General features: G+C 46.8%; 2 protein-coding genes and 1 pseudogene across 3 annotated transcripts; all 3 read left to right on the forward strand.

Moving 5' to 3' along the window:
* Window positions 1-4901: 4901 nt before the first annotated feature.
* LOC129650569 (tumor necrosis factor receptor superfamily member 10D-like) lies at window positions 4902-33279 on the forward strand. Of its 2 annotated transcripts, none has more exons than XM_055579194.1 (3): window positions 4902-5140; window positions 31950-32049; window positions 32674-33279. In XM_055579194.1, the coding sequence occupies exons 1-3, from the start codon at window positions 4970-4972 to the stop codon at window positions 32820-32822; spliced, it is 420 nt and encodes a 139-aa protein (XP_055435169.1). In that variant the 5' UTR covers window positions 4902-4969; the 3' UTR covers window positions 32823-33279. The 2 variants fall into 2 exon arrangements, with proteins under 2 accessions (XP_055435169.1, XP_055435168.1); XM_055579193.1 differs by lacking the exon at window positions 4902-5140 and adding an exon at window positions 27475-27732.
* On the forward strand, window positions 32949-35971 carry LOC129651029 (tumor necrosis factor receptor superfamily member 10B-like). The gene is made up of 5 exons (XM_055579759.1): window positions 32949-32958; window positions 33798-33909; window positions 34728-34966; window positions 35414-35542; window positions 35916-35971. The coding sequence occupies exons 1-5, from the start codon at window positions 32949-32951 to the stop codon at window positions 35969-35971; spliced, it is 546 nt and encodes a 181-aa protein (XP_055435734.1).
* A 28789-nt stretch (window positions 35972-64760) lies between these two features.
* On the forward strand, window positions 64761-66663 carry LOC129651729 (2-hydroxyacyl-CoA lyase 2-like; annotated as a pseudogene).
* The last annotated feature ends 4504 nt before the right edge of the window (window positions 66664-71167 follow it).

The following is a 71167-nucleotide window of genomic DNA, read 5'->3' on the forward strand; positions in this document are numbered from 1 at the left end:
TGGGAAGATTCCCTGGATACGGGAACGGCTACCCACTCCAGTATTCTTGCCTGGAGAATTCCATGGACAGAGGAGCCTGGTGGGCTACAGTCCATGGGGTCACAGAGAGTCATACACAACTGAGTGACTTCACTCCAGAGTTTTTGTTGGACCAAACGAGAATAAGTAATCTTAGAATGTCATTTGTCTCTAATCTGGATTAAATAGTCAAACTTCATAGCAATATAATTAATATAGTTTTCACTGAAGAATCAGAAAGTGGTTTGTGGATATATTTACTAGTGGATAAGCTCCAGGATGACATTCTGGCTGTCCAGAGTCTAAAGAGTTACTGGTTCATAGTCGGTGTTCAATAAAGAACTGTTGAATATATAGACCTTCTTTCAAAAAACTAAGTACAAGATTTTAATTTGCCTTTTTAAAAAATTTGTCTTATTTTATTCCTTCTCTAAAGCTATTTTCTTTATGCAAATCTTAGTGTTTGACCTCTATCATTTCCTTTCTTTCTGGAAAAAAAAAAACAAAACACCTTCCTAAAAGCGTATCTTGCAAGGCCCAAGTTTCCTCAATTTTTGTTTGTCTGAGAAAGTTGTTACTTCTCTTTTACTTCTGAAGAACAATTTTCTTCCACAAAGAACCCTGGGTTGGTGGGATTTTCTTTCCTTTCACACTTTAAGTATTTTACCTCACTTTCTTCTTGGTTTTTCTTTTTTTTTTTACAATTCTTATTCTTCATCCTCTGCAGGAAAAATGCTTTTTCCTTCAGGATTTTTCTTTTTTAGAATTGAAATTCAGTTTATTCACAATCAATCATGAAACCATATAATTAAAAAAATATTTTAATTGGAGTATAATTGCTTTACGATGTTGTTAGTTTCTGCTGTACAACATCTTGAATCAGCTATCTATATATATGCATATATCCCCTCCCTCTTCAGCCTCAGGCCTCTTTTAAGATTCTCTTTTTTTTCTTCGGTATTTTGTAGCTTGGGTATGAGATGCCTATGCATAAATTTTTTTTTAACATTTTTCCTGCTTGGTGTTCTGCTTGTTTCCTACATATGTGGTTTGATGTCTATCATTTATTTTTGAAAATGTGAAGTCATTATTTCCTCGAATACTTCTTTTTCTTCTCTTTTCCTTTTCTTTCTGGTATTCCCCTTAGGTTTATGTTACTTCCTTTTTAAATTGTCCCACAGTTCTTGAATATTCTGTTCTGCCCTTTTAATTCTTTTGTTTTCCCCTTTGTACTTAGGTTTCTAAGTTTCTGTTGACATTGATTCAAGCTCACTGATGCTTCCCCTTCCGCTGATTCTATTCATGAGCGCATGAAAAGCATCCTTTTTTTCTGTTACATTGTGGGGGTTTTTGTTACTAGAATTTCTTTTGAATTTTTTTCCTGAAGTGTCCATCTCCCTGCTTACATTTCCTATCTGTTCTTGCATGCTGCCCACTTTTCTATTAGAATCATTAGCATATTATGCCTAGTTGTTTTAAATTCCCGATGTGATAATTCCAACATCTCCACCATATCTGTGTCTCATTCTGGTGCTGGCTCTATCTCTTAAACCTCAATGAGTGTTTTTGGCTTTGGTCTTTTAGGATGCCATATAATTTTCTGCTTAAAGTTAGACATAATGTAACTGGTAAGGGAACTGAGCTAAGTAGGTGTTTAGGGTGAGGTTTTATTTATTTTTGTGATAGCGGTTGCTGTCAGAGACTAAAATTCCCTTGTTGTGCTTGTTTATCTATTCTCTGTTGTCTTTGGGTTTCCCTTTAGACTTCTTTGTCAATCAAGTATAATACCTTCTCTGTCGACTTTCCTGGTGGTTCAGACAGTAAAGAATCTGCCTGCAATGCAGGAGACCCAGGTTCAGTCCCTGGGTTGGGAAGATCCCCTACAGAAGGAAATGGCAACCCACTCCAGTATGTTTGTTCGGAGAATCCCATGGACAGAGGGATTTTAACATTTTCTGCTACCGATACTTCCCATTACATATCTCTTCCTTCCGGGTAAAGTTTATATCTTTTTACTGGTTCTCACCTCTAATTCATAATAGAATCTCTTTTGGGGAGCTTTAAAATATATGTTTGGCCTGTAGAAAAGTATTAAAATGAACAAAGTTAGGATATCTCAGCACAGAAGTGATAACTATAAAACAAGAACCAAAAGGAAATTTTAGAACTGAAAATCCCATTATCTGAAATTAAAAATTCACTTGAATGTTATTAACAGAGTTTGAACACTGCAGAAGACATAATGAGTGAACTTGAAGAGAGATTTGATAGATCTAAAGAGCATTCAATCTGAAGAGCAGAGGTTAAAAAAAAACTGAAAGAAAACAAGGAACAGAGTCTTGGTGACCTTCGGGACAACACCATGGAATATGTTTGGGATCGAAGACTGAAAAGAAATAACTGAACAAATGAGGAAAAAAATGGCCGTAATTTTCTCAACTGTAGTACAAAACACCAATTTACAAATTCAAAAAGCTTAGAAAGCCCCAAAGAAAGATAAATATAAAGAAAACACCACCTGGGCACATCATAGTAACAAAGAGAAAATTTTGTGCATAAAAAAATTTTTTTTTGCATTCAAAAGACCAATGAATGACCTGACGTAAACAATGGAGCTAAGAATTAAAGTGGTGAAAGAAACCTGTTGACTCATTACTCATTTATACCCAGTGAAAATATTGTTAAAAAAACAAAGGCAAAATGAAAAAATTGTGGCAAATCATATATTCCGAATAAAGCTACAACAATGAATGTAACTAGAATAAACATGTCATTTATAAGGCTAAGATTCTCCAACTGGAAAAAAGCAAGCTGAAATTATAAGCTGTCTAAAACATGCTCAGTCAGTCACGTCCCACTCTTTGGGACCCATGGACTGAAAAGAAAAACCAATCATCTCAACCATTGCACTGAAAGTAACATCAAAAACATTTGGGAATGCATTTAAAAAAGATGTATACAATCTGTACACAGAAAGCTTACCAAATGTTGTCAAGATTAAGTAAGAAAGGTCTAATATAAAACCATCTCATTGATTGCAAGACTCAATATTGTTAAAATGTTAATTCTTGTCAATCATCACTTTCAATGCAATATGGATTAAAATCCCAGCAGGACTTTTTAAATTATTTTATATAAAACATATCGAAACGCAAACAATTTCAGAGGAAAAAGAGAACAATTGGAGGACTTAAACTACCTGATTTCAACACTCACTATAAAGCTATGGTAATCAAGGCAACAGGCTTCCCAGGAGGCTTACTGGTGAAGAATCCTCCTGCCAGTGCAGGAGCAGCAGGAGACGCGGCTCCATCCCTGTGTCAGAAAATCTTTTAGAGAAGCAAATGGCAACCCACTCCCGTATTCTTGCCTGGGAAATTCCACAGCCAGAGGAGTCTGGCGGACTCCAGTCCATGGGGTCGCTAAGAGTGGACCACGACTGAGCACACACACACACACAATCAAGTAACGTGGTATTGGCACAGGACAGAAAATGAATAGACCCATGGAACACAATATAGAGTCCAGAAATGGAACATATAGATGGTCAATTGAATTTCAACAAAGGCAGAAATATTATTCAATGGGAAAAGAAAGTGTTTTCAATAAATGGTATTGGAACCGCTGGATAAACATATGGAGGAAAAAGGAATTTTAATTCCTACCACACCGGCCTCACAAAACGGATACAAAAGGGTGGAGCTGGAGGCTCCCGGTTCGTGTCTCCCCTGCCCAGTCCCCAGCCCACAGTCGCCCTAGCCTTGTAGGACCTAGGCTTGAGCCGCTTACCCAATACTGGACTCCCCACAACCTAAGTCCAGCAGAGCGCAGATGTTTCGGGACAGCTGGACGCGCCTGACCCACGTGGGGACCTCCTCCTCCTGGCCCGTTTGGTTTCATATGCCAATTAGCGTCCAGCAGTTCTGTTTCCCAAAGGCTTTAAAGAATCTACGGGGAAGAAAAATTTCCAAGAAAGGCTGAATGGAGTGGATTCCTCTAGCTTGCCTGACTGCAAGAGCAGTAGGGTCGAGAGGAGATCCTATGAAGTCCTGCGTGTGAAAGGCAGACGTTGACCCTGGCATTACTGCAACGCACAGGTAGTGATGGAGGACATCCGAAGCCTATTTGTGACCTGAATTCAGGCCCACCGATGGCCGTCTCTGTGACCTTCATTCTGTCCACCCACCTGTTCATTGAGTATCTACTCCAGTCAGGCACCTGGCTACTAAGATGCTAAGAGCAAACCTCTGATTCAACAACTTTCCCCTGGGACAGAGCTGCCATGTGACTCTGGAGACAGTGATACCCCTCCCTTGCACCCACACTGTCAATGAGCCTGGGAGGAGCAGAAGCTGAGAGCGGTAGTCAGAGGACCAGAGGTAGCTCAGGAGGGTCGTTGCCCCTGAGAAGGGATCCGGTTCAAGAAGAACCTTTAATGCCAACTCTGCGTGCTTCGGCCTTCCCAGGTGGCTCCCTGGTAAAGAATCCGTCTGCCAATGCAAGAGATGCAGGACAGGAGAGTTCCATCCCTGGATCGGGAAGATCCCTGGAGGAGGAAATGGCAACCTACTCCAGTATTCTTGTCTAGGAAAGCCCATGGACAGAGAAGGCTGGTGGGCCGCAGTCCATGGGGTCAGCAAAGTGTGGAACACGACTGAGCGACTGAGCACGCACAGGCTGCGTTCAACTCGCCGTCTAGAGAGAGAGACGGAGATTCTTATTTTTCCGGCACATCCTGAGTAAGACAAGGCGGGGCCACCTCTGCCTGCTTTCTCTGAAAGCGTGAGTACAGTGCGCGGGAGCGGCGGTATACAGAGGAGCTCCGCGGCGGCATACAGAGGAGCTCCGCGGCGGCATACAGAGGAGCTCCGCGGCGGCATACAGAGGAGCTCCGACGTCTGGCCATCAGAGGCGGGTTTCCAAGTTCCACGGACGACCGTGAAGATTCCTCATGACTGTGCCTGCCATCAACCTGCGGGGACCTCGACAGCGAACGCTGCCCGACCGCAAGCGGCAGCGGGGACGGAAGGCACCGGCCTCCTCGAGCGCCGGTGCAGGGCGCCCCGGTGGCCCCAAACTTCGGTTCGGGTACCTCGTCTTCGTCATGGGTGTCGTGTTGTGGGTGAGTACCACCGCGGGTACCACTCCGGAACGCGCGCCGGGTGGCCGGTAAATGGCGGCGGGAAAAGACCCGGCGGTGTGCATGCCCGGGTCAGCTGCGGCCGGGGCATGTCCGAGCGAGATCTACCGTGGGCTGCATGCGGGGAAGGAGCAGGTTCAGGGCCTGGCGGGACCGACCCGGGCCCAGAGGGAGAAGAGCCTGTGTTCTCCGTCCCGGTCCTAGGCTTGTCTGGCTGTCCCAGAAGTAAATTCCAAAGGAAAAAGAATGGAAAACTCTTTTGCAAGCTTCTCCGCTCCCCTTCCTTCCCCTCTCCTCCCTCCCGTGTCCCTTCTTCTTTTTCCTCTCCCCTCCCCTTTTTTGTTGAGATTCTAGAATATGCTCATCGCATCTATTCTTCCCCTCGATTTGTACAGAAAAGTAGCTTTCCCACCCTCTCTTGCATTCAGCACCCCTTCTGGGCTGCTGTCAGTCATTTTGCAAATTCCTTCCACTTTCTTCCGCAGCAACCCACAGGGCTTACAGGGTAAATCCCCAGTAATCAGGCGACTAGCCTCAGGGGCTCTGTCTAGTTTAGGAGGAAAGGGTCTGAAGATGTTCTTTTGATTTCTGTTTTGAGTCTGAAGCAGGTGTGGCATGCATCCTGAAAAAACTATTTAATGGCTGCCCTGAACTCCAGGCGGAAGGGTCTACTGTTAACCTAGCTGTCTTTTTACTTGTAAAAACAACCCCACAGCCACACCAATCTTAGAAGAAACAGGTCTCAGAGCACAGGAAGACCTTGAGAACAAGTCTGACACTATGGCTTTGTCACAGCTGATGAGGTTTAGAGTAAAAGAGAAACCCTGTATGATGTTACTTACACGTTACTTACACTTGCACGTGCAATAGAAAAATTACAACAAACTAGTGAGTAACACACAAAAAAGAAGCAGACTCAGGGATACAGAGAAAACCTGGTGGTTACCAGTGAGGAGAGGGAAGCAGGGAGGGGCAAGATAGGGATGAGGGGAAAAGAAGAGTTATTGTGAGATTATATGAAATCCTGTGTGTGAATCGCTTGAAAATTGTAAAGCACTATAGAATTTAAAGAATCTTTTGTTCAAAAAAAACCAAAACAAAACAAACAAAAAAACGAAACGGTGCAGCTTTTAGGGCCCATTTGTCCCCAGGGAGGAAAGAGTAGTGTTGTTTTGGGTGACCTATCAAGGGATAGTGAAAATCAAGCTCGACCCTAAAACAGTTACATCAGCTCCGGGAAGTCACATGGGAACACAGCAAGGTCCAACTAGTCTCTGCAAACCCAGCTAACAGTATTGCATCACTTGCGGGAAGTAAGTGGTAAGAAGCACGAAAGGAAATCCCCACTCGGGACTCAGCTCTAACTTCACCAGCTTGGTAGCTGTGGACAAATTGCTGAGCCGAACTGAAGACACTTCCACGACCCATCCTCCGTTCTCAGTTCCTTTCTTTCAATTGGCCAAGGCTCAAAGGCTGCAGGAATCTTAGTTCCCAACCTAGGATCCAGCCTTGACCCCCGCAGTGAAAGTGCGGCACCCTAACCACTGGACCGCCAGGGAAGTTCTCTCGTTTCCCTCTCTCTTTTGTCCCACGCTGCTGCTCCACCGCAGGCCTCCTGTCTCCCTCCTCTCTCTCTCTCTCTCTCACACCCCCAACCCACTCTCCACACACACACACCACAAGTCTGTGAGTGGCAAAGTCTCACATCTCCACCGCACCTGGTGCACCCCAGTGTTTGTCTCTCAAACAGCCCGAAATGGACATTACACACCAGGAAGCCTGCTCCTCGTCCATCCCAGCCCCACCCCCCCCCCGACTCCCGTTACTTTGACTTCGTTCTTGTCTGTGATCCTGGCACTGTGGGACTTTTCCCTCCATGTCCACACCTGTTCTCTGCCACTGGGAGTCTTGTCACATCTGCCTTGCAGCCCTTCCAGCTCTTTTCACCTTGGTGACTTTACGGGAATCGCTGTCTTTGCCTCAGGTTCCTGTGGCCAGAACTGCCCTGAGGAAAGCAAGGACCTCGCCTTGTCCCCAGTGCCCCACAGCCCCTGCACAGGGCTACTCAGCAGGCTGCAGACAGGACTCCCCCTGAATGCGTGGGTGGTGTGGGTTCTAAGATGCCTGCACTAATGTTAGTGTTGTGTCCTGCTCTGAGGGGCATGGAGGGTATTGATCTGGGTGGTGGGAAATGTGACCGGCAAGCTGGGGACAGAATAGAGATAACTGAATGTCAATGCTGAAGGATTGCCCAGGTCCATAGAAGACTATTTCAAGTTTTCATCTGATGTTACCAAAGATTTTTTAAACGTATATTTGTAGTGTTACAAGTGTCAATTCATCAGGAAGACATCTTAACCATAAATATATTGTGCCTAATAAAAGAGCTTTAAAAATACATAAAGCAAAAATGGATGAAATCAAAGGACTATCATATCACCCTTTAATGAAAATGAAAAAGGGTAGTAACATTATCGGGCTTCCCCAGTGGTTCAGCGGTAAAGAATCTGTCTGCCAATGCAGGAGACACAGGTTAGATCCCTAGGCTGGGGAAGATCCTCTGGAGGAGGAAATGGCAACCCACTCCAGCATGCTTGCTGTAATATCCCATAGAGGAGCCTGGCAGGCTACAGTCCAGGGGGTCTCAGAGTCTCTCACAACTTAGCCACTAAACAACAGCAAAAGTAACGCTGTTAACCATAACGGGAATTCCCCTGACCGTTCAGTGGTTAGGACTCTGCTGTCTTATGGAGGGCACAACAGGTTCATTGGTTGAGGAACTAACATCCTCAAAGCTGCACAGAGAGACCAAATTAAAAAAAAAAGAAAAAGAAAAATCAACCATCTTGATTTAATTGACATTCAGAGAGCACGCTTGCAACATCTAATGAAGACTCATTCTTTTTTGATGAAATGTGGTACTTCCACTAAGATAGACCACATTCTAGACAATTTAAAAAGTCTAAATAAGTTTAAAAGCAATGAAATCATATAAACTCTATTCTCTGACTTTAATGAAATTACATTGCTAGTCAAGAATGATCTCTAGAAAAGGACTCCAAAATTTGAATATTAAGCGACATCCTTCAAATCATTATGGTTCTTAGATGAAATCAAAAGAATATTTTTTTTGAATTTAAAAACAAATAGTAATGAATACATACTAAGTGGAAACTTGTGAAAAGCTGCTAACACAGTGCTTAAACTGCAGTTTTCAATTAAAGTGTGCTACCGCTGCTGCTGCTGCTAAGTCGCTTCAGTCATGTCCGACTCTGTGCGACTCCATAGACGGCAGCCCACCAGGCTCCCCCATCCCTGGGATTCTCCAGGCAAGAACCCTGGAGTGGGTTGCCATTTCCTTCTCCAATGCATGAAAGTGAAAAGTGAAAGTGAAGTCACTCAGTCGTGTCCGACTCTTTAGTGACCCCATGGACTGCAGCCTACCAGGCTCCTCCGTCCATGGGATTTTCCAGGCAAGAGTACTGGAGTGGGGTGCCATCACCTTCTCGGAATTAAAGTGTGAGTGCATGCTAAGTCACTTCAGTTGTGTCCTAGCCTTTGTAACCCTATGGACTGTAGCTCGCCATGCTCCTCTGTCCAAGGGATTCTCCAGGCAAGAATGGAGTGGGTTGTTGTGTCCTCCCCCTGGGAATCTTCCCGACCCAGGGACTGAACCCACATCTCTTTAAGTCTCTTGCATTGGCAGGTGGGTTCTTTACCACTGGTGCCACCTGGGAAGCTCTTCCAATTAAAGATGTTCTATTAAAAAGAATAGGGGGTTGGGAGAAGTGGGGAGTAAAATTTTTTTAAAGTAAAGAAAAAAAAGCGACCTGAAGATTCACATTTTTAAATCACCATAAAATAAGTGTAAATTAAACTCAGAAGAATAGGGAAAAAATAATAATATGAGTAGAAATCAATGAAATAGAATACAAATAATGAAAGGAATTGACAAACCAAGTGTTGATTCTCTGAAATGATTAACAAAATTAACAAACCAAATTTTAAAAGAAAAAAGGCCAAAAAAACAAAAAATACCAGTATCAACAATTAATGATAAGATATTATAACAAACTCTGCAGCCATAGAAAGGACAATAAGGGGAACTTAGGAATAATTTAATGTCAAATAAATTTGACAACTTGAATAAAATGGACAAATTCCTTGAGAATACTACTTAGCAAAACAGATACAAGATGAAAAGAAAATCTGATTAATCCTATATCTTTTTATGAATTAGAATTCATCACTTAAAATCTTACAGCAATGAAAACTGCAGGCCCATGTAGTTTCATTGAGGAATTCTATAAATATTCATAGAAAAAATAATATCAGTCTTATACAAATTCTTTCAGAAAATATGAACAGGCAACAGTTCTTCACTGTTTTATAAAGCCAGCACAACCCTGGTATCTAAAACTTACAATGACATTACCAAAAAAAAAAAATACTGACTAACATCTATTATACACGCAAAAACCCTTCATTAAGGAACTTCCCTGGTGGTCCAGTGGTTAAGACTCTCCCTTTCCAATACAGGGCTTCCCTGGTGACTCAGATGGTAAAGAATCTGCCTGCAGTGGGGGAGACCCAGAGTTGATCCCTGGGTTGGGAAGATCCCTTGGAGAAGGGAATGGGTACCCACTCCATTATTCTTGCCTGGAAAATTCCATGGACAGGGGAGCCTGGCTGGCTACAGTCCATGGGATCGCAAAGCTGGACACAGCTGAGCGACTAACACTTTCACTTGCATAGTTTGAAATCAAGAAGCAAGATGCCACCAGCCTTCCTCATCTTTTCTAAAAAATTACTTTGGCTCTTCAGAGTCTTTTATGGTTCTGTAAAAAGTTTAATTCTTTGCCCTATTTCTGTGAAAAGTGCCATTGAAATTTTGATAAAAATTGCATCGAATCTATAGATTTCTATGGGTATATGGACATTTACAAATATTGATTATTCAAATCCATAAGCATGGACTATTTTTCCATTTATTTGTGCAGTTTTCAATGTACAGGTCTTTGACCTCCTTGGCTAAATTTATTCAACTTCTTCATAGGAATTTTATTTTTTTGATGCCACTGTAAATTAGATTGTTTTCTTATTTCTCTTTCTGCTGGTTTGTTATTCATGTAAAGAAATGCACCATATGTTTTCATATTGATGTTTATATCCTGTAACTATACTGGCTTCATTTATTAGTCTTAAGAGGTTTTTTTTCAATGGAGTGTTTAGCATTTTCTATACATAATATCATGTCACCTGCAAAATGTGACACTTTTAGTTCCTCCTTTCCAAGTTGGATGCTTTTTATTTCTTTTTCTTACCTAATCGCTCTGGCTGGGACTTCTAATACTATGTTAAATAAAGATGACAAAAGTGAGTGTCTTTATCTTGTTCCTGATCTTAGAGGAGATAATTTCAGCTTTTCACTATGGAATATGGTGTTTGCTGTGGCCTTGTCACATAGGGTTTTATTTGTTGAGGTGTATTTACTCTATGTCTGCTTTGTTGAGAGTTTTATCATAAATCAATATTGAATTTGTCAAATGCTTTTTTTGTACCCATTGAGATGATCATATGACTTTTGTTCTTCATTTTACTAATGTGGTATATCACATTGACTGTGATTTTTTTTTTTATTTGTAAATTTTGAACCATAGTTTGCATCCTTAGAATAAATCCCACTGATTATGTTGTATGGTCCTTTTAATGTATTGTTGAATTCAGCTTTCTAATATTTTGTTGATGACTTTTGCATTTGTGTTCATCAAGAATATTGGCCTGTAAATTTCTTTGTGTGTGTATGTGGCTGACTTCCAGTCAACCTGAATCTAGGCACTGAGATCTTCCTCTTTGGGATAGTGTTACTGCAAGTGTGTGTGTAGGTCTGGCTGCTCTCTGCCCAAAAGCCAATAAACAGTCCAGGTTGGTGGTAAGGAAAGTTTGCTTTATTTCAGATGCGGACAACTGGGGGGCGAGAGTGGTGAACATCTCTCTGAAGGCCGACTCCCCGCCCCCACCGGCAACCTGTGGGCAAGAGCTTTTATAGACAGAAGTGAGGAGGGAGCCACATACAGAAACAGCAGAGTCAGCTCTGATAGTCATCTTCAAATTGATCATCGGTGGTCTGACCAACATCATCTTAATTGTTTTAGGTCCAGTTCCAGGGTCCATTTGTTTCCATTTCTCTGAGGCCAGTTCTTGGAATTGTGGCAGCTCATATCCTGGGTACAGTCTGGTCATCATGTAGTTAACTTCCCCACTTGGGGTTTCAGTATCTGTAAGACAGCTCACCATGAAGATGCTCAACATCACTCATTATCAGAGAAATGCAAATCAAAACCACAGTGAGATACCATCTCACACGGATCACAATGGCTGCTATCAAAAAGTCCACAAACAATAAATGCTGGAGAGGGTGTGGAGAAAAGGGAACCCTCTTACACTGTTGGTGGGAATGCAAACTAGTACAGCCACTATGGAGAACAGGGTGGAGATTCCTTTAAAAACTGGAAATCGAACTGCCATATGACCCAGCAACCCACTGCTGGGCATACACACCAAGGAAACCAAAATTGAAAGAGACATGTGTACTCGAATGTTCATCGAAGCACTGTTTACAATAGCTAGGTCACGGAAGCAACCTAGATGTCCATCAGCAGATGAATGGATAAGAAAGCTGTGGTACATATACACAATGGAATCTTACTCAGCTATTAAAAAGAGTGCATTTGAATCAGTTCTAATGAGGTGGATGAAACTGGAGCCTATTATACAGAGTGAAGTAAGTCAGAAAGAAAAACACCAGTACAGTATACTAATACATGTATACGGAATTTAGAAAGATGGTAACGATAACCTGTATGGGAGACAGCAAAAGAGACACAGATATAAAGAACAGACTTTTGGACTCTGTGGGAGAAGATGAGGGTGGGATGATTTGAGAGAATAGCATTGAAACATGTATATTATCATAGTTAACTAGATCTCCAGTCTCGGTTCGATGCATGAGACAGGGTGCTCAGGGCCGGTGCACTGGGATGACCCCGAGAGATGGGATGGGGAAGGAGGTGAGAGGGGGTTCAGGATGAGGAACACATGTACACCCACGGCTGATTCATGTCAATGTATGGCAAAAACCACTACAATATTGTAGTTAGCCTCCAATTAAATTAATTAAAAAAAAAAAAAAGACAGCTCACAGGATATGGCTCAGAATATTATCTGTAGCCCTTGAGAAAGAAAGAAAGATCCTTGACTAAGCTTAATGACTACATTATTATTGTTTGGTCTCCTTTGACTATTTTCTTTAGTTTCTGCATTTCTCACTTCTTTGATGAAACTTATTCTTGGACTGAAGTTTTCCATAGACAAGAGGCAGGCAAAGGACATAGTGGGGGGAGGGGCAAGGACCATAGTGTCCTGCTCCGTTGCAATAGGACAGGTCTTGGCACATGCTCAACTACTGGGAACTCTTAAAAAATATAGTAGGCTGCTTCAACAATCCCAAGAGTTTGAGAGATGACTAAGAGCAGGCTGAATGAAAAATTCATTTCTTACACAAGGCAACTCCTTCAAGACTGGGAGAGAGGGGGTTTCATCTACTGTATAGAAAGAAACACAGAGAGTCAAGCAAAATGAAGAAACAGAGAAACCTGTTCCAAGTCACTAAATGAGATAAAGCCTTAGGAAGAAGCCTTAATGAAATGGAGATAAATAATTTAGTTGATAAAGAGTTCAAAGTAATGGTCATAAAGAAGCTTGCTGAACTGGGGAGAAGAATGGATGAACACAGTGAGAACTTCAACAAAGAGATGGGAAATATAAGAAACTGTCAAATAGAAGCCACAGAGCTGAAACATACAATAACTGAACTGAAAAACAATAGAAGGGTTCAGCAGCAGACTAGGTAAAGTAAAGAAAGGATCAGTCATCTCAAAGACAAAGCAGTGGAAACTTCCCTGGTGGCCCAGTGGTTAAGACTCCAGCTTACAGTGCAGGGGAAAGTGAAAGTGAAATTCACTCAGTCCTGTCTGACTATGTGCGACCCCTTGGACTCTGTGGATCACGATAAACTGTGGAAAATTCTGAAAGAGTTGGGACTACCAGACCACCTGACCTGCCTCTTGAGAAACTGTATGCAGGTCAGGAAGCAACAGTTAGAACTGGACATGGAACAACAGACTGGTTCCAAATAGGAAAAGGAGTACGTCACGGCTGTATATTGTCACCCTGCTTATTTAACTTCTATGCAGAGTACATCATGAGAAACCCTGGGCTGGAAGAAGCACAAGCTGGAATCAAGATTGCCGGGAGAAACATCAATAACCTCAGATATGCAGATGACACCATCCTTATGGCAGAAAGTGAAGAGGAACTAAGAAGCCTCTTGATAAAAGTGAAAGAGGAGAGTGAAAAAGTTGGCTTAAAGCTCAACATTCAGAAAGCGAAGATCATGGCATCTGGTCCCATCACTTCATGGGAAATAGATGGGGAAACAGTGTCAGACTTTATTTTTTGGGGCTCCAAAATCACTGCAGATGGTGATTGCAGCCATGAAATTAAAAGACACTCCTTGGAAGGAAAGTTATGACCAACCTAGGTAGCATATTGAAAAGCGGAGACATTACTTAGCCAACAAAGTCCGTCTAGTCAAGGCTATGGTTTTTCCAGTGGTCATGTACGGATGTGAGAGTTGGACTGTGAAGAAAGTTGAGCGCCAGAGAATTGATGCCTTCGAACTGTGGTGTCGGAGAAGACTCTTAAGAGTCCCATGGACTGCAAGGAGATCCAACCAGTCCATTCTGAAGGAGATCAGTCCTGGGTGTTCTTTGGAAGGACTGATGCTAAAGCTGAATCTCCAGGTCTTTGGCCACCTCATGCGAAGATTTGACTCATTGGAAAAGACTCTGATGCTGGGAGGTATTGGGGGCAGGAGGAGAAGGGGATGAGATGGCTGAATGGCATCACTGACTCCATGGACATGAGTTTGAGTGAACGGGAGTTGGTGATGGACAGGGAGGCCTGGCGTGTTGCAATACATGGGATCGCAAAGAGTTGAACACAACTGAGCGACTGAACTGAACTGGACTATACAGTCCATGAAATTCTCCAGGCCAGAATGCTGGAATGGATAGCCGTTCCCTTCTCCAGGGGTTTCTCTCAACCCAAGGATCAAACCCAGGTCTCCCGCATTGCAGGCGGATCCTTTACCAGATGAGCCATCAGGAAAGCCCAAGATTACTGGAGTGGGTAGCCTATCCCTTCTCTAGCAGATCTTCCCGACCCAGGAATTGAACTGAGGTCCCCTGCACTGCAAGTGGATTCTTTACCAGCTGAGCTACCAGAAAGCAATGCAGAAGATGTAGGTTCAATCCCTGGTCAGGGAACTGAGGTCCCATATGCCACGGTGCAACTAAGCACACGCTGCGACTACTGAGCTCACACACCACAACCTGAGAGTCCATGCACTGCAACAAAAGAGCCACGTGACAAAACTAAGACCTGATGCAACCAAATAGACAAATATATATTTTTCAAAATGTTTTAAAAAAAGACAAAGCAGTGGAACTTGCCCAATCAGAACATCAGAGAAGAAAAAGAATGAAATCAAGTGAAGATAGCTTCAGGAACTTATGGGACAACATTAAAGGACATTATAGGGCAATACTGCATTATAGGGCTCCAAAGGAGAACTAGAAAGGGGCAGAAAACTTATTTGATTAAATAATGGCTGAAAACTTACCTAATGTGGGGAAGGAATCAGACATCTAGATACAGGAAGCTCAGAAAGTTCCAAATAAGGGCCTTAAAGAGATCATTTGTGCTACTGCTGCTGCTGCCTTAAAGAGATCCTTACTAAGACACATTATAATTAAAATGTCAAAAGTTAAAGATAATGGAGAGAATATTAAAAACAGCAAGAGAAAAACAACTTGTTACATACAAGGGAACCCCCATAAGGCTATCAACAGACTTTTCAGCACAAAAATTGCAAGTCAGAAGGAAGTGGCACAATATATTCAAAATGCTAAAAGGAAAAAAACCTCTAACCAGTAATACTCTACATGGCAAAGTGATTATTCATTAATCGAAGAGAGAGAAACAGTTTTCCAGACAGCTGGCCCTAAAGAATGGTCAAGAGTGGTAAAGAACTCGCCTGCCAATTCAGGAGACTCGGGAGATGCAGGTTCCATCCCTGGGTGGGGAAGATCCTCTGGAGGAGGACATGGCAACTCACTCCAGTATTCTCGCCTGGAAAATTCCACGGGCAGAGGAGCCTGGTGGGCTCCAAAAAGTCGGACATGACTGAGCACATTATGGTTATGGTTACCAAACAAAAGCTAAAGGAGTTAATCACTAAACTGGCCTTAAAACAGATGTTAAAAGAATTTTTTTAAGCTGAAAATAAAAGCCATTAAATAATAACAAGAACAGATAAGAAAGAATAAATTTCACTGGAAGGTAAATATTTAGTAACAGTACTGGTTTGATTACTTATAAAGCTAATATGAAGCTTAAAGACAAAAGCAGTAAAAATAACTATGATTACAATAATTAACAAAGGAATATTCAAGATGAAAAGATGTGAAAAGTGACATCAAAAATGTACAATGTTGGGCGTAGGAGACTAAAAATGATGAGCTTTAGAATGGGGTCACACTTGTTATCAACTTAAAATAGACTGTTATAGATATAAGTTGTCATATGTGGGGCTTCCTGGGTAGCTCAGCTGGTAAAGACTCCCCTGCAATGCAGGAGACTCCGATTCAATTCCTGGGTTGGGAGGTTCCCCTGGAGAATGGACAGGCTACCCACTTCAGTATTCTTGGGCTTCACAAAACAAACCCTATAGTTAATACACAAAAGATCAATGTCTTTTAAAACCTGAGGATAGTTCCTTAACATTTGATCCTGTAATCTGATTTTTTGTTTGTTTGCACTATGTATAATGCTTATTTGTAAAAGTGTGTGTGTGAGTGTGTGTATGTGTGTGTGAACTGCTTGAGGAGGGAGAGGGAGTCTCCTCATGGGCCGGGGTACCTGATTCTTGGTCCACACACTTGACATTGCTCCAGGGGGTATAGGCCATGGCCATGAGCTTCCTCAGGGCACCTGGGTACAGACACAGGGATGACGTAGAGGACCCATCAGGGACAGCTGGCTGGATGAGGAGAAGGAAGGGGCAACCTCCTGTCCCAGGTCTTCTGACAAGACAGAGGAGAGGGGACAGGCTCCTGCTGTCTGCAGGTCATGATCCCTTCACTCCCCCTCATTGGGCGGGAAAAGGATCCAGGCTTGTGCCCTGCAGCCCCCGGGCTCCTGCTGAGTGTTCAGAGCTGTCCTTGCAGGGCCTCTGCAAGGCCCACCCTGGCCTCCCTGGGCTGCAGGGGGAGTCCTGTGAGGGGAGGCCTCATCTAGGTCAAGGGTCACAAGGGTGTGGGCACAAGCTGAGCTTCATGCTTCAGTCAAGCTTTAAATACGAGGCCCTCTCGTCCTCCACCTGTTGACTCTTCCTGCCAACCTCAGCCAACACTGGAGTGTCAGAGGACAGCGAATTACTATTGACCTTCAAGTCCCTAAATAGGAAAGATTCAGGTGCTACTGGGGAACAGGGCTGGGTGTGAGGCCAGTCAAGTTGGCTCAGGGTTTTATGGGAACCTTGAAGGAGCACACTCGTGGCCTCATTATGACTTCTGTCTGCTGTCAGCACCTTTGGTCTTTCTAGGCCCCTTCTTGCTTACAAAAACAATTAAAGATTATATTTAGGACTCAATAGGTATAAAGATGAATATACCTGAGACTGAACTCTATGCAAATAGTTTTGTATGATTTCAAGATTTTTTTTAAAAATTGGAGTATAATTGCTTTACAATATTGTATTATTTTCTGCTGTACAATGAAATGAATCAGCTATATGTATACACATAGCCCTCCCTCTTGGACCTCCCCAATCCTCTAGGTCATCACAGAGAATGAAGGTGAATTCCCTGTGCTATGCAGCAGGTTCCCACTAGTTATTTATTTTACACGTGGCGGTGTATATATGTCAATCCCAATCTCCCAGTTCATCCCATCCCTCCCTCCCCCACCTCCACCCCCATCCCATGTCCAGATGTGTGTCCTATACATTTGTGTCTCTCCTCCTGCCCTGCAATAGGTTCATCTGTACCATTTCTCTAGATTCTACAAATATACCGAAAAATTTTTCGTGGGCCACTGATGGGATCATGGGCTCTAACCTGCAGCCTGCTGTGCCCAGTGGAGAAGCTAGCTTGGCCTAAGGGGAAATGTGTTGAAGAGGTGTGGTGATGGACACTGCAAGGGGCAGTGTGGGGCCACACAGTCGGATAAGGAGGGGCCTCTGCAGCCCCAGAAGACCCCACCAGCATGGGAAAGCCTGGGGGCGGTTGGGGCTCTATAGGAAGAGGGGAGAAAATGGGGTACAGGGAAGCTCAGGAGTTTCCCTGGTGGCTCAGATGGTAAAGAATCTGTCTGCCACACGGGAGACCCAGGTTTCACCCCTGGGTCGGGAAAATCCCCTGAGAAGGGAATGATCCCCTGATCCCCTGGAGAAGGCAGTGGCTACCCACTCCAGTATTCTTGCCTGGAGAATCCCATGGATAGAGGATCCTGGCAGGCTACAGTCCATGGGGTCGCAAACAGTTGGACATGACTTAGTGACTAAACAACAACAATCAATATAAAACATTGCTGGACTTTTTTTCTTAAATACTGTCTTTGAAATTCAGAATGTATTTTTCATTTGCAACACATCTTGATTCAGAGAAGTTGTTTGAAGTGCTCCATTCCCATAAGGACCTGGTGATTACTCTATTGAACAGCACCACCTGGGCCTCTAGAACTTAGAGAAGGAAGTCCTAATTCTGGTTCTCAAGGAGCTCCTAGTCATTAAGAGACACAAAGAGGCACAGACAAAATACAGTGATGAGGGAAGAGCCTTCAAACAAAGCTCATGCCATTGGGCTCTGGCGGGAAAACAAGAGGAAAAATGGGTCCGACCTGTAGCGAATCAAACAGTGACCCACAGGAAGGGGCTCTGTGATCTGGAACTGAGCTGAAGACGTGGAAGAGCTGTCACAACCCGGGACCCCATGTCCCTAGGCTTGACCTTCACCTCCCGGGCTCTCCTCCTTCAGATGACCTCAGTCTTCCTTGCAGGATCTGTCTCTCTCATGTAATTCATATTTATTAATAATTAAGATGCTCTTAAAAAAACCCAACCTTTAAAACCTTTCCTTAATAATGTGTTATGGTGATGACACTTCCTATTAATGATAAAAAATTCACTCTTCAATAATGATGATACAGCAACTAGGATGCCTTCTGAAAAAGAATGATGTTTCTTCCTCATGCCCCTCTTATTGGATAATTAAAAGTAGGTGGATCAATGAATGAATTGTAATATATGAAACCAGAAGAGTACTGCAAAAATATGAGAAAAAATGTCTTACCACTTTGGAGAGGGGAAGAACTTCTTCAGTATGAAAACAAATTATAAAACTTGCCCAAAGCTATATAAAAATTAAGAAGAAAGCCAAAGGGAAGAAATCATGACAAAGATAAAAACAAACTAGAAAAAAAGTACTCAGAACACAAATCACACTTAGAAATGTAATTTCCTTAATCTGTAAGGATTCATAATAAACCGAAAGAAGATCAACGGGAAAATAGTCGACTTGAACAACATTATAAAACAATTAGACCAACAGACATCTATTGAATACTCCAGTCAATAACAAAATACATTCTTCTCAAGTGTGCATGGAACATTCTCCAGAATAAACCATATACTAGCTCATAAAACAAATATCAATATATTTAAAAGGAGAGCCATAATAGAACACATACCCTCCCACCACAATGGAATGAAATTAGAAATCACAAACAGGAAGGAATTGGGGAACTTCACAGCTATGATAAAATTTAAACAACACACTTTCAAATAACCAATTAGTCAAAGAAGATATCAAAAAAGAAATTGTAAAATCTTTTAAGATGAATGAAATTGAAGATACCGTATACCAACACTTATGGGATATAGCTAAAGCAGCTGAAAACTTAGAAAGAAATTTATGCCTATAAATGACTGCATTCAGGAAGAAGAAAAATCTCAAATCAATAACCTAATACTATTGAGTGACACACTAGAAAATGAAGAACATACTAAAGGTAAAGTAAACAGAGGAAGGAAATAGTACAGATTAGAACAGAAAGTAATGAAACTAAAGCTAGAAAAGCAACAGAGTCCATGCTGATGAGCGTGTGGTGGACCTTGTGGGGCCCTGGCCCTTCTGCTTGCCCAGGACTGCAGTAGAAACAGGAAAAGGCCGTTCTGGTCCCATCTTGTGCCCCAAGAGGAAGTGGTAAAGGAGGGAGATCAGGTTCATGGAGGGGAAGGGAGCCAGCTGTGGTAGACTGGTTGCTCTAAGAGATGTTATGTTATTTATCACCTGTCTTGTTTTCACTAGCTGTCAATATATTCCTGAAACCTAAAGCAGGCAGCACAGAGCGGGTGCTCCTATGGTTGTTGAATGATTGAATAAAGGCTGCATGTATTCCACTGTGTGGTGGTTATAATATTTAGTAATAATCCTCCTAAAACTAAACATTTCTGATTTTTTTCAAAATTATTACATTGAATATATTTGAAAATAAAACCATATATGTTTTCTGATGACGTTAGTAGGTGACTTTCTAGAAGAGTAGAATCTGGGTCAACCCACGAAGCATATTTTGTATTTGTAAATATACAAGTGTATTTTTACTGTAACCCAGCTACACACACACTTGGGCACAGGTGCATCCAGCTTTGGTTCCTAGAATTCAGTAGCTTTGATCTGATGCTGTGGGTCTTTCTTTGTTTTATTTTCTTAACTGTGAAAAAAAATTTCATATGATCCATTTATTTATTTATATTTTTGGCTGCGGTAGGTCTTCATTGCCGCACGCGGGCTTGTTCTAGTTGCAGTGAGCAGGGGCTGCTCTTCAGTGCAGTGCCCAGGTTTCTCATTGCAGTGGCTTCTCTTATTAGGGAGCATGGGCACCGGGCACGCAGCCTCAGTAGTTCCAGCACTTGGGCTCATTAGTTGCAGTTCGAGGGCTCTAGAGCTCTGGCTCAGTAGTTGTGGTGCATGGGCTTAGTCGTTCCACAGCATATGAGATCTTCCTGCACCAGAGATCGAGCCTGTGTCCCCTGCATTGGCAGGCAGATTCTTATCCATTGTGCTCCCAGGGAAGTCCTAAATTAAGTTTTAAGAAAAGAATGAGGTTGGATCCTAGTTTCATGTAGAAATTCTTATCATTGTGGATGCAGCCTCCTGTTTTGAGATGGTTTCAAAAAATCAAAATTGGTACTTAATTTTATCTTTTCACCTTCCCTGGAGACTATCGCATGCTTTCATTTCCTTATTTAGACTACTGATAACGGTGCAAAGCATCTCCGCACTTGTTGAATAACTATTACTTCCGTTTTCCTAAGTGCCCTCATATATAGTCCTCATTTGAGTCACATATATCCTGGGATGGAGTGCCTGTCCTGATGGGGTGGGTGGGAAAGGACTACTGGGGCAGAAGAGACTGTGTGGGGTGCTGGGAGTGTTCTGTGTCTTGACTGGGTGATGGCTACTCAGCTGCATACAGTTATCAAAGCTGGAGCAGATACTTAAGGAGTGCGGATTACTGCAGGGAATGGTCTGTAAAAATAGAAACTATGAAAAGGAATCAACACAAAATTGTAGGGCTGAAAAGTCAAATAGCTGAAGTGAAAAATCCACACTACACGTGTTTAACTGTGCAATTGACCGGTAGAAGAAAGGAAAAGAACACAGGACAGATAGCCTCTGCATGTGCATTTCCTAAAGAAAGCACCGAGTCCCTGGTTTATCTCTTCTCCTAGAAAGGGAAACAATTGGAGATCCCTTTGAAGAGTTTGTTGATATTATCAAACAATACAAGAAATAGCTAATTATCCACTAGCTAGAAGAGACTCATGTATTCATGAATCCATGACCTAAATACATAACTTTATATAAAAAGAAGCATGTGTGTACTTTCCTCCCCCTCCTTGCAGTCTCCTCTGGAGAAGCTGTGAGTGGCACAGGGGCAGGGGTGTATGTTCTTGCTGGGTGATTCACTCCTTCCTTCCCCTCTTTATGCCTGCATGGGTGTGTCTCCTGCTCTGACTCAAGATTTCCAGGCACCAGGTTTCTTGGAGGCTGGAATTCAGCCTCTCCTCCGTCCATCTCCTCCCTGCCCTTCCCCTGGGAAAGGGGCCCCAGCCGGGCCTGACTCCCCACAGCCTGCCCCAGTGGTGTCTCTGGGTTGCACCTGGGCCTGCTAGGCTCCTGGAGGTGCAGACTGGCTGTGACAGCTGTCAGGAAGGTATCTTGCTTGCTGGGGTCCTTCTGTGGCCCCTCACTTGTGAGCCTCCTGCCACTCCGGGGCCACCTTCTCTTTCTGTCCCCACTGGCCTTTCTGTATCCTTCTCAGTAGGCCTGGTGACTCAGCCCTGCAACCTCACAGAGACCCGTTTTTTTTGTTTTTTTTTTTTCCTCTCGTGGACCTTAGGGCCTAGCTGTTCTCCCTTTTGAGTTGCTGGGAGGCTCCACAGTCAGGTTTCTGTCCCCTTCCCAAAGCCAAGGTGCTGAGTACAGAGCTGTATCCACTCCCAGGGGCTGCCCTTCTGCCCCTGCCCATTGGCCCCTCTGCCTCACCCTGAAGCCATGGGAGCACAACCTGCTGTTTTAATCCCCCACAGTCCTCCAGTGCCATCTCTCCTCTGCTCCACAGTCTGCTCCTGCTCATTTATCCCCGCTTTCCTCCAAACCAGCACCAGATGTCCTGTGACAGCTCACAGTAGGAAACTCCCATCCTCCAGCTCTGTACCTTTTTTCCTGACATTTCACTTTTTCCCTAATCTCCCCACCCCAACATGGACACTACATCTCCTGTGGGGCTGTCTCTGACAGGAAGATAACCGTGAGAAGAGAAGTGCATTCCCAAGATGGCATGTAACTGTTGTTATGTTGGAGCCCTTCAACCACCCTTTCTCCCAAAAACCTCAATCACCAGCATCCTGAGAGCCAAGAACTTGTGAATATATTTGAAAATAGATTATATTAGATTCTTGATCATCTTCTTACTAGAACATGAGGCTTCCTAGAAGAAATAGAATATCTGGGTTAACCTAGAGTGGTATTTTTTTCTACACACACACACACACACACACACACACACACAAATACCCACGCACTGTTTTGGTTCTTACCAACAGTTTGTTCATTTCGGTCTGGAGATTGGGGGAGCTATGATGTCAGGGTTGCTCACAATTGATTCCATGTACTTGTTCTGCCCCATGATGGAGAAAAGTCAGGCCCAGGACTGGAGTTGAGAAGTCAGAGGGTTTTATGTTTGGGCCGGGACAGGGGCAGGTCTGTACAGAGCTCTTCAGAATTCTGCAGGTGAATGAGGGCAGACCCTGGCAGAGTGTTCACACCTTCAGAGGGAGCATGAGATCCTCAGAGGGGGAATGTCATCACCGTAGGGAGGGAAGACCCCGTGGAAGGGAAGTGGTCCAGACAAAGCTCACCCCCATCCTGTATGCCCTGGTCTGTAGCGGAAAGCAGGGACCTGCATTTCCTGGCTTCCCTGGTGGCTTAGATGGTAAAAAATCTGTCTGCAATGCAGGAGACCTGGGTTCAATGCCTGCGTCAGGAAGATCCCCTGGAGGAGGGAAAGGCAACCCACTCCAGTATTCTTGACTGGGAAATCCCATAGACAGAGGAGCCTTGCAGGCTATAGTCCATAGGGTCGCAAAGAGTTGAGCAAGATTGCAACTAACACTAACGGTTATAGAAAATAAACATACCATTATGGCAACACTCAGATAATACATAAAGGTTCCTATGAGCAATCTCTCTCCAGCACTGTCCTGTTTGGCTCTTGACTGCAGCTAAGGACAGGGAAAAATCGCCCATGAAAAGATGCCCCAAAAAGGTGATGGGGTGACACATGACGTCACCCATACCATTCTCAACTTCCCCAGGAGAAAGAGTAATGGCGGTTACAATGACTTCTCCCTCCAAAGCGCATGCATTCTGGTGTCTTCTTGTGTCCTTCCTCAAAAGGGGAGGATCCCACATGTGACTGGGCTTTTGAAAGCATAACTCCTTCACAAGAGAGCTCTGAGAGAAGCCTAGTGGTATTTGAATCTTGTTTGACATTTTTTGATTGTAACAAAAGGGCAATAAGAAGTACCCTTTGCTGATCTAGAGGTGTCTTCCTTATCTGGAAGTGCTCTGAGTGGCATAATTCACAGGAAATCTGAAAACTTTTCCCCTAAGATCAGGAAAAAGACAAGGATGCCCCACTGACAACTTTTATCCACATAGTACTGCAAGTCCTAGCCAGAGGAATTAGGCAAGGAAAAGAGGCATCCAAATAGGAAACCAAGAAGTAAAACTGTCACTATTCTCAGATACATGATATTATATATAGAAAACCCTCAAGACTCCATCAAAAACTCTTAGAATAAATGAATTCAATAAAGCTACAGGATACAAAATCAGCATGAAAAAACCTATTGTATTTCTTTATGTTAATAATAAACCAGCAGAAAGAGAAATTAAGGAAATAATGTCATTTACAGTTGCATCAAAAAGAATAAAATTTCTAGGAATAGATTTAACCAAGGAGGTGAAAGATATGCATATTGAAAAGAGGACATTGAAGAAGACACATCTGTGACAACATGGATGGGCCTTGAGGGCATTATGCTAAGTGAAATAAACAGGACAGAGAAAGCAACTACAATATAATCTCTATTATATGTGAAATCTTAAAGAAAAATCAAGCTCAGAGATACAGGGAACAAATTGATAGCTGCCAGAAGTAGGAGGCAGCAGGGTGGGGTGGGAGAAATGGGTGAAGAGGATCAAAAGGCAAAAAGAAAAGGAAAAAGGACTGGATGTAAACTGAGAGTTAACCGACTCAAGAGAGTGCATGACTGCAGGCTTTAGCACAGGGACAGGGGAGGGTTTTGGGGGGCTGGTTAAAATGTCTCTTGCTTCCTCTTGGTTCTCAGTGTCATGGTAGGTGATGAGGCTGGGGGTTCACAGGACCTCCACCCGCCCGAGTCATCAGTTGCATCCAATCTGCCTTGGGTTCTCTCTGGCAGCTCCCCTCCCCAGGACCAGCTTAGACTCCCCTCTCCCCTAGTTGGACTGTTACCAAAAGACCTGCCTCAGGCCTCAGGGGTCAAGGGACAAAGTGTACATTTTTTTTTTTTTAAATTTTTAAATTAAAAACAAAACACGGGGATTCCCCGGTGTCCAGTGGTTAGGACTCTGTGCTTCCACTGCAGGGGCACAAGTTTGCTCCCTGTTCATGGAGCTAAGTTCCCACATGCCATAAGGCAGCCAAAAAATAAAATGAAACAAACAAAAATCTTTCTCCGACTTCCCTGGTGGTCCAGGGGTTAAGAGTCTGCTTGGCAAAGCAGGGACAGGGATTCGATCCCTGCTCCGAGAAGATTCCATATGCTTTGAGGCAACTAAGCTTCTGCACCACAACTTCTGAAGCCTGCGCTCTAGAGCCTGTACTCCACAACCAGAGAAGCCTCGGCAATAAGAAGCCTGCCCACCAGGACCGGAGAGTAGCCCCTGCTCTCCTCAACTAGAGAACAGCCAGTGCGCAGCAATGAAGACCTGGCACAGCCAGAAATAAATTAATTAATTAAAAAAATTTTTCCAAACAAAACCCCAAACTTTCCTCAAGTCACACAGGGATTTATTGACTCTGGATGATCAGAACTCAGAGCTCTTAGTGGACATGTTGGTATTCTGGTCCACAATTAAAAAAAAGAAAGAAACAATCCAATACAGGGTCTGGCGGGGGGCACTGCTGTGACAAACAACACATACAAAAGCTCTTCCCCACCCTGGGCCCCCACCAGGCTTCTGAGGGGGTCAACTTTGAGAACACCTCCCAGGGCTGCCCAGCAGCCCAAGACAAATACCCTTGTTTCCAGTCTGCGACATTCTGACAGGAAGCAGGCCTGTGGTGCTTCCTGTCCAGAAAGCAAAGGCAGAGAGGGATTTAACTCCTTTTGGAACCAGGCTCACCTGTGAGTAGATTATTCCTTTCAGTGGAAGAGGTTTTCATAATAAGGGTTCCTTTCTCTTTTATGTTGCATGACTAAATCTGAAAGGTGCTGTAACAGACTTTGATGGAACCTTTTTTTAAAAAGCAAACTATTTGTACTTGCCTTGCTGTCGTAAGTACTCACACCCTCGTAGGATAGAGAGCCCAGCACCAGTGAAGTATGGGGGACAGACTTGGGCTCGGGAACAGCAGTATGGAGTCCATGGGAAGAGCTCATACATATCAGAGACCCTCTGGGAGGTGAGAGGAAGAGTAGAAGAAGATACTGGGAACCCTGAGGAGTGAATGCTACCTTTTTAGGTACCATCAAAGGCAGTATGCTACCTTTTTAAAAATAGATTTTATTTAAATGCCAGTATTTATTGATTTGTCTGCCTTGGGTCTTTGTTTCAGCAGGGGGGATCTTCCTTCCATCCTGTGGGTTTCTTTCCTTGTAGTGCATGCACTCTCTAGTTGTGGAGGGCAGGACTCAGTAGTTGGGGGTGTGCCAGCTCAGTAGCCTGAGGCATGTGGGATTTTCGGGGAAGGCGATGGCACCCCGCTCCAGTACTCTTGCCTAGAAAATCCCATGGACGGAGGAGCCTGGTAGGCTGCAGTCCATGGGGTCGCAAAGAGTTGGACACGACTGAGCGACTTCACTTTCAGTTTTCACTTTCATGCATTGGAGAAGGAAATGGCAACCCACTCCAGTGTTCTTGCCTGGAGAATCCAAGGGACGGGGGAGCCTAGTGGGCTGCCATCTATGGGGTCGCACAGAGTTGGACACGACTGAAGCGACTTAGCAGCATCAGGGGTCAAACTGGAGATCCCTGCATTGGAAGGCAGATTATTAACCACTGAAGCACCAGGGAAATCCTGATTTGGTAACTTGTTGATCCTGGCAAACTAGGGAGATGGGACAGTCCAGGGTGACCTGGACCCTTCCCTGAGCCTGATGATAGGAAGTGCTGCATTGCCTCAATGTGAATGGTGAGCCCAGTTTGTGAAATCAGAGACATTCAGAGTTGTTAACATAAAATAGGACTTGGTGGATGTATTCATCTGCAAATAAAGTGTTTCAACTACATAGTCACAGCCAGGCCACCTTCTTTCTCCTGGATGCCACTTATATTGGGGCGGGGAGTTATTCACCAGACTCCAAAATGTTCTGTTGGGTAGAACTTCAGGTTTATAAAATAAAAGTGACAAAAGTAAACTTATAAACCATGTTAATGATACTTCAGATCTTTGAAAAGTAGAGTTCACAACAGGAAAATATGGTGTGTATCCTTTGCCTTTGGGGGCTTCCCTGGTGACTCAGTGGTAAAGAATCCACCTGCCAATGCAGGAGACTTGAGTTCCATCCTTGGGTCGGGAAGATCCCCTGGAGAAGTGAATGGCAACCCACTCCAGTATTCTTACATGGGAAATCCCATGGACAGAGGAGCCTGGCGGGCCACAGTCCATGGGCTCGCAAAAGAGTTGGCCATGACTTAGCAACTAAACAACAATTCTTTGCCTTTAAATAAATACTTACTTATAATTCTGTAGTAAAGTGATTATTAACACTATTTATATGAGATAGGCCCAGGGCAAAAAGGTTCACCAGGTCTGTCTCATTTCCTAAGTACTTAAATCTCAGAAAGTGCAAGTGAGTCTGGCAACCTACTCATTTTTCTAACAATTCAAGATTTCTTAGTTGACCCATCACTCCCCTACAGTACAGTACAGGGCACCTCTTGGATCTCCTTCTTGGCTGTCCATGTTCTCTGGCCTCCTTGGGGCCCTGGTCAATGAAGGGCGGGGCGGGGAGGAGCAGAAGCTGGGAGTGGGCAGAAGGCAGTAGTTAGAAGACAGGTGGTTCATTCCTTTTTTCAACCCGTGGGGCATTGGGACCTGGCTGGAACGCAGATTCTGAGTCTCTCGGGCACGTGGGAGGTGCCCTGACCCCGCCTCCCAAAGGCACGGACCTGCCTGGCGCTGAATGAAAAACCGGGTCACATGCTGTTCGCTGGCGGAAATGCCCCTTTTGGTAAAGCCCGGGCTCCTCTCCTGAGCCACGCGTGATTGGTTGGAAGCAAGCACTGGCTCATTCGCTACGGCGGGTGACGCGATCCCAGGGCGGGGTGGTATAAAAGTAGAGGCACGCTCAGATTAAACAGCAGAGCTCCCCTCCGCGCAGCTCGCAGGGGTAATCTCGCGCCCCACGAAACACACTTTCATTTCTGATGGCTCTGGAGGCTGTCACCCCGCGGCAACCTGGACAGCGAACGCTCCCCGACCGCACCGTGCAGCGGGGACAGAGGGCAGCGGCCGCCTCGAGCTCCCGGGCAGGGTGCACCCAGGGCCCCAGGCCTCGACTCCGGGGCCCCTGGGCTCTCATCTTCACCGTCTTGGGTGTCTTGCTGTTGGTGAGTTCCCGCCGCGAGTCCTGGCTCCAAAAGGCGCTCTTGGTGGCCCGGAAAAGGCCCGGGCGCGCCTGGCTGGGCAAATCCTGGCAGGACCCGCCCGGCCAAGTCCAATACGCGGCGTGTTGGTGGGGGGCGCTAGAGTACGGATCCCTGGCGTCTACTTGCTGCCTGGAAGATCTGGCTCCTTGGAGAACCTGACCTCTGGATTGGCTCCAGGCCCAGCGAGCATCAGATCGTCATTTCTTTCCTTTCCCTTCCCTTTTCCCTCTGCCGACCCTCCTCACTCTTTTCTCTCTCTTTTGCTATTTTGCACTGCATGTATCTTCTAAAACCTGTCCTTTGTAAATCATTAAGTGTAGGCTCCATCTTCCCCCCTCCACTTGCCTTAAGCACCCTTAACATTTCCTTTTCTCTGAAAGGAGAACAACTTCAAAATTGCTTCCAGCTCCTTACACTTTATGAATAGAAACCACCAATCAACTCAGCTTGGGTCAGATTCTCACCACTTTCTTTCAGAGGGGAGTTGGAGGCTCTGGGTGTGGTTCAGCGCTGCTGCTGCTGCTGCTGCTGCTAAGTCGCTTCACTCCTGTCCAACTCTGTGCGACCCCATAGACGGCAGCCCACCAGGCTTTCCCGTCCCTGAGTGTGCATTTTTAAGAAACTCACCATGGGGAAAAATGTGCACACTTGGCACCGCTTTCTTGCATTGTTTGAGGCTCTTTTCAAAGCTGCTTAGAGGGTCAAAGGAAAAAAAAAATTAAGGGTCTAACAAAGTTACAGAAATCGTGAAAATATGCATCTTTCATTGAACAAATTAGTACCAAAAATCTGGAAAGAAATAGCATTTTGTATTCACAAGAAGTCTAGAATTCGTTTTTAAAGTATCGGTTTGTAATAGGTAGGACTCATGTTGAACACTACTTGATGAATGGGTCTGGGTGCCATGTCAAGTATCCAGTGTAGCCATGTGCATTGTCTGTTGGGTAACTCCTTAGAAGTGGAATTGCTGGGTCAGTGGATTAGATGATTTTACACTTTTGCCTAGATAATGACAAACTGTTCTCCCAAAGAAGACTGGACCATTTTAAGTCACACCAGGAATCCACAACGGTGCCCTATTTCCCTGCACCCTTGCACACTGAGCTCAAACAGTAAAGGATCTGCCTGTGATGCAGGAGACCAGGGTTCGATCCCTGGGTTGGGAAGTTCCTATGGAGAAGGGAATGGCAATCCACTCCAGTACTCTTGCCTGGAGAATTCCACAGACAGAGAAGCCTGGCGGGCTACAGTCCATGGGATTGCAAAGAGTCGGAGACACTGAGCGACTAACGCACGCAGGCACTTGCACACTGAACTTTAACACTTTCCCAGTCTAAGAAGTAAAGATGGGGCACCATAGTGTCATAGTTTTGATTCTTCCATTCCAGTAGAGTGTTTCAAGGATCCATGAGATTGCTGAGACTGGGAGTGGATAACCAGGAGACCCCAGGTTAGGACATAGGGGAGGGCACAAAAATTCAGACAATAAAAGAGCTAACAAAAATCTTTACACAAATTCTTTCGGACAACAGGAGTTCTTCACTAGTTCTTCTAAGGCCAACATAACCCTAATACCTAAACCTAACAGAAACATTTGAAAAGAAGAAAAAATACTTTTAAATACCCTTCCTAAAAACAGAGGCAAAATTCCTTTACAAAGCAAATAGTTAACTAAATTCTAGATCTTTAAAAACTATGGCAGAAACCATCACATAAAGTAACTATCCTCTAATTAAAAATTTAAAACACACACACACAAACCAGTGTAAAGGAGAAAAGCTGTATGAACAGCTTAACAGATGCAGAAAAAGAATTTGAACTGACACTTAACCCCCTGTAATGAAAAGGGGAAAGTGTTAGTTGCTCAATCGTGTCCCAACAATTTGCAACCCAATGGACTGTAGCCTGCCAGGCTCCTCTGTCCATGGAATTCTCTAGGCAAGAATACTGGAGTGGATTGCCATTCCCTTCTCCAGGGCATCTTCCTGACGCAGGGATTGAACCTGGGTCTCCTGCATTGCAGGCAGATTCTTTACTGTCAGAAAAAAGTCTCATTTTATCAGGGTAGAAAGGACCTTCCTCCGTATGATGAAGGCCACTCCCTCTTGGAGTCACATTAGAGACTAGGATAACTGAGGAAGGGGCATGAGGGAATGTGTTGAAGCAAGCTAATTTCCATGATCTAGATAGAGGGTTTGGATTTCCCAAGTGTATGCATTAAAAAAAAAAAAAAAAAAAAGAAAAAAAGAAAACTCTTTGAATGGTACCCTTAAGATTGTGCATGTCTTTCTTTGGAAATCTTAACATTGAAGTAAACTGTAAAGAAATATTGAGCTCGAGTTACTGACATAATGTCGATGTATTAAGAGTTGCAGATATGAATTTCATCATAAAAATAAGACACTTAGAATGGCCAGAGGGGGATGGATAGAGAAAGAAATATGTGATACACCTAAGTTACAGAACTTAGGTGCTGAGCATGTAAGAGTTTAGTGAATGAATCTTAGAACTTTGTTGGATGTTTGAAACTGTTCGTAACAAAACAATGAGGGAGAGAGTCTGTGAGAGGAGAACCAGGGAAGAAAGGAAGGCATAGGATTGTGAGGGCCGGGAAAGGAGAGTCCACCAATTTGGGGTGACTCGGAGGAGGCCCAGACTGGGGAAGGGATGATTAGGGGACACATATGAGCTTAGCTGTCCCCTAATACTTAACAGGTGGCATTTTATCTTGTTTAGATCCAGGCAGTTGAACTGGGCTCAACATAAGCTGTTTCCACTTCAACTTTGTTTTTCTTTCTTTTTTTTCCTCTTCATGTCACTTTCTACCTTAAATCACTCCCAGATTAAGTTACAAAACTATACAAAACCCTTTGTTTCCTGTATCATCTGAAACATAGCTGCTGACATGACAGATCCCATGACTGGACACTTGAATATATATTTCCCACAAATGAGGACAGTCTTCCCCCAAATGACAATACAATCCTGAACATCAGAACACTATCATCAACACATTAATCCTGGTGGAAGCCTCAGGCTCCAGTGATTTCAGACTGGCCCCATTGTGTCATTTTTAGCACAGCTGCTAACTGCTGCTGCTAAGTCGCTTCAGTCGTGTCCGACTCTGTGCGACTCCATAGACGGCAGCCCATCAGGCTCCCGGGTCCCTAGGGTTCTCCAGGCAAGAACACTGGAATGGGTTGCCATTTCCTTCTCCAATGCATGAAAGCGAAAAGTGAAAGTGAAGTCGCTCAGTCGTGTCTGACTGTTAGCGACCCCATGGACTGCAGCCCACCAGGCTCCTCCATCCATGGGATTTTCCAGGCAGGAGTACTGGAGTGGGGTGCCATTGCCTTCTCTGTTTTAGCACAGAGACTTGGCTAAAAGCCCTGTATTGCTATTTCTTCTTTCTCCATGTGATTCTGGTATTTTGTGGAACACTGACAGCTTCCTTTTGGGGACCGCTTGTTGGATTAAAGCCACAAATCCATTACTCAGTATGTGATTCTATATCCTGATTATGAAAAATTGTATGCATGACAGAACCCTCATTTGTGAAAATGTGTGTGTGTGTGTGTGTGCACGCACATGTGAGAAAGAAAGAGAGAGCCTGAGAGTATTCACACATATGGTCAAATAGAAGTCAAGACACAAAATAATGGATGTTTTCTCTAATCAAGGGGATCTCTATGGTTTCTGTATTCTTATAAAAAAAATTTTCCTTGCCCATACTTTCTGGGCTTCCCAGGTGGTGCTAGTGGTAAAGAACCAGCCTGCCAACACAGGAGATGCAAGAGACTGAAGTTTGATCCCTGGGTCGGGAAGATCCCCTGGAGGAGGAAATGGCAGCTCACTCCAAAATTCCTGCTGGGAGAATCCCATGGACAGAGGAGCCTGATGGGCTACAGTCCATGGGGTTGCAAAGAGTTGGACGTATCTGAGCACATACTTTCTGGAATAAACATATTTTAAGAGGAAGGAATACAGGGGAAAATTAAATGTACGTTACTTGCTGGCACAAAAGGCCAAAGAACAAATATGAATGAGAGTTCAGAGCTGGGAAGAAAGGTCCCAGTTCTGTTTCATTTGCAGGTAGTGGTCAAGGAAATGGGGGGTGGATCCTAGAAGGGGTGAGAGTGTGGAAGCCACTCATGCCTGTCCCTGCTTTGTCTCCATAGGTCAAACCTGCTTCAGCCATGTCTGTAAGGAAGGATGAAATTCACCAGCAGTCATCAGCCCCACTGGAACGGAGCCCCCAGCAGAACTTATGTCCACCAGGTAGATTCTAAGACTGGTCTCCAACCCTTGTCTTCATGTCTGTGTATTTATTTTTGGCTGTGCTGAGGCTTTGTCGCTGCACGGGCTCTCTCTAGTTGTGGAGAGTGGGGCCTGCTCTCCAGTTGCGGTACTTGAGCTTCTCCCTGGGGGGCTTCTCCTGTTGCAGAGCACAGGCTCTCGGGTGCACGGGCTGCAGTAGTTGCAGCCTGTGTGCTCAGTGGTTGTGGCTCCCGAGCTGTAGAGTGCAGGCTCAGTATTTGTGACACGTGGGCTTAGCTGCTCTGCAGCAGGTGGGATCTTCCCAGACCAGGGATCGAGCCCATGTATTCTGCATAGGCAGGCAGATTCTTTACCACTGAGCCACCAGGGAAGCCCCTGACCTTTCTTTTTACTGTTTAATGTGCCAGCTATGAGTGTGACTTGGATGTGTGGCTTGTAATATATTTCTGTTGGCAGTGCTGGTCTAGGGTATGTGGTAGATGAAGAATCAAAAGATGAGAGCCCGGTTGAGGAGAGTTCCCCTTGTGGATTCCACAGATGGCCAAAAGAGGCCTCCGCAGCCACACGGCCAGCCTCAGGGAATCCTGCGGGGATTTTCTCACCAGCTTTTCCCTTCCTTCCCAGGATTCTATATGGAAGAAGCCATTGGAGGTTGTGCCCCATGCACCGATGGGATAGACTACACCAGTCATTCAAACACCCTCCCTTCTTGCTTACCTTGCACGACTTGCAAATCAGGTACAGAGCCTGTGGTCCCGCATGCCTGCAGTTAGAGTGCTGGGTGATGAGATGGGATTTAAATGGGACGAGGAGTCAGAGACCTGATTTCCAGCCCAGCTAAGTCTTCACCCTGTCTTAGGTCAGTAGAATAATGAAAACAGAAGTTATTTGCATAACGCATGCCAACTGGTAGGGAAGTCTTTCAGAACATCAGCTGGAAAGAGGAGAATAACGTGTCCCCTGGTGGAGGGGGCTGGATGGTAACAGTGCAGAAGGCCTGGGGGAGTGGGGCAGGGCTGGGTTTGAGCTGTGTGATGTGTCTGATCCTGGGCCAGGCTCCTGAGTGCGTCATGCCCTCTGCTCTGGGGTCTCAGCCTCTCTCAGCCTTCATGACCTGAGGTCCCTCTGCCTCTCCAGCAGGCATCACCCGTTGGGACATCACCCAAGGGTTCCTCTCCATCCACAGCGTCTCAGATTACACCTCACCCCAGCCCACTTCTTGCTCCTCATTTGTGATCTAAAACATTTTGCTTCCTAACCCTGATGCAATCTGTAATGATGCACAGTGCCTTTTGTATGCCTCTGTTGGTGACACGTGAAGAGTGGCTGTTCTATGGATGGTGTATGTGTGTTGCCACAGAAAATGACCCCAAAATTATTTAAGAAAAAAAAAGATTAATTCATTTATTTTTGGCTGTTCTGGGTCTTTGTTGCGGAACAAGGGCTTTCTCTAGTTGTGGTGAGGGGGGCTGCTCCTTGTTGCTTCTCATCGTGGTGCACAGGCCCTAGAGCACAGGATCAGTAGTTGTGGCACACGGGCTTAGCTGCCCCGCAACATGTGGGGTCTTCCCAGACCAGGGATGGAACCTGTGTCCCCTGCTTTGACAGGCGGATTCTTAACCACTGGACCACCCAGCAAGCCCTCCGAATTACTTCTTCAACTGAGTGGATGGAGATCTGGGTGGTGAAGAAGGGTTGAGAGACATACGAGGGAAACACACCCTCAAAACCTTATCTTTGGTCTCTAGGAGAAGAAGAAAAAAATGGCCGCACCCCGACCAAGGACACTGAGTGTCAGTGCAAACCTGGCACTTTCCGTGGAGAAGATGCACCTGAATTCTGTCAAAAATGCAGCACCGGGTGAGACACAGGAGCCTAGGGGGGCTTCCAACCCACAGGAGACCCGAGTTTCCTTGTACCCATTTCTCTCTCCTGCTTCCGTGAAGCCCCTCCCACCTCCCAGAGCTCCCTTGTGCCTGTGGGGTCTCCTGAGCCTGCAGCAGTGCTCCCTACCACCACTGTTTGTCCTGCACGGCTTTCCCGGTGGCCCCTTCCCACGTCTCCTCGGGAGGGGCCTAGAAAGACCGAAGTGCTGACAGCAGACAGAAGTCATGAGGAGGCCACGTGTGTGTTCCTTCAAGGTTTCTATAAAACCGGAGCCAACTCGACAGGCCTCACACCCAGCCCCTTGTTCCCCAGTAGCACCTGAATCTTTCCTATTTGGGGACTCGGTGGCCAATAGTAATTCACTATCCTCTGATGCTCCAGTGTTGGCTGAGATTGGTAGGAAGAGTCAACAGGTGGATGAGAGGGCCTTATATTCCAATTTAACTGGAGGATGAGTCAAACTTGTGACCCTTGACCTGGATGAGGCCCCCCCCCTCCCCACCCCCCACAGAGCTTCCCATGGAGCCCAGGGAAGCCAGACGGGCCTTGCAGAGGAAGCCCAGCTCCTGAAGGACAGCTCTGAACACTCAGTAGGAGCCCGGGAGCCGCAGTACACAATCCTGGATCGTTCTCCCGCCCAGGGATGGGGAGTGAGGGGACCCTCCCCTGCAGACAGCAAGAGCCTGTCTCCCCTCCACTGTCTTGTCAGGGGACCCAGGACGGGAGGCTGCCCCCTCTTTCTCCTCATCCAGCCAGCTGTCCCTGATGGGTCCCCCTGTGTCTGTACCCAGGTGCCCTGATGGGAAGGTCATGGTCATGAAATGTACCCCCTGGAGCAACATCAAGTGTGTGGACCAAGAATCAAGTACTCTGCCCCATGGGGAGGCCCCAGTTCCTGGAGAGCTAGCAACCATGAGCCAGAGACTACCCATCACTCCCTCTCCCTCATCAGGCCCTTCAAGGCTGGTGATTAAAATTGTATCTGTAATTGCCGCTGTCCTAATCGGATGTGTATGGTGCTACTTTACAGGTGAGGTTCTAGAAGGGAAGGAGGAGGTGCTGGCTCCCTCCTCCATCTCCCCAATCCTCCTGTTCCTCCTGGCTTGTCTCTGATCTTGTTCCCCAGGAAACCCCTCCTCCTCCCACCTCACCTGGTCCTACAAAACTGATCACATTGGGCCCCCAACTCAGCTGACGGTCCCCTCTTCCCCCTGGCCGAGTCTGGTGGGAGGAGGCAGGAGAAGAGGGTGGTTCAGTAGCACTGCACAGAGATTTTACATGGGTTTCATTTTACTTCATTTTCTCCCTTCTCTTCTCGTCCCTGAGGGTTCTCCAGATTCAGAATATCCCGCTTGCAGTCACAGGCCCGGGGTTGTTTGTTCAGTGTCTGAGCCCCCACCCTGCACCCTGTCCCTAGGAAGGGAGGTGCGGCAAGAGCGCCCTCCCCACCACTCAGTGGATGTCTCTTCTCTTCTAGGTCTCTTTAATGAGTGCTGGCACAAGGTGATCGGTTTCTCCAGCATCTGGTGGCCTCAGACCCTCAGTAACTGCATCACAACAAAGCCCAGGGTGGACACGGTCCCCGGTGTGTCCTATGCTGTTGTCCGTGAGTCTCTCAACTGGCCTGGGGGCTCTAGGCTGAATGTAGAAGGGAGACTGGCCTGCTGAGAGCTGTCCTAAGGCTGGTTGGCAGCGCTGGCCCTGTCCTTACTGTTTGAGACACCCTCACTCTGTAGCCCTGGGGTGTGGGGGGTGTCAGGCAGGGGTGCTCAGTTCCCCTTAGCATCACACCAGAGTCTGGGTGCCATCAGCAGAGCCCAGATGTGCTGAGTCTATGCCCACTTGGGCACAGCACAGGTGTAGGTGGGAAGGCAGAACCTACTGTGTCCCCTCAGAAGCTGTAGGGGGTTGTGGGTTTGTGACTCCTGGGTCAGTGCCTTGCTTTTTCAAGGCCCTTTTCTGGCACTTATGTCCCCCAGGAAGGTCTGGGGCTCTGGACCATGCACACAACAACAGGCTGACCAATGGAGATTGACTTTCCATTCTGGTCCCTTGGCAGAAAAAGAAGCTGCAGAAAACAATGCCCAGTCCCGAGATGCAGCAAGCAGACTGCCTGTTGGTGCGTGTGGGGCTCTGACCCTTCTGCTTGCTTGGGACTGTGGTAGAGACAGGGAGAGGCAGTGGGTCAGGTCTCCTCTTCTCTGGGCAGGTGGTGATGGAGGGAGACCGGGGCATGGAGGGAAGGGAGCCCACCCCCTGCTCTGGAGAGAGACCAGGGCATGGAGGGGAAAGGAGCCCCAACCCGTGTTCTGGTCCACTGGCAGCTCTGATGCTACTTCTCATCTGTCTTGTCACCACATCCCTCGTCTAGAACAGGGCAGGCGAAGGGTAATCACTCCTCCCATGACTGACCCAGTGATGGAGTCAGAGCTACATAATAATTTTCTATGTGACTGTTACATACTTTTAAGCCATTCCTCATCATAGTGGGAATTTCACATTTATTTCAAAAGTATTGTTAAGTTGAATCTACTTGAAGTAAAATTTCTTTGTCAACATACAGAAATATTTTCACTATGTGTATGTGTGTCTACATATATATATATATATATGTATGAGGAGGGCATGGCAACCCACTCCAGTATTCTTGCCTGGAGAATCCCCATGGACAGAGGAGCCCAGCAGGCTACAGCCCATGGGGTCGCAAAGAGTCAGACATGACTGAGTGACTAAACATACGTATATTATATATGTATACATACACACACACACACACACACACACACACACACAGAGACGTTTACAATTTGGGGTCATATCATTTTAATAGTTTTGAGGTTTTTGAGTTTTACCTTAATTTATAAATTAATCTAGGAGGAATTGAGATCTTTTAGCTATTCTATATCTTTCTTATGAAAAGAGTTAGCATTTTAAGTTAAGAGTTTTATAATACCTCAACTCCATGTGTGTTTTCCTTTGGTAAATTGCTCATTTCTTGTTGAGGCTGTATCTTTGTATTACAATGTTCTATAACCTTATGAGTTTATCCAACTCATAATTCATTATAGAATTTATTGTCATAATTTTTAACATTCACCATCCACACACTCACATTTACGTATTATTGTTGAACCATTAGAGTTTTATAAGAATACAATCGTATATAAAATAATGACTCTTCTGTCCGCTCCCTTCAAAGATCCTGCATTGGTTTTGTTTTGCTTACGGCTGCATCTGCCAGAATTTCAGAACAAGGTTTACTAGGCTCAGTTCTGTAACCTAGGACCCCCGGTTAAGACCAAGGCTGCTCTCCATTGTGTTTTACAGAAACCAGCAGCACCTGAAGGATCTCAGAGGAGAAGATGGCTGCTGGTTCCAACAGATGCCACTGAAAGTGAGTGTTTTTTTCCTGGGCAGGGGATCAGGAGTAGAGGGAGGAGGGACAGTGTCCTAATTTCTGTCTCCATAGCGGTTAGGGCAACTCAGAGAGGGGATGGCTTGTCCCTGAACCATCGGGACTCTAATTCCCTCCCTGCCCCCTCCTCTTTTTCCCACCCTGCACCCCTCTGTCCTCTAACAGTGGCCCCTAACACCTCCCTGTCCTTCCCTCCTCCACCATCCTCTCTCCTCCCTGGTTGCTCAGGGCCAGGTTGACCCACTCTGAGACATCCGAGAGGTTGTGCTGTCCAGCAGGGCACCTCCTGGCCCAGGGAGGCTGTGGAGCCCCTGTCCATGCATGCTAAGTCTCTTTAATCATGTCTGGCTCTTTGCAACCCCATGGACTGTAGCCTGTCAGGCTCCTTAGTCCATGGGATTCTCCAGGCAAGAATACTAGAGTGGGTTACCATGCCCTCCTCCAGGGATCATTCCAACCCAGGTATCGAACCCATATCTTACATCTCCTGCATTAGCAAGCAGGTTCTTTACCACTGGTGCCACCTGGGAAGCCCTGAGGAGCGCCTGAACTGTGGCTAAATCTGATGAACTGTAGTATATAACTCGATACTGTAGTTCAAGGAGTTGGTAGAAAAAAGGACTAATTTGTCTCGTTAACAGTTTTTTTTTTGTATATTGATTACATGTTGAGGGGCTTCCCTGGTGGCTCAGATGGTGAAGAATTCGCCTGTAATGCAAGAGAACAGGGTTCAGTCCCTGGGTCAGGAAGATCCCCTGGAGAAGGGAATGGCAACCCACTCCAGTATTCTTGCCTGGAGGATCTCATGGACAGAGGAGCCTGAGAGGCTACAGTCCATGAAGTCACAAAGAGTCAGACACACAACTGAGCAGCTAACACTACATATTGCAGTGAAAAAAATTCTTAACTTACTTTTAATTGGAGGATAATTGCTTCACAATGTTGTGCTTCTTTCTGCTGTACAGCAACATGAACCAGCCATAGGTACACATATATCCCCTCCCTCTTGAGCCTCCTTCCAACGCCCCCATCCCACCTCCCTTAGGTTATCACAGAGCACCGGATTGAGCTCTCTGTGTTATAAAGCCACTTCCCATTAGCTATCTATATTACATATTGAAATGAAATTTTTTAGAATACTTTGAGTTAGTACCATATTTCATGAAAAGCAGTATTGTTATGTTTCATGTTTTCAGTGTAACTGTTAGAGAATATAAACTTGTGTCGGGTGCCCTCCTTATGTACTGTGGATGGTGGTGTGCACAGCATTTCACACACACAGCGTTGAATCTGCAGCACAGTCCATGAGGCAGGTGGTGTTTGCTCCATTTTAGGGTTAAATTCTTGCTCAGAGTCTGTCCCCATCCAGCTGTACCGCAGTGTCAGGCAGTGAGGCCGAGCGGGGTGTGAGGCCGGAGACCTTCCTCCCTCCAGGCCTTTGCTTTGTCCCCAGTGCAGAGGTGGCAGCCAGGGGGCCTCACCCTCCTGAGAAAGGCAGGTGCCCCACCCTCCTGAGAAAGACAGGTGCCCTCCTCTGAGGTCTGTTGCCCCTCACTGTCCCACCCTCTGTCTCCTCTCACAGATGCCTTCTCCCTCTGTGACAGCAGTCTCCTCTTCCAGATGCGCCCTCATCCCCTGCTTGGGGCAGGACTCTCTGCTGACCTGGACTGTCCCCAACTGCTCTGGGTGCTGGCGAAGTCCAACGCCCAGTGCCTGTGTGGCTTGTTTGCTGCTGGGAAGCAGGTCAGGGGCGCAGAGCAGCAGGCTTACCAGCAGGGGGAGCTCCTCAGGTTCCCATCCTGAAGTCTAGGCCCGAATTGAGGGTCCTTGGCCTTTGTGGAAGCCTGTTCCAACTCTGTCTCTGTGACTTTCCCCCAACCTAGGCCTGAAGCTATTCTTCAGTGACTTTGCAGCTATCTTTTCCTTGTGATTTCTGTGATTCGCTCTTGATGCAGTTGGGCCTCACATGAAATGAGATCCTTGTGACCAGAGAATAGGCCTGGGTCTCTCCGGATGCCTTGTGTGAAATGCTGCCAGTCACCAAGAAGGGACAGGGGACCTCAGTCAACACCCTGATGGATGCCTTGGAAATGCTGGGGCAAAGGTTGACAAAAGAGACAATTCAAGAGCGCCTGCTGAACTCAGGAAAGTATTAACATGTTTATGAAGAAAGGGAGACAGGCTCTGCTGTGCCCTGACTGTTTGAGGATGTCAATCTTTCATTTCAGGACACACTCCTAATAGACTTCTAATTTTTATTTGTATTTGTTTGAAATTTGTCATTCATGTTAGTATGTATGCATTTAATGATGTAACTTATAATGAAGGTGTTAGTCACTGAGTCATGTCCAACTCTTTGTGACCCTATGGACTGTCGCCCACCAGGCTCTTCTGTCCATGGGGTTTCTCCAGGCAAGAGTACTGCAGTGGGTTGCCGTTTCCTTCTCCAGGGGATCTTCCCTACCCAGGGATGGAACCTAGGTCTCCTGCACTGCAGGCAGACTCCTTACCGACTGAGCCACCAGGGAGGCCCTGTAACTTGTAATATACATGATTAAAGTGCAAACATCTTGTATGTCTTGGTACTTTTATGTTTGTGCATATATTTATATGTGTAGAAAAACATTTTGCAAATATAATTTCTAGGTTTATGTGGGCTACCTGGTTGAGTACTGGCAATCCAAAGCAATTAGAAATACAAAAGGAGGGCATTCCCTAGCTGTTCAGTGGTTAGGACTCTGTGCTGAGAGCCCTGAGTTCAATCCCTGGTCAGAAAGTAAGATCCCACAAGCCATGAGGCAAAAAAAAAAAGTAAGATCCCATGAGCCATGAGGCAAAAACAAACAAACAAAAACCTACAAAACAACAACAACAATAAAGGAGAGCAAGCCCACTGCTGGGGGAATTTGACCACTTTGGGATTGCCTGGCGACTTCTTTAGGGTCCAGGCTTTAAACTTGTCAACTTTATAGTTGGGTGAATATTTGTATTTTTCATAGGGAGATGTTAACAAGTGAGCAGAGAGGGAGGGGAAGTGGCACCCCCGTGCTGTGTCTGGTGACCGTGAACTGGGCTGTCATTCCCCGGGCTTCCTCCTGCTCATCTGGGAGGTTAGGGTGGGACGTGGGTTAGATATGAGTGTCAGATAGTTTCTGTGTCATGTCTGCTCTTATCAGTGACCTTCATTGCATCTGGGCTCAAGGAAGAGAGGACAGGGATCTGCCATAGTTTTTGGGAGGAAGAATGGACGGGCTCCTGGGTTATGTTCAGTGTTGGCTTGCTCCGCACTAGATGGGCCCCCCTTGATACTGGTGCTCTGAGCCCAGAATTGCCTTTTTGTGTTTGAATTGGCTGATTAAGGATCTCAGCCCCTCTGTAAGCTTTCATGTTCTGCAGAAAAGACACAGAAATGCTGATTCTTAAATACTGTGAGAACTGACCTAAAATGCCTGCTATATTAGGTTTTTTTTTTTTTTTAATTAAAAAAATTTTTTTTTTTTACCTTCTGCTAAACCCTTCTCTGTAGTATTCCAATCACTGCAGGATAATTTAATGGCAGAAGCAATTCTCAGGGAGGTTTTTGGTCTAGTCCATCTCAAGGCTTGTATGTTGTCTTCCCTAAGGTTGATGTGACTGGTGTGGTCAAAACTGGAATTGCCTAAAATGTAGGTACAAATGGATACAGTGTGTGGAGTTCACTTGTGTTTTGAGAAGGGCTGACCCCGGTGGTCTTGGTGCTACATCCCTCTGGCCCTGATGTCCCTCCCTTTCCTGGAAGTCAGGTGTTTCCTGTCTTTGCTGTCCCTTCTGTGCAGGACACTCTGCCTTCATCCCCAGAAGGAGATAGAAATGAATTCTTGGGACTTCCCTGGTGGTTCAGTGGTTAAGACTCTGCACTCCCAATGCAAGGAGCCCGGGTTCAGTCTCTGGTTGGGGAACTGAGATCCCACATACCACAACTAAGCATGTGCTCCGCAACTGAGCCCATGTGCTGTAGAGCCTGCACATCACAGCTAGAGGAGCCTGTGTGCTGCAGTGAAGAGTCTGCACAGCTAAAATAAATAAGATACAATAAAATTTGAAACTGTCACCTATATGTTACAAAAAGCATGTGCATTTGTAAAACAGTTTAAGAAAATACATAGTCAAGTGTCAGGTCACTTGTCCCTTTCTCAGAAGACTTCCTTGAGTGCCCATCTAGAGTATCAGCCTTGTCAGTATTTGTCATGTGTATTCATTTGTACCCGTTTATTGTGTGTTTTACTAATGAGAACCTTCAAGAAACGTGAAACTTGACTCCTTTGTTGCTTCCCGGTGGGTGCTTAGTCGCTCAGTCGTGTCTGACTCTTTGCGACCCCGTGAACTAAGCCTGCCAGACCCCTCTGTCCATGCGATTCTCCAGGCAAGAATACTGGAGTGAGTTGCCATTTCCTACTCCAGGGGATCTTCCCGATCCAGGGATCGAACCCGCGTGTCCTGTGTCTCCGGCACTGCAGGCGAGTTCTTTGTCTGCTGAGCCATCCGGGAAGCATTATTGCTTTATGCCAGTGCAAATGTGACAATTTAAAGTTTTACTTGAAGACTGGATGCCTGTTCAGGTTTCTCCTCAGTAATGAATTTGTGACCAATTTTAATATGTTATGTCCACGTGTACACCCGTGGTGGATTCATGTTGATGTATGGCAAAACCAATACAATATTGTAAAGTAATTAGCCTCTAATTAAAATAAATAAATTTAAATTAAAAAATAAAAAAACAACCATAATACTATATCTCATCTAAAAATTGGATAATTAAAATTCATTAAATATAAAAAAATCAATAAACATGCAATGTCATATACAAATAATTTTATGTAAATGTGCAATTTTATGATTTTGAACCAAATTGAATATTCAGTGTTATATACAAATTTTGCAATTTTCTATAAACATGCAATTTAAAGAATTTGTGGCCAAATTAAATATGCAATGTTATATACAAATTTTATAATTTTATATAAATAAGCAATTGGATGAATTTGTGACCAAATTACATGGCAGTTACATAAACATTTTGCAATTTTATATAAATATGCAATTTTATGACTGTGACTAAATTAAATATGTGATGTTATATACAAATATTATAATTTTATATATAGTTTTATACATTTTGACAAATGTGGAATGTTATAAAAAGTATAAAAACTATCAAACTGTTATGAAATATACAATTTTATGAATTTGTGACCAAATTAAATATGTAATTTTATATAAAAAGAGGCATGTGTGTGTTTTTTCCCCATCCTCTGGTTCTCTGGAGCAGTTCTGAGTGAAGGGTACAGGGGTGTGTTCTTGCTGTGTGACCCACTCCTTCCTTCTCCCTTTATGCCTCAGGCTCATCTTGCATGGGTGTGTCTCCTGCTCTGACTCAAGATTTCCAGATGCCAGATTCCTGGGGGACCTGAATACAGCCCCTCGTCTGTCACCTCCTCCCCGCTCTTCCCCTGGGAGAGAGGCCCCAGCCTGGTCAGGCTCCTGCACAGCCTCCCCACTGTGGTGTCTCTGAGTCCTGTCTGGGCCTGCTGGGCTCCCTGGAGGTGCAGACTGGCTCTGACAGAGCTGTTGGGAAGGGCTGGTGGGGCCCTGCTTGCTGGGGTTCTTCAGTGGCCCCTCACTTGTGAGCCTCCTGCCACTCTGGGGCCACCTTCCCCTTCTGTCCCTGCTGTCCTTTCTGCATCCTCATCACAGTGGGTCTGGTGGCTCAGCCCTGCAACCTCATGGAGACACAACTCCCTTCCCCTGGACCTTAGGGTAGGATCCCCCACCCACCTAGATTTCCTGGGGGAGCCCCGTGGTCCCAGCCCTGTCCCCTTTCCCAGAGCAAAGGTGCTCGTGCAGAGCTGCACACCCCCTGACTGCCCCCACTCCTGCCTGTGAACATATTACATCAGGAGTGGGAAGAAAAATATTTTAGATCACAAATCAGGAGGAAGAGGTGAATTTATAATTACTTGAAAATAAATTCTTGAGAAGCAGTGTTGCCTGTGTGAGACCCCTATATCAGATCACCTAAGTTGTCCTTGAATGGAGAAGACTGACTGGGCCTCCATTTGTTTTTGTGTCTGTTAACACTTTATGAGAAGCTGAGGGATGGCGGGGGGTGGGGGGCGGGGTGAGGGTGTTAGGGGCAATATTATATAATCAACAGACTTGAGTTTCCCTGGTGGCTAACATGATAAAGAGTCTGCCTGCAATACGGGAGCCACAGGTCCAATCCCGGGGTCTGGAAGATCTCCTGGAGAAGGCAACGGCAACCCACTCCAGTATTCTTGACTGGAGAATCCCATGGACAGAAGAGCCTGGCAAGTCCCAGTCCATGGGGTCACAAGAAGTCGGACATGACTGAGCGACTAACATTTCACATATGGGATGCATCTGAGCAGTTTTACAGGATAGGTAAGAGCACGTATTAGTGGAAATTAACCTAAAACATAGAGTTTTAACACTACAGCCTTATTGTTGTTGTTCAGTCACTCAGTCATGTCCGACTCTGTGACCCCATGGACTGCAGCATGCGAGACTTCCCTGTCCTTCACCATCTCGCAGAGTTTGCTCTAACTTATGTCCACTGAGTCGGTGATGCCATCCAACCATCTCATCCTGTCGACCACTTCTTTTCATGCCTTCAATCTTTCCCAGAATCAGAGTCTTTTCAAGTGTCTTTTCAAGCTTTTCCCATCAGGTGGCCAAGTATTGGAGCTTTAGCTTCAGCATCAGTCCTTCCAATGAATATTCAGGGTTGGTTTCCTTCAAGATTGACTGGTTTGATCTCCTTGCTGTTGAAGGGACTCTCCTGAGTCTTCTCCAACACCACGGTTAAACAAGCATCAGTTCTTCGGTGCTCAGCCTACTTTATGGTCCTGCTTTCACATCCGTACACGACTACTGGGAATACTATAGCGCTGACCAGACGGATCTTTGTCGGCAAAGTGATGTCTCTGTTTTCTAAAACGGCGTCTAGGTTTGTCACAGCCTTTATTACATCACCATTTCTAATGGTTCAGTGTAGGTTGGTTCTCTGATAGTGAGTCTCACCAGACTGGGGCTGTGGTCCCTTCAAGGCCTGAATGGAAAAGGACGTGCTTCCAAGCTTACACATGAGGTGGGGCTGGATTCAGTTCTTGGGGGCAGTTGGCAGGAGGCTGTCCTTTGCCTCTCCATTTACTGTTTAGTCGTCACTCAGGCGTGTCAGACTCTTTGAAACCCCGTGGACTGTAACCTACCAGGCACCTATGTCCGTGGAATTCTCCAGGCAAGAATAGTGGAGTGGGTTGCTATTTCTTTCTCCAGCAGATTTTCCCAACCCAAGGATCAAACCCAAGTCTCCTGCATTGGCAGGCGGATTCTTCACGGCTGAGCCACCAGGGAAGCCCAGTCCTCTCCATATGTGTGTGTGTACATGCTAAGTCGCTTCAGCTGTGTCAGACCCTTTGCAACCCTATACCAGGCTCCCTCTGTCCATGGGACTCTCCAGGCAAGAATGCTGGAGTGGATTGCCATGCCTTCCTCCAGGGGATCTTTCTGATTCAGGGACTGAACTGGCATCTCTTAGGTCTCTAGCAATGACAAGCGGGTTGGTTACCCCCAATGCCACCAGGGAAACCCAGGCCTCTCCATAGGGCTGAGCAAAACATGGCAGCTTGTTTCAACAGAGAAAGTGAGCAATGCGGTGGGGATGGGTGGGGTGTGGGAGCTGGGGAGGAGTCACCATCCTTTTAGCCTGATCTTGAGACATGCCACTGCTTCTGTTGATCCATTTCTCGGTATTTTATGTGAAAATCTGACAGCTCTGAGACCCTACTTGTGAGTTAGTGAGTTACCTGACCACATTATTTATGTGAGTCTTTATGAGTGTGCATGTTCACCTGGGTAGTGTGTATATACCAGTATACAAGTGCATATGGATGCATACAAACATATGTGCTAGCCAACTGTGCACATACCATCCCGTCGTGAGATCTCTGGATCGAGGATCAGACTGTTTCGTTGCCGAGTACACTTAGCCCTGGTTCCCCAAGCGGGAGAGGGTAGAGGCACGTGTACCTGTGTGTGCAGTGGGGTTTATGCATCAATTCCAGGTTATGAAACTCAGAGCTTAAATAGATGGCTGACACATCAACTCCTGCTCTCCTCCTCAGTAAGAAATATCCTGTATTTTCTTCTGGAATAGAAACAAAGTCTCTTTTGGAGGAAAGAAGCCTAGAATGTGAGTACACGGCCCTGATCGGCAGGGGACAACCTCTAGTCCCTACAGGGCAGTAGCCAACCTCTCCCTTCTAAGGCGTGTCAACCATTTGTGCTTGCTGCATGCTAAGTTGCTTCAGTCATGTGTAACTCTTTGCAACCTTATGGCCCTTAGCCCACCAGGCTTCTTTGTTCATGGGCTTCGCCAGGCAAGAATACTGGAGTGGGTTGCCATGCTCTCTTCCAGAGGATCTTCTTGGCCCAGAGATGGAACCAGCATCTCTTAGGTCTCCTGCATTGACAGGGAGGGTTCTTTACCACTAGCACCACCTGAAAAGTCCTGTTAACCAAACAGCCTTTAAGCAAAGTTGCCCACAATCTTTGCTCAAAAAACTTAAACTTTAAGCAAACCTGAAAAATGTCATGTCCATTTTATAAATTGAAGATAATAGGATTAAAGGCCAGAAATTTGTCCCCAGTAGTAAAGATAAGCAGGGTGCACACAGTCTCTCTGCCTGGATGTTAAACATTCACTCTATGGGATTTCATTAAATACATATAAACTTTTAAAGATTTTTTGACATCCCCCAATAGTCTGAGTTGGACAAATAGAAAATACAAAACTCAGTTTTTGGAATAGATTTCCACAAGAACATGAAGTGACTTTTCACCCATCCCTTTCCTGGGCCCTGAGTCATCTTGGCCTGTTTTTTCTTGACTCCTCAGACTCAGGTTTTACCATGTCTCAGCACTTGACTGCTCTTCCTCTGGTTTCTTTTGTCTTTTCTGTCCCCTCGGGCACACCTCATGCTCTCCCTGCTGAATCACAGCAACAGGCCTCCGGCTTTGACAGCTGTCTCTGTCCTCCATTATGCTACGATCCCACAGGAGTCTGGAATCTTCCTGATGCAAACCACTTCCCAGGATTTCCACCCCTCCCTCCCTGGAGAGTGTCCAGACAATGTCTTATTAAGCGCTTGGCTTTTGCTCCATCCTCTGAGTTGCTGAAACCATTTCCACACTAATGAGGATTTTAGTCTACCTATTAGCCTTGTTAAATAATCATGGATTATAGAGACATTTAGGCTTCCCCGCTGGCTCAGATGGTGAGGAATCTGCCTGCAATGCAGGAGACCTGGGTTCAATCCCTGGGTTGGGAAGATCCCCTGGAGAAGGGAATGGCAACCCATTCCAATGTTCTTGTCTGGAGAATCCCCTGGACAGAGGAGCCTGGCAAGCTACAATTGGTGGGTTGCAAAGAGTTGGACACAACTGAGTGACTAAGACACATATAGACATTTATGTGACAAAATGTTTTTGTAGTATTCTTCAAATGTCAAAAACTTCAAAAGAATTAAAATGTTCCCAATGGGATTCTGGTTAAGTTACTGGTGTTAGACCCATACAGTATGTTAGGGAGTTATCAAAAGTAACATAGCAAAATAATTAATGAAATGAAAAAATGTTGGAAAAAAGTGTTTAAAAATGTTAAGAGGAAAAAACAAGATTATTAATAGTATTTACCTGTGGTGGTTTTAAGGCAGGTGCACAAATTCTTTGATCTTTTTCTTTCAAGATATATAGCTGAACATGTGGTACAATTAGTGACTCATCTGTAATCATCAGGACATGGCAGAGGTGGCTATACATGACCAGCTGCTAGAACTGGGCTCTCCCTTCCAGATCGAAGGGCCAGCAACAAGCCAGCACAACAAACAGGTCCTCAGGACAGCACAGTAACCGTCTTTTAGGGCCCACTGCCATGTCAAAGGGGTCCATGTCCACGTAGGGCATTTGGCCCTGAGTCAAAAGCTAGCTCCCACAGCATCACTCTGAAGGCCCACAGGTCACTGGCCCTGGAGAACTCATTATTAACCAGACTTTCAAGGGCCATCCACCAAATCCGCCTGTTTTCATTGTCCCCCAGGCAATGACATAGTCCACGGGGAACAAGTCTCTGCAGACGGCATTGTCTGCGATCTTAACTTGAAGTGTATCCTCAGCAATACAGGTCCTAACAGCCACATCTTGGTGGATGACTTCCCTGCTGGACAGACAGCTCATTCCTCAGGCAATCTGAACAGTCATGTGAACCAAGTCTTGTTAAGAAATCGCCTGTGGATTATGGGCCTCTACTAATTGGCACTGCCGTAAAAACAATCTAAGATTCCCCCAGTTCATGTAAGCCAATATCCCCATGGGCTTTTCTCCTTCTATACACACCCTGGTGATAGGAAGAAGATTTCTGTGATGAAGACCTCATAGCTTACAACTCTCAGTGAGCATCATTGTCACCTGAATTTCAGAAGCTTGATCTTTAACTGTTTTTACAAATACTTGCTTTTCTTTATTTGAATCTTTTTCTTTTTTTCCTTTAGCCACAGACTTTATTGTTTGAATATTTGCAACTATTATTCTGCTGCTAAGTGGCTTCAGTCGTGTCCGGTTCTGTGCGACCCCATAGACAGTAGCCCACCAGGCTCCGCCGTCCCTGGGATTCTCCAGGCAAGAACACTGGAGTGGGTTGCCATTTCCTTCTCCAATGCATGAAAGTGAAAAGTCAAAGTGAATTCGCTCAGTCGTGTCCGACTCTTAGCGACCCCATGGACTGCAGCCTACCAGGCTCCTCCGTCCATGGGATTTTCCAGGCAAGAGTACTGGAGTGGGGTGCCATTGCCTTCTCCAACTATTATTCTATACACTTTTAATTTCTTCCAAAACTCTATGCTCCATATTGCTAGGTCACTTCGCTCTCCATTTTATTCTACATTTCCATCAAGCAGTGTTTCCCCAAATCACAATCTGCTGATTTTGTATTGTTGTTGTTCAGTTGCTAAGTTGTGTCTGTCCTTTTGTGATGCCATGGACTATAGGCCACCAGGCTCCTCTGTCCATGAGATTTCCCAGGCACGAACACTGGAGTGGGCTGCCATTCCTTCTCCATATTTGGATCTTTTTCATCTACTAAAACCCCATGGAAAATATGCTCAAAAGTACCTTATTGAAGTTCATCTTTTAGAATTTTCCTCTCCCTGGATATTGCAATACCCTTCACCTTAGCGTTGGCCTCCAAAAGAGTGACACTTCTCAGGTCATTCTTCTGTCTTTTGAAGACAGAACCCTTCTTGAGTGAAAATAAAAACAAAAAACCAAACTCTGTTGCTATGTCAGATAGGATATTATCAACATAGTTCAGAAGTGACAATGCAAAGCAATTTTTTCAACAAAAGCATGTTTATTATGCAATCTGAGACAAAGTGCAATCAGGAGGGAGCCTGATTATACTTGAAAAGCAAATGCACTCAGGAATGAGTCTGGAAACAGAAGCAGCTTTGGTATTTGTTGGACTGTCATCCTCAGCCACTTTTGCCAAAACACGCAGAATGAATGGGTCTGGTGCCCTGTGTGCTGGGCTGCAGGCCCAATTTCTTAACACAGGGCAGATTAACTGGGCCAACCACCCCTGTGCTCAGTGGGCAAAGCTGATCGCTCTCCTGTCCTCGTGGGGCCAGCGGGAGGGACTGACTGAAGACAAAGCGCCGTGGGTTACACTTCAGAGGGGTGTGCTGCAGGAGGAGGGTGCCGGTTTTACTGATTGCAGCCCCATCCACTTCTTCCATCTTCCTGGCTTCCTCCAGTTCTCCTGGATTTCACACCAATTAACCTCAACTTCGGCCCCTTACCTAGATTTCTCAAGAATTTGATCTGCCTATAAATAGGAGGAGGAAATAAATAAATAAGAAAACCTTTGTGCTGTGCTCAAAGACTCTGCATAACCATCCTGCTTTTAAAAAACAGAGTATAGCACCAGAACACTACATCTTATTCCCTTTCATTTCCTTTTATAATAGTTGAAAATAACATGAGGTGCTTTGGCCGAAAGTCAAGCTTGTTCTAGACCCGTGACTACCCTATAAAGCCACAATTACACAAAGGCTCTGCAGAGCTCCACCTTCTCACCCCACAAAAGAAACCCCAGTTCCTAGCTAGAGACCTAGGCCAGGATGCATTTCTTGGTCAGCCTGCTCTCCTACCTTCTTCTAAGCAAAAGCAGGAAATCTGGAAATGAGTTTTCTAAAATAAAGCAAGGCACGTTCAGGAGATGGTTAAAATGGCAATAATTTCATCCTAATTATTTTTCTAGATCATTTGAGGTGCTGGAGAAGACTCATGAGAGTCCTTTGGACAACAAGCATTTTGGCCAACTGATGGGAAGAACTGACTCATTGGAAAAGACCCTGATACTGGGAAAGATTGAGGGCAGGAGGAGAAGGGAGTGACAGAGCATGAGATGCTTGGATGGCATCACTGACTCAGTGGACATGAGTTTGGGCAGACTCTGAGAGATAGTAAAGGACAGGGAAGCCTGGCATGCTGCGGTGCATGGGGTAACAGAGTCGGACACAACTGAGTGATGGAACAACAGCAACAAATGAGGATTAAGGTCATGGACATTGGATGCTCAGTGTATGGGACCATTGAATAAATTCACTCTGTTACTGTTGAATCACTGTGATTACTGCAGATGTAGAAACTGGCTGGAATTCCCCTTTCAAAAAAAATTTTTTTTTCTTTAGGACTTCCATGTTGGGCCTGTGGTTAAGCATCCACCTGCCAATGCAGGGGAGACAGGTTCCGTCCTTGGTCCAGGGATATCCCACATGCCATGGGGCAACTAAGCCGGTGTGCCATAACTACTGAAGCCCACACGCTCTGCAGCCCATGCTCCAAAACAAGAGAATCCACATCAATGAGAAGCCCATGCATTATATCTAGAGAAAGCCTGAGCATAGCAATAAGATCCAGTGCAGCCAAAAATAAATCAATACGTGAAAAAATAAAAAAAGATTAGTTCATGTTTAAAAAAAAATTAGCATTGTTCAAGGAAATGCTTGCTTACAAGCATTTGGTTTGCTGGGAGAAATAATTACACTAAAGTAAATTTAATCATATTAAAAAGACCTCTCTTATAAACAGGGTCAAACATTGTATATTTTAAAATAATATTTATTATATGTTTTGTTAGACATATTTGCTGCAGAAGATTAAAATGATACATATATATAGAACCCTCACTGTTTTTCCATCATCTAGATATAGCACACTCAGCACATTCAGTTGAGTTCAGTTCAGTTCAGCCACTCAGTCATGTCCGACTCTTTGCGACCCCATGAATCGCAGCACGCCAGACCTCCCTGTCCATCACCAACTCCGCTAGTTCACCCAAACTCATGTCCATTGAGTCCGTGATGCCATCCAGCCATCTCATCCTCTGTCGTCCCCTTCTCCTCTTGCTCCAATCCCTCCCAGCCTCAGAGTCTTTTACAGTGGGTCAACTCTTCGCATGAGGTGGCCAAAATATTGGAGTTTCAGCTTCAGCATCAGTCCCTCCAATGAACACCCAGGACTGACCTCCTTTAGGATGGATCTCCTTGAAGCCCAAGGGACTCTCAAGAGTCTTCTCCAACACCACAGTTTAAAAGCATCAATTCTTCAGCGCTCAGCTTTCTTCACAGTCCAATTCTCACATCCATACATGACCACTAAAAAAACCATAGCCTTGACTAGATGGACCTTTGTTGGCAAAGTAATGTCTCTGCTTTTCAATATGCTATCTAGGTTGGTCATAACTTTCCTTCCAAGGAGTAAGCGTCTTTTAATTTCATGGCTGCAGTCACCATCTGCAGTGATTTTGGAGCCCCCAAAAATAAAGTCTGACACTGTTTCCACTGTTTCCCCATCTATCTGCCATGAAGTGATGGGACCGGATGCCATGATCTTCGTTTTCTGAATGTTGAGCTTTAAGCCAACTTTTTCACTCTCCTCTTTCACTTTCATCAAGAGGCTTTTTAGTTCCTCTGCTCTTTCTGCCATAAGGGTGGTGTCATCTATATATCTGAGGTTATTCATATTTCTCGCGCCAATCTTGATTCCAGCTTGTGCTTCTTCCAGCCCAGCTTTTCTCATGATGTACTCTGCATAGAAGTTAAATAAGCAGGGTGACAATATACAGCCTCGACGTATTCCTTTTCCTATTTAGAACCAGTCTGTTGTTCCATGTCCAGCTGTAACTGTTGCTTCCTGACCTGCAGATAGGTTTCTCAAGAGGCAGATCAGGTGGTTTGGTATTCCCATATCTTTCAGAATTTTCCACAGTTTATCATGGTCCACACAGCCAAAGGCTTTGGCATAGTCAATGAAGCAGAAATAGATGTTTTTCTGGAACTCTCTTGCTTTTTTGATGATCCAGCGGATGTTGACAATTTGATCTCTGGTTCCTCTGCTTTTTCAAAAACCAGCTTGAACATCTGGAAATTCACGGTTCATGTACTGCTGAAGCCTGGCTTGGAGAATTTTGAGCATTACTTTACTAGCATGTGAGATGAATGCAATTGTGCGGTAGTTTGAGCATTCTTTGGCATTGCCTTTCTTTGGGATTGAAATGAAAACTGACCTTTTCCAGTCCTGTGGCCACTGCTGAGTTTTCCAAATTTGCTGGCATATTGAGTGCAGCACTTTCACAGCATCATCTTTCAGGATTTGAAATAGCTCAACTGGAATTCCATCACCTCCACTAGCTTTGTTTGTAGTGATGCTTTCTAAGGCCCACTTGACTTCACATTCCAGGATGTCTGGCTCTAGTGAATGATCACACCATTGTGATTATCTGAGTCATGAAGCTCTTTTTTGTACAGTTCTTCTGTGTGTTCTTGCCACCTCTTCTTAATATCTTCTGCTTCTGTTAGGTCCATGCCATTTCTGTCCTTTATCGAGCCCATTTTGCATGAAATATTCCCTTGGGATCTCTAATTTTCTTGAAGAGACCTCTAGTCTTTCCCATTCTATTGTTTTCCTCTATTTCTTTGCATTGATCGCTGAGGAAGGCTTTTTTATCTGTCCTTGCTATTCTTTGGAACTCTGCATTCAGATGCTTATATCTTTCCTTGCAGATGATGATTGCAGGAATGAAATTAAAAGATGCTTACTCCTTGGAAGGAAAGTTATGACCAACCTAGACAGCATATTAAAAAAGCAGAGACATTCCTTTGTCAACAAAGGTCTGTCTAGTCAAGGCTATGGTTTTTCTAGTAGTCATGTATGAATGTAAGAGTCGGACTATAAAAAGAAGCTGAGCACAGAATTGATGCTTTTGAACTGTGGTGTTGGAGAAGACTCTTGAGAGTCCCTTGAACTGCAAGAGATCCAACCAGTCCATCCTAAAGGAAATCAGTCCTGGGTGTGAAGGACTGATGTTGAAACTGAAACTCCAATATTTTGGCCATGTGATTCAAAGAGCTGACTCATTTGAAAAGACCCTGATGTTGGGAAAGATTAAAGGTAGGAGAAGGGGATGACAGAGGATGAGATGGTTAGATGGCATCACCAACTCAATGGACATGAGTTTGGGTAAACTCCCGGAGTTAGTGATGGACAGGGAGGTCTGGCGTGCTGTGGTTCATGGGGTTGCATAGAGTCAGACACCACTGAGCCAGTGAAATGAACTCAACTGAACTGAATAGATACACAGATGTAGAGGAAGGACTCGTGAACTCAGCTGGAGAAGGAGAGGGTGGGACGAATTGAGAGAGTAGCATTGAAACATAGGCACTACCATATGCAAAATAGCTAGCTAGTGGGAAGTTGCTATATAATACAGGGAGCCCAGCATGGAGCTCTGTGACGATCTAGAGGGTGGGATAGCGGGAAGTGGGAGGCAGGCTCACCAAAGAGTGGATAATATCCTTATGGCTTATTTGTGTTGTTGTATGAGGAAAACCAACCAAACATTGTAAAGTAGTTATTCTTTGATTAAAAATAAATACAATCTGAAAACTATCATTCAACACATCTGTACTGTCATCTAAAGCTATATGGGATCATTTTCTATTCCTAGTTATTTTTCCACTATAAGTGCTTAGAAATGTCATTAAAGGTTTTGAAAATATGATTTTAATAGCCACAAAGTATTGTTTAAGATATCATACATAGATAATGAAATTTCAGTCTCCACATAGAAACGTAATACCAAAAAAGGTTTCCATTGTAAACTAAAGCTTGCATTTTAATTCAGCTTAATGAGAATTCCTCTGAAGATCTAAAATTCTTATGAAAAGTAAATTATGTGGAGTCCTTCTTGCTTTCATCTGTTATGCCTTATTGTCATTTATTTCTAAGGACTCTTGGACTTTTGACATTTTGCCTTTGACTGTAATTTTTGACTGAGATAAAATCTTAAATTTAGATATTAAGAATGTCAAGAAGCAGTCTTGTAAGTGTGAATCACTCAGTTATGTCCAGTTATTTGTGACCCATGGACTGTAGCCCACCAGGTCCATTGTCCAGAGAATTTTCCAGGCAAGAATATTGGAGTGGGTAGCCATTCCTTTCTTGAGGGGATCTTCCTGGCCTAGGGGTCAAATCCAGGTCTCCTGGATTGCAGGCAGATTCTTTACTATATGAACCACCAGAGAACCCTGACCCTGGTGGACATGGATGTAAAAATCCTCAAAAGAATATTAGCAAACCAAATTGATGAATATATTAAAAGAATCATACACTATGATCAAATGTAAGTCATTCCGTGCCTTCAAGCATGATTTATTATCTGTACATCAATCACTGTGATACACAATATGAGCAAAATTAAGAATAAAATCCCATGATCTTCGCAATAATTGCAGAAAAAGCTTTCGACAAAGGGTAACATCAATTTTGATACAATCTCTCAATACAGTGGTTATACATAGAACATACTAAAGGGTATATAAGACAAGCCCACAGCTAACATCCAGCTCAGTGGCAAAGAGGTGAAAAGTGAAAGTGAAGTCCATCGGTTGTGCCCGACTCTTGGCGACCCCCCTACCAGGGATTTTCCAGGCAAGAGTACTGGAGTGGGTTGCCACTTCCTTCTCCAGGGGATCTTCCCAACCCAGGGATCGAACCTGGGTCTCCCACATTGTAGGCAGACGCTTTACCATCTGAGCCAACAGGGATTTTCCTAAAAGATTAGGAAAGAACAAGCATGTCCACTCTCCCCAGTCTTGTTCAACATAGTAGTGGAAGTGTCCTACCCAGAGTAACTAGGCGAGAAAAGGAAATTAAAGGCATCCCCATTGGAGCAGATGAAGTTACACGGTCACTATTCGATTACGACAGGATTTATATGAAACCCTAAAAACTCCACCAGTAACAACTATTAAAACTAGTAAACTCAGCAATATAGCAAGATATGAACCATCAGAGAGAGAACAAAACAGTCCCATATACAAATGCATCCAAAAAAAAAAAAAAATACCTGAAATAAATTTAACCGAGGGGCAGAAACACCTGTACAGTTATGGGCTCCAAGACATAGAGTCTGGGTTCAAATCCCAGCTCACCTACTGACCTGCAGAGTGACCCAGGGCAAACTGCACCATGATCTGAGGCTCAACATATTCAACTGTAAAATGGACACAAACCCAGTATCTCCTTCCAGGGCTGTGAAACTCCAAGGAGATGCTTATTTAGGCCTGGGGGTTAGAGTGTCTCCAGGAGTCTCTCCTTGTATGAAACTCCTCTAGAACGGGGCTCTCCTGATCCGGTGGGTGAGGGTTAAGGGTAGAGCCTGGGAACCAAATGGGACTGGACAAGGACGAGTACAAAAAGTACTAGTTCTGTGTCAATGAGGCAAGCCACCTCCTTTCCAGATCTCAGAGTGGGGCCTGCACCGAGGCCCCGGTGGATGCACAATCAGAAGTGATAACTCCGAACCCCCCACAGCAGGGATGGAGCCTTCCTGGCAAGAACCTTCTCTCTGGTCCAGGCTCCAGTGTGATGTGGTGCTGCTCCCTGAGTTCTCCATGTCTCCACCAGGCAAAAAGCTCTCAGGAGCTGGAGGTCTATTAAACTACAGGTGCCTGAGTGTCAGAATGACACAAGGACTAACAACATTGAAAATTAGCTATATAAAAAAAAAAATGACAGAAGTACAGATGAGGCAGGGGATGAGAAGCAGAAGGATTGACTACCTCTCAAGCCTTTAGCAGAAATATCTCCACACCATCTCAGCAGAGCCCACAGGAGGAAAATATAATGGAAAAGCAGGCTATGCGTATATCTCTACACTGCTGGACCCAGAGACCCAAGTCCCAATCCACCAACATCGTTTTCCGTATCCAGACACCGAGAGGAAGAAACACAGACCTTGCCTTAGGAAGTCTCAGCCAGACTTAATATTGGGGTTGCTGAGCCTAGTTACATGGTCACTATGGACTCAGACCCTCCTCCATGCTCACATCCTCTGTTCTCACAGAAACATACACGGTTCACTACAGAGAACCCTCTGAGGGTACTTGTGTATACTAGAAACTGGCAATGGTGAAATGCAAAGAGAAGACACAGAAATGGAAACATGTCTCTGGGGTGCTCTACAAATTAAAAAAATTCTGAAGTTCTTGATACTTGGCATTTAAAAAAAAGCTTCTTAATATGTAAACCCAGAAAGGACATTTCCAGGAGAAAGGACAAAGGAATCGTCCCATTGGGACAATTTGGTATCCATATGGAAAAGTAAGTTGGATCCCTACCTCACAAAACACCACCAAACCAATTAGACACATACTAAGAACCAACATGGCATCTGGTCCCATTACTTGATGGGAAATAGATGGGGAAACAGTGTCAGACTTTATTTTTGGGGGCTCCAAAATCACTGCAGATGGTGATTGCAGCCATGAAATTAAAAGACGCTTACTCCTTGGAAGAAAAGTTATGACCAACCTAGATAGTATATTGGAGAAGGCAATGGCACCCAACTCCAGTACTCTTGCCTGGAAAATCCCATGGATGGAGGAGCCTGGTAGGCTGCAGTCCTTGGGGTTGCTAAGAGTTGGACATGACTGAGCGAATTCACTTTCACTTTTCACGTTCATGCATTGGAGAAAGAAATGGCAACCCACTCCAGTGTTCTTGCCTGGAGAATCCCAGGAACTGGGGAGCCTGGTGGGCTGCCATCTATGGGGCTGCACAGAGTCGGACACGACTGAAGCGACTTAGCAGCAGCAGCAGCAGATACCATATTGAAAAGCAGAGACGTTACTTAGCCAACAAAGTTCGTCTAGTCAAGGCTATGGTTTTTCTAGTGGTCATGTATGGATGTGAGAGTTGGACTGTGAAGAAAGTTGAGCGCCGAAGAATTGATGCTTTTGAACTGTGGTGTTGGAGAAGACTCTTGAGAGTCCCTTGGACTGCAAGGAGATCCAACCAGTCCATTCTAAAGGAGATCAGCCCTGGGATTTCTTTGGAAGGAATGATGCTAAAGCTGAAACTCCAGTACTTTGGCCACCTCATGCAAAGAGTTGACGCATTAGAAAAGACCCTGATGCTGGGAGGGATTGGGGGCAGGAAGAGAATGGGATGACAGAGGATGAGATGGCTGGATGGCATCATGGACTCGATGGGTGTGAGTTTGAGTGAACTCCGGGAGATGGTGATGGACAGGGAGGCCTGGCGTGCTGTGATTCATGGGGTCGCAAAGAGTCGGACACGACTGGGTGACTGAACTGAACTGAAGAACCAACAATTGAAAGAAAAATTTTACAAAATTTTGAACAATTTTTGATGAAGGAATATCTTTTCTTTAAGTTGAGATATTGTTGATTTACAATAATTTGTTTGTTTAAGGTGTACACCTTAAAAAAGCAAAAGCAAAGTGATTCACTGATTTAGCCTCTCAGGTGCTTCCTTGGACAAAATTCATTCCCTTTGGGAGGCCCGTGGGCCATGTCCTCCACTCACAACAGCTAAGAATCCTGAATACGCAAAGCAGCCTGTGGTGGTGCTTGTGGGGGTTTTTAGAATGAATAAATTATTCTACCATGACAGAAGAAACAAGGCCAGAGGTTAAGAGAGGATCTCCAAACCTATCTTCCAACAGGAGGACCTGCTCCCTTGAATGTGGGTGCGTGAAACAGCACTTGGGAAGGTTAGAGGTGTGTCATGAGTATTGTGCCTGCAGAGGACAAAGTGGTGTGGAGAGAGGATGAGCAGGCACGTCCCAGGACACTGAGCACATGGACACAGTGACTGGACTCTCAGCTCTGCTCTGGGGGTATCGCATTGTCTCCACCGGGGACACAGGGGCAGCACCTCACACGTGTCCTGGAGAGTATGGGCCCATGACCTGGCCCTGGCCAATCGGTGTGTTCTCTCCCTCCTGGCCACCGTGATTGGCTCAGGACTGGTGCGATGACCAATCGGGGCCCAGGGCCGGGCCTCACGCTGGAATCAAGGGAAGAGGAGCTGGCCTTCTGCCAGAAGGGGTGGGGCTGGGTGAGGTCAGGCTACAGCAGTGGGAGGGGCGTGAGGTCAGCCTGGGGCGGTTGGTGGCCTTCCTGAGCCCCTCAGGGTAGAGCTGCTGGCCTGAGAATGAGGCCGCTGCTGAGCCCAGCGGTTGAGAGCGCCGGTTCCTGCTGTGGTCCCGGAGCTCCACCTGAAACCGGAGGGAAGCCTTCTGCCTGTGAGTCTTCTCCTGCTTGTCTGTCAGCTTGTTTGAACCACGCTGGGTTTTCTGTCCAGCTGGCTAAGTGGAGACCCTGGAAATGCAACTGTGTGGGTTTTGGCTGGCTTCAGAGAAGAAATGCCAGATGACACTTGGAGACTCCAGTTTAATCTGGATTCAGGTCATATGTCTTGAAAGTGAAGTGCAAGTCCCTCATTCGTGGAAGATTCTTGTGACCCCATAGGCTATAGAGTTCATGGAATTCTCCAGGCCAGAATACTGGCGTGGGTAGCCTTTCCCTTCTCCAGGGGATCTTCCCAGTCCAGGGATTGAACCCAGGTCTCCCACATTGCAGGCAGATTCTTTACCAGCTGAGCCACAAGAAAAGCCAGAATACGGGAGTGGGTAGCCTGTCCCTTCTGCAGTGGATCAGGATTCCCAACCCAGGAATCAGACCGGGGACTCCTGCATGGCAGGAGGAGTCTTTACCAGCTGAGCTATCAGGGAAGCCCAGTATCTCTTAAGGCCAGCTATTCACTGATATCTCTTAAGGCGAGCTATTAATTGTAGGATTACCCTAATTAGTCTTCACAGGATTAAGGTAGCAACCTGCTAAGGTAGCAATCGATGTCTTTTTTCTAGAGGACAAAACTGGGGCTCAAAGAAGGGGGTAACAGGTAACACAGCTACAGCAAGGAAGTGTGTACCTAGACAAAATCCCCAGATCCTGCTGTTAGAACTCAGGGAAGCCATATGGTGTGGCTTGACAGGGGCTAAGGCACCCAGCCCACACTGGATACTGTGGGGACCTGATTTGCTGACTGCCTTCTGGCGGCTCTGAGACTCACAAAAGCAATTTGCACTGAAGAGAGGAAGGACACCTCCCTTCATCCACCCCACCACACCCTCCAGGTACTCCCACACCCTGCCCCCTTTCTCTTGCTTTGTGAGGGAATAAGAGTCACACTCATGTGACCACATTGGCTGTCCACTGTGCACGAGCTACCAACTGGAGCTGCTACAGGAGAGGCCACGAGCCTTTGCCCCTGAGTACCTCTCTTTCCTTTGCAGTGTGGGGGCCCTCCTCCACACCTGCACACCAGAGGCCTCTTCTGAGACATGTAGGGCCCCTCCCTCAGTTTGTAACAGGTTCCATCCATCACTGTCCTTTCAATGCCTCCCTTGAAACTCAGCTCATGAGCTCCTTTGTTTATATCACGGCCCACCTGGCTGCCACGGGAGGGACAGAGCTGACAATGAATCCAAAGCTCAGATCTCACAGCCGGGAATCTGTGCATAAAGGACCTGATTATTCACACTGTAGAGGCTGTAGTAGGTTCCAGGGATCCGTAACCAGGGCTTGGGCCAAAGTGACTCCACAGCCGTTTTAATGCCTGGGGAGGGTTCTGGCTATACTTGGGGTGTGGTGAATCTCCTGAGGTTCTGAAGGCCCCCTGTGTGCAGGTTCATGGTGCAGAGAGAAGAGAAGGCAGAGTCCTTCCCTGGAGGTGGTCACAGCTCATGGACGAGCCAGACAGGCAGGCAGGGCACGATAGCGCCTGAGCTGCCTTCATGAGTGAATGGTGTGGGGGCAGAGGAAGAGCATCAGGTCTGCTGTCTTATGTGGTGCCCAGGGCAGGTTGTCACCAGAGTAAACACTATGGTGATGACCATCACTCCTGTCTGCAAAGGGTTTACATTGGTGTGTGTCTACATCTGAGCAGTCAGGCCATCTCTAAACTACACTGGCCATGGGCATTTCCTCTCCTTAGAACTTGATATGTTTCATCTCTTCCTTACTGAACATTCATTGCCAAGAGGGTTTTTGGGCCACCAGGATGTTGGGTTTTTCTCTAGCTTTGTCTCATGAGGAATGCTTTTCCAGTTGTTGGTGTGGTTTGTTTCTCCAGCTGTCTTTCCTGGCTTATTTTGTGAATTTGTTTCTGCCAGAGGAAGAGCTTAGGATCTGCCTTCTGGCTGAGATGTGACACAACAGCAACACTTACCTGGATATCATGAGCATATTTGCCAAAAGGGCTTTGTTTTGCAGAAGACATCTTGAAAGTACCTACACTGTCCTTTCAGATACCCAAAGGCTGTTTGAAATGAAATAAAAAACAAGAATTCTCAAGTTTAGTCTTACAATATGTGGTGAGTCGGAAAAATCCCCTGGAGAAGGGAAACACTACCCACTCCAGTATTATGGCCTAGAGAATTCCCTGGAGTGTATAGTCCATGGGGTGGCAAAGAATCAGACAAAATCGGATGACTGAACACCAACAGCCATGAAGTTTCACCATTTGTGCAACAGAGATACCAACAGTATTTGCTCGACAGTGTGCATGTTCAGTTGCTCATTCGTGTCCAACTCTTTGCAGCCCTGTGGACTGTAGCACCAAGGTCCTCTATCCTCTATGGAATTTTTCAGGCAAGAATACTGAAATGGGTTGCCATTTCCTCCTCCAGGGGATCTTGCCCACCCAGGGATTGAACCCAGGTCTCCTGCACTTCCTACATTGGCTGGTGGGTTCTTTTCTGCTGAACCACCTGGGAAACAAGTCAGTACATCACGGGGTATCCTGAAGGACTTAACTTAGAGTCTGGCACTCAGGACATTCTCACTGGTGATGTGAATATTCAGTCATATGTCATTATTGCTCATATGATAATGGAATGGCCATGCTCACAAAGGAGAAAGAATAGCCTTTCCAAGTCCAATTAAATCCTTCACCACACATATCTTCTTTAAAACTTCTGACTTTGAAATAAACATCAAGCTTAAAGACATTGGTTATGGCCACCAGGAAAGATCGAGTTGTACTAATCAGTGACGAGGCTTCTTCCAGTTCCAACATGCATGCGTTGTTTCCCCAGCACCACCCAGCACTTCTGTGACAGCAGCTGGGGGTCCTGCAACTTAACTCAGTGTGGACACTGCCTATCTGGGGGTAGTTCCAGACCGCACAGGTTAAAGGCCCAGCCCTACAAGACCCTCCCCCGACTCCAGCCATCATTTGCAAGCCCAGATTGTCACCTGCGCTCTGACCCAGTGGCTACCTGTTCAGAGATTCTAATGACTTTGGGTTCTATTAATTTGTCGAATGGTCATGGAACTCAGAGAAACATGTTGCCTGGTAGATCACAGCCTTATTGTAAAACGTAATAAACTCAGGAACAGCAGATGGAGGGGGATACACAGGACAAGGTGTGTGTGGGGGAGGCACGGAACTTCACGCTCTCTGAGCCTCACTTTCCCCAAATTTGCATGTGTTCATCAACCCAGAAGCTATCCAGACTCTGGGGGTTTTTATGGAGGAGTCATCACACAAGCACAATTGATTAAATCACTGGCTGTTGGTGATTGCTTCAAGCAGAAGCCCTTCTGGCTTTCCCAGACATAGTGGGCGGGGGCAGGGGAGGGACCGAAAGTTTCAGTCCTCTAACCATGTGCTTAGTTACCCTGGCAAGCAGTGCCCCTCTTTGGAAAGGAGGCACTCTTCGAAAAGTCACCTCATTCACCTAACAAGAGACACCTTGACTGTTCTCCCCACTTAGATAATTCCCAGAGTTTTAGGAGCCCTGTGCCAGGACCGGGGGACAAAGGCCAAAAATGTATTTCTTATTATTAATACAAATCACAAGCTCCCAGTGACCCCAAATGTCAGTGATGATTTGGTTCTGTAGCCTTAAAAGTTTTTCAGCGGTTGATTGGACCTTTTTTAAAAAAAACTTTGGGGCCACATCTCAAGGCATGCGGTGATCTTAGTTCCCCAACCAGGGATTGTACCCACACTCCCTGCATTGGAAGGCAGAGTGTTAACCGCTGGACCACCAGGGAAGTCCCTGATTGGGCCCTTTTTAGGTGAAACTGTTATCGTGGCATAAACTAAATTGTTCAAGATTTTGAAAAGCTGGAGCTGAGCATGAGCCATCTTCTTGTGGTGTCTTCAGATCATTACCGATTTTTCCATGGCCCCTGCAACCCCGAGCTTTCCCCTGAGATGAGTCAGGCCCCAGGAAGCCTGTTGCCTGCCCCTGCTCGAGACCAGAGTCTATTCAGGGGCCGCTGGGCACAGGCAGCGTGCGGGGTGTGTGCAGGTCCACACCAGCCCGATTAGCGGAGAGATGTCCGGGATGACTCGTTCCCAGGTGTGCTCTGATTCCAAGAAGTGAGAGGGTTTGGGGAACAAGATAGCCTCGGAGAGAGCCCAGCCACACGACCTTGCCCACTGTGAAACAAACTTGGGGCTTATGCGTGCTTCCCCAGGGAGAAAGAAATCCATGGGCTCCATTGGATCCTCAAACAATGACCCCCAAAAGATGAAGAGTCTTAAAGTGGGATTTCTCAGCCTTGGCGTTGTTGGCATTTAATATCTTGCAGCATTCATAAATGCAACTGAAAATGTCCCCAGATGTCACCAGTGTCCCCCGGACCCAAACATGAGGGCCGGCTCGACAGGCTGGACCAGGAGCAGGGATGAATGAAACGAAAGTTGCTCAGTCGTGTCTAACTCTTGGTGACCCAAAGGGCTACACAGTCAATGAAATTCTCCAGGCCAGAATACTGGAGTAGGTAGCCTTTCACTTCACCAGGGGATCTTCGCAACGCAGGGATCGAACCCAGGTCTCCTGCATTGCAGGCAGATTCTTTACCCGCTGAGCCCCAAGGGAGGCCCAAGGGAAGCCCAGGAGCAGGGGTAGGGGGATGCAAAAGGACAGTGAAGCAAGAGGAATGGGGGCAGATAAGCAAGTCTGCCCTCCTGAAATGTCTGCTGGCCCGGTCGTCTGCAGTTATGACTGGGCAGGGTGTGGAGGTCACAGGGGCTCAGAGGTCTGTGACCCCCTTTGCTCCCTCTGGGCCAGCAGGTGTGTGAGGCTGAGCCGCTCCGAGGCAACATGGGCTTCGAGCCCCACACAGATGGGGCCCCTGTGTGCAGCATGAGCCTTTCTCCCGAGTCAGGAGATTTATTGTTGAGAAGACACCCCACGATGACCGGGGGAAGACTGGCCTGGATGAGGTAGCGGTCGATTGGTGGATCTTAGGGACACAGAACATTGAGTGTCCCAGGTGGGGCTTCTGATACCAACGACCACAAACTGGGGTGGCGGGAAGGCTTAAAACAATACTAATTGATTCTCTCCCAGTTCTGGGGGCCAGAAGTCTAAAGTCAAGGGTCAGCAGGACCGGGCCCCCCGACCTGGGCTCTGGAGGAGCATCACTCCCAACTCTTCCAGTTTCTGGGGCTCCAGGTGTTCCTGGGTTTGTGGCCACATGCCCCAACCTCTGCTTCCTCCTCACACGGCCTCCTTGTCTCTGTGTGCCTCTCCTCTTCTTATAAAGACACCCATCATCCTGCATAAGGCCCACCTAATCCACTGTAACCTTATCTAACTTGATTTCATCTGCAAAGACCCCATTTCCAAAAAAAGGCCCCCTGGCAAATATGGGGAGTTGGGATGTGGGTGTCTCTTTTGGAGGGCACCATTCACCCTGCCACAAAGCTGAGCCCTTACACACGAGCGGTTATCCCAGGAGTAGGGGGAGCTCACACGGGACCCCTCGAGTACAGCCATGGGTGGGGGAGACATGGTGCGTGGTTGGAGGGCTGAGCAGGGTAGGTGGTCTGTCGGGGACCAAGCCTTGGCCTGGCTGCCTCAGTGCAGGGTCCCCGGCTGTGCATGGAAGCCCCTGAGGTCATCAAGATGCAGGTTCTGACTTTTAGCAGGTCTAGGAGTGCCCCACAGTGCGCTTCTCACCTGCTCCCAGGGTGTATAAACTGATGACCCTGGTCCATGCTTAGAGGTGCAAGGAGCGTGCAGGCCTGTTTGCCAGGAGCTGTCGGAAACTTCCCCAAGGAAGCCCCCCCCACACTGTCCACGCAAGTCCCCAATCCCCTGTCCAGTGCCCCAGAGGTACCCCAGACAGAGACCTGTACACAACACTGGGCGCCCGGGCCAGGAACCCAGTGGAGGGGGAAGTGGTGGGTCTGGAAGAAATGTGCTCATAACTTTGCGTATAGGACAGATGGAGGCTGAGCCTGGCTGACTGGCTGTGACCACAGGTGATCCACTTGCCCCCCCCCCCACCCTCTGCCAGGCACTGTGGGCCCAGAGGAACTCAGCTTAAAAATTGCTTCCCCACCCACCCACAAGAGGGGCCCTCATTGTCAAATTAGGATCTGACACCTTGATCCAGAAGATGGCCCCGAAGTCAGTTTCATGCATGAAGGTCCAGGAGGGGTGTCATACCAGAGACCCCTGGGGGGCAGACAGGATGGAAATGGTGGGGAAAGGTCCTGGAGGCAGGCGGCCCAGGCCTGCGTTCTGCAGAAGCGCCTCTTCCGCCCATCCCCCACTGCTCTGTCCCTCCGATGGCGGTGGGGTTAGTGGCCAGGGTTCCCAGGAAACGGACAAGAGCAGCTTGTGGGGAATTCCTCTGGAGCCAGCGCCATTTCCTATGGATGAAGGGTAAAGTGCCACGGGGGTAGGAGGAGCATCCTGAAACGATCTGACCTTGACTCAGGGCCTGGGGTCCGGAGTCAGATTGAAGTCCAGGAACTCGCTGCAGCGGAGGGTTCGGCTTCAGGAGAAGGGGCACGCTGACTTGGGGGTGTAGTCGTGGGGTGGTCTCACCACTAGGACGAAGATTCGGGTCCTTGATATCAAAGAGAGGCGGGGCTTCCCGCCGACCCATTGAGAAGCAGGTGTCAGCTCATGGAGACCGCGGCAGCTGCCGCCCCAACTTGGGGCTGCTTCTCCTCTTTCCTGCTCCTGGCCTTTGGGACGCTAGTGGCCGCCTTGCTGGGCGCCGCTCACCGCCTGGGGCTCTTCTATCAGTTGATGCACAAGGTGGACACGGCAAGCATCCGGCATGGTGGGGAGAATGTGGCAGCCGTGCTGAAGGCCCACGGTGTGTGCTTCCTTTTCACGCTGGTCGGCGGGCACATTTCGCCACTGCTGGTGGCCTGTGAGAAGTTGGGCATCCGCGTGGCGGACACCCGCCACGAAGTCACAGCTGTCTTTGCCGCTGATGCTGTAGCCCACCTGACCGGGACGGTGGGCGTGGCAGCAGTGACGGCCGGCCCCGGCCTCACCAACGCAGCGACTGCGGTGAAGAATGCTCGGTAGCCCAGTCCCCAGTCCTGCTCCTGGGTGGTGGGGCCAGCACCCTGCTGCCGAATCAGGGTGCACTCCAGGCAGTTGATCAGATAGCCCTGTTCAGGCCGCTCTGCAAGTTTTGTGCTTCTGTGTGGAGAGTGCGGGATATCATCCCCACCCTGAGCACCGCGATGGCCGCTGCACAGTCGGGCACCGCCGACCCGGTGTTTGTGGAACTGTCTCTGGATGTGCTGTACCCCTACTTCCTCGTTCAGAAGGAGATGGTGCCAGGTAAGCCGCCCAAGGGCCTCATGAGTCGAGCGGTCCACTGGTACTTAGCGAATTCCCTGGCCAACCTCTTTGCAGGAGCTTGGGAGCCTCAGCCTGAGGGGCCTCTGCCCCTGGACATTCCCCAGGCCTCCCCCCAGCACGTTCAGCAATATGTGGAGATCTTGAGTCGGGCCAAAAGGCCCCTCATGCTAATTGGGAGCCAGGCCCTGCTGTCTTCGACATCCTCAGACAAACTTCGGGTTGCCGTGGAGACCCTGGGCATCCCTTGCTTCCTGGCGGGGATGGCACAGGGACTGCTGGGCCGCAGCCACCCCCTCCACTTCCGGCAGAACCACAGGGCCGCCCTGAAGGCAGACGTGGTTGTCCTGGCAGGAGCAGTGTGTGACTTCCGCCTGTTGTGGGCGTGTCCTCAGCTGCAGCAGCAAACTCATTGTTGTCAACCGTGACCGGAAGGAGATGCTGATCAACTCAGACATTTTCTGGAAGCCCCAAGAGGCTGTGCAGGGAGATGTGGGCTCCTCGTGGTGAAGCTGGTGGAGGGCCTCCAGGGTCGGATGTGGGCCTCAGACTGGGCAGAGGAGCTTCGGCAAACTGACCAACAGAAGGAGCAGAACTTTCGGGAGAAGGCAGTGATGCCCGTAGCCCAGCATCTTAACCCAGTGCGGGTCCTGCAGCTGGTGGAGGACACTCCGCCTGACAACTCCATCCTGGTGGTCGATGGCGGGGACTTTGTGGGCACAGCTGCCTACCTGGTGCAGCCCCGTGGGCCCTTGTGTTGGCTTGATCCTGGGGCCTTCGGGACTCTGGGGGTTGGTGCCGGATTTGCGCTTGGGGCCAAACTGTGTCGGCCGGATGCTGAGGTCTGGTGCCTGTTTGGGGATGGAGCGTTTGGCTATAGCCTAATCGAATTTGACACCTTCGTTGGACACAAGATCCCAGTGATGGCCTTGATAGGAAATGATGCTGGCTGGACCCAGATTTCCAGGGAGCAGGTGCCCTCTCTGGGCAGCAATGTGGCCTGTAGCCTGGCTTACACTGATTATCACAAGGCAGCCCAGGGACTGGGGGCCCAGAGCTTGCTGCTCTCACGCAAGAGTGAGGATCAGGTGGTCAGGGTGCGTGACGCCCAGCAGCGGTGCCAAGAGAGCCCCCCGGCTGTGGTCAGCATCCTCGTCGGGAGCACGGACTCCGGGATGGCTCCATTGCCATGTAGGGCCTCGTGGGTCAGTGCTCTTGGCTCTCTTCCCACCCCTGGACTGTGCCTAGCTGGCTTGGAGTTTCATCCTTGCCTGCCCTGGGCCTAAGCCATGGGGCCCAGTGACCCTGCAGTCTTCCCTGAGGACAGGGAGGGGCTGGAAGGAGTCAGAGCTAAGAGAGGCTCTGACAGCCCTGGGGAGTCCTTGGGCCTATTTGTGAGCTCACCTGTGTCCTTTCTGCCCTCCTCACTTGTTCAGTCGCTACGTCGTGTCCATCTCTTCGTGACTTCATGGACTGCAGCACGCCAGGCTCCTCCATCCCTCCACTAACTCCCATAGTTTGCTCAAATTCATGTCCATTAAGTCGGTGATGCTATCTAACCACCTCATCCTCTGCTGCCTTCTTCTCCTTTTGCCTTCCGTCTTTCCCAGCAACAGGGTCTTTTCCAATGAATTGGCTCTTTTGCATCAGGTGGCCAAAGTATTGCAGCTTCCTTTCTCACACACTGAATCAACCACGTCTGGTCCATGGGGGCCCAAGTACTCAAAAAAAAAAAAAAAAAAAAAAGGAGCAGCTTGTGGGCCAACATGTTTCCTTGTAACTGAAACCCATCAGCATTTTTCAAGTGCAAACTCAAAGCCAGGGCATTTTTATGTCCACTGGTAATTGCCGAAAAGGCCACACAGGAAACTCCCAGCTGTGTACTGGGGCTGTGTACTGGGGGTGACCGAGGTCCACACCTCCCTGATGTTGAACTTGACTCCAGATTTGGCAGAATTGTTAAGGCCGCAGACACGTGAACCCTACACGGTCAGTTTACTTTCAAGCTGCAGTTCAGGGCTCGCCACGGCGCCCCAGGGCTGGCACGCTGTAGTTTCTCCTCATTCCTCCCCGGAGCTGGTGTGGGCCGTGGCGGTATCTGTTTCCCGTCTTCGTGGATATTGTTTTTTGAAAAGCAAGCGAGCAACTACCTGCTGGAGGATGGGAGCCGCCTCCACACCAGACTCCAGGATGGCTGGTCAGGCGGTGAGGGTACCTGAGCTCCCAGGGAGGCTCAGACCGCGCACAGCCCCTCTGAGGCGACGTGTGTGGGTCCAGACCCAGCCTGGCCACTTCCTGGGGGCTGAGCAGCCTCAGGCAAGTGGCTTCCCCACTTGGGACCTTGGTTTTTCCATCTTACAATGGAGGGGCTTTCATCTGCTGGGGGTGGGAAGGGTTGCCATGGACATGGAACAAGGTAGAGGGGGATGTTTCTTGCAGTTTCCAGCTGAGGCCTAGTGGGCATGAGCTGGTGTCCGAGACAGTTCCCAGACTTGGCTAAGTGTGGTGATAAGCATGGAGTTGGGGGGCAGGGGTCCCTCCTCATAGCCTGGACATTGGGGTGGGGGTTCTCGACTTGGAGGCACCTCAAGTCTAATTTCAACAACTCCGTATGTAAGGATAATGCAGCAACAGATGTTCTCAGGGACTTGTCAGCCTGGATGCAAAGCCGCATCCCCACCCCACCTTCTGTGGGCATCCTGACCTGGCCTGTGGTACAGGGGTCAGATCCCTTTACCGAGGGAAGGCACTGAGGCTCTGAGAGGTGGGGCAAGGAGATCAAGGCCACTGGGCCCGACAGGGGCAGAGCCAGCACTTGAACCTGGGTGCTGGGTCCTCGTGTCAAGACTCTTTTCCCTGAACCGTGAGAACTGGACTACAGAGAGGGCTGAGCACCAAATAATTGATGCTTTTGAGCTCTGTTGTTGGAGAAGACTCTTGAGAGTCCCTTGGACTGCAAGGACATCAAACCAGTCAATCCTAAAGGAAATCAACCCTGAATATTCATTGGAAGGACTGATGCTGAACCTGAAGCTCCAATACTTTGGCCCACTGGTGTGAAGAGCTGACTCATTGGAAGACCTTGATGCTGGGAAAGATCGAGGGTAGGAGGAAAAGGGGGTTTCAGAGGATGAGATGGTTGGATGGCATCACTGAGTCCATGGACATGAGTTTGAGTGAGCTCTGGGAGGTGGTGAAGGACAGGGAAGCCTGGTGTGTTGCAGTCCATGGGGTCTCAAAAGTTGGATGTGACTTAGTGACTGAAAAACAACAAAATGTGGTCTTCAGCCCCCATCTCACTCCTACCCCCAGGCTTAGTGCCTATGCCATGAGCCTCTCCTACATTGAGGTTTCAGGGGCCATTGTCTAGTCCCGAAGCTATTCATATCTCTATTCATAATTCCACCATTACACATTCATTTCTTTGGCCATAACGTTTTTATGTCTCTTGAGTCTTAAGTGCTGAGGCTTTTATACACCCCACCTGGCTTCCTTTGGGCCTCTCTTGGTTTTGTGGAAGCGTACTTGTTATAAACTGGAGAAGGAAATGGCAAAGTTATAAAGTGAATTCTGGACATGTTTTAAGAGTCTTGTCTTTAAAGTTCCTAAGGACGGCTCTTCCCGGTCCCAGGTAGTCGGGCTGAAATCTGTGCCCCTCTGGTTGCGGTTCTGACGTCCTCCCATGTCTCTAGGTCGTTGTGTGCCAGAGTCAGCTCTTTCTGGCTCATGGGGAATTCTGCCAGCTGGGTGTTAACCCTTTGGTACATGAAACAGGCCACGGCAGGAGTATTTACACCACGGAAATTGGCAAATGATGTAGCTACAGATCAGAGTTGGTTTTTCTTCCTGGAGAGCAAGGGGTTGGGCAGGGGGCTGCATACGTTATCAGCATGCCCCTGCTGTGTGGCCACGTGTCTCCTTTTCCTGAAGAGGTCAAGTGTCTTCAAAGGTGTCTGTTGTATTTTCGCTTCTCGTTGTGACACTTCTTTATTTCTGCGCGTTCTGTTTGGTTCTCTTCCAAGTTGGCTGTGTGCTTTTCTTTAATGGTTTCCTGTCCTGTGCAGGACCTTTCTATCTTGAGGTTTATTTCTCTAAATGAGGTGAGCTTAGCTGATTGGTTAGATTTATTATCCATCAAATCCTCTCAGAATCCCAAAGCTGAGGGGTCACTTCTGCTGGTTCTCCTGCAGCTGTCTTTCATCCTGGTGTGCCTGATGCTCTTCCACAATGGCCACCACCCTTCCATAACCCGTGGGGCAGTTCCCAAGCCTGGGAAGAAGGTGTCTTTATCCAGAAAGACTTGGCACTTGCATTCTCCACTCATCTGAGGGTGTTATGAATAGGATCACCTTGAACCAAGGTGCCATGCCTGGACCCCCTGGGGTCCTCACCCGCTCCTTCTCCTGCTCAGCACCGGAACCACCTTCCTTGTAATTCCCGTGGCTGGAGGAGGGAGGTGGTTTCTGGGTCACCTGAAAGTGTTGTCTCCTGGGAGTCCAGCTCCATGGGGAGGGAGGGGTCTTCTGTTAGACTCTTCCTCTTGGCAGTTGCCCCTCTGGGTCTTCTCAGGTCTTCAGCAACTTAAAGGCGTGACACTTTTTGTTGTTGTTGTTTTCCATGAGAGGGTGGATCTGAGTAACCTACCCACCAATCATCAAAGCAGAACTGTGAATGAATACATGTCTTTTATTCCTTCAACAAGCCAGGCCTTGAGAGCCAGACCCTATGCCGAAGCTGAGGGGTAAGTCCGCCCTAGCCAGTCCTGCAGCCCCAGCTCCCTCAGAGACCGCGTTCTGGGTCCTGGTTTACTGGAGACAGTCGAGGGTACCATGTCCAGGATGTGTAGAAGGCATGCTTATGCCAGCACCCCATGTGACCGCTCCTCCCGGGGGGTGCAGACATGGTCAGCAGGAACCACGGTGCAGAAATGCCTCCCTGCAGACCCTTGCCCAGGGACTGAGCACTTTGCTGTCGCCTTCAGGAGCTGTCCAGGTGGAGGGCAGGCGTGAGCAAGTCAGGGTCAGCCACCAGTGGCAGTCCCAGCCTGCCCCCTCGTCCATGAGTATTAAAATGAACTCGAGGATGCTGCCAGAGGTTGGGGAAGGACCGCAGGAACATCCTTGGCCGGCACACAGTAGGAGCTCAGCAGGACTGTCCCCCCGGCCCCCTGGATCACTCAGCAAATATCATCAATCAAGGCTCCCATGAGATGACACGTTCAGTGACCCAGAAAGGGCCCCTGTCTTCCAACTCCGGGAACTGGAAGGAGGGTGGTCCTGGCGCCGATCAGGAGAAGGAGGGGGTGAGGCCCACCCCATGCCAGACACTCTCCCTCTTGGGGGGCCCGTCGGTCACCTAAGCAGACAGACCCAGCCTGGAACCAGCATTCCAGCTCACACCCATGTGGGACCCCAGTGCCAACAGGAAGAGCAGGCAGGACCCAGGGCTACCAAGAATGCACCCGGTCATTAGGGACTGACCAGGCATCACGTGCCTTGAACACGTCTGGGGAGAACAGAGGAGCCCTGGCATCAGAGGCCCTCCGAGTGGTGGTATTATCATTGGAGCTGAGGAAGCCGAGGGCACAGGGGGGAAGTTGACCAGGCCCCTGTGGTGGTCAGAAGTCCGACCCAGGCCTCCCACTGGGGCTCCGTGGCTTCCTGGCCCGGCGGTGCTCGGGAGCCGTCCTGTGTGTACCT

Source organism: Bubalus kerabau, chromosome 4, assembly GCF_029407905.1.
Source record: "Bubalus kerabau isolate K-KA32 ecotype Philippines breed swamp buffalo chromosome 4, PCC_UOA_SB_1v2, whole genome shotgun sequence".
NCBI classification, from domain to species: Eukaryota; Metazoa; Chordata; class Mammalia; order Artiodactyla; family Bovidae; genus Bubalus; species Bubalus kerabau.

Coding starts and splice junctions, on each gene's coding strand:
- LOC129650569 (XM_055579193.1), top strand. CDS start 27,550: ATGGCTCTGGAGGCTGTCACCCCGCGGCAACCTGGACAGCGAACGCTC. Junction 27,733..31,949: donor TCTTGGGTGTCTTGCTGTTG/GTGAGTTCCCGC, acceptor TTGTCTCCATAG/GTCAAACCTGCTTCAGCCAT. Junction 32,050..32,673: donor GCAGAACTTATGTCCACCAG/GTAGATTCTAAG, acceptor CTTCCTTCCCAG/GATTCTATATGGAAGAAGCC.
- LOC129651029 (XM_055579759.1), top strand. Junction 33,910..34,727: donor TGTCAAAAATGCAGCACCGG/GTGAGACACAGG, acceptor GTCTGTACCCAG/GTGCCCTGATGGGAAGGTCA. Junction 34,967..35,413: donor TGTATGGTGCTACTTTACAG/GTGAGGTTCTAG, acceptor CTTCTCTTCTAG/GTCTCTTTAATGAGTGCTGG.